Source organism: Bidens hawaiensis, unplaced genomic scaffold (genome assembly GCF_021521415.1).
Source record: "Bidens hawaiensis isolate Kalapana, Puna unplaced genomic scaffold, B.hawaiensis_p1.1 tig00000055_1, whole genome shotgun sequence".
In the NCBI taxonomy this organism is placed as follows: Eukaryota; Viridiplantae; Streptophyta; class Magnoliopsida; order Asterales; family Asteraceae; genus Bidens; species Bidens hawaiensis.
In genome coordinates this window covers 8793985-8866073 of record NW_027491016.1, presented here as the reverse complement: position 1 = coordinate 8866073, position 72089 = coordinate 8793985, and the positions used below count along the sequence as shown (strand labels likewise).

Sequence of the window (72089 nt, the reverse complement as noted above, 5' to 3'; positions counted from 1 at the left end):
TGAACTGTAAATGAACATATGTATAACTTAATAACTTGATTAATACATTGCAACCTGAGTTCTTAAAAAAGATAACCTCCTTCACCCATTACATGCCTCACCTATTTTTTCACATCTACAAACTTTACTTATTGAAAAATGAACAAGATAATTTGTCAAATGAAAGTACAAAACTACTTAGGCTGAGGGGTGTGGAGCGCGAGAGGGGGCGCGTGAGCCCATCCGCTCGCGCCCCGGGGCGCGAGCACCACACCACCGAGGCGCGAGAGGGGCGCGAAAGGGGCGCGAGCACGCAGACCAAGGCGGGCGCAAGGCCAGTCACGGCTGAAAATGGGCGTAAAGTTGGCTTGGGAATGCGTGCAAAGCCGTTGGGGCTTAGAAATAGAGCCGTTGGCTCTTTAAGTTTATTAAAAAAATAAAATTTTTCCGGCAAGTGTATCTATTTGTTTGAGATATATATATAGTTGTTTTGTTTTTGTTTAGAAAGAAGAAGTGTTGGGAAGAAAAATAAACCTAGGATTCATAAAGAGAGATATATAGGAAGATGGTGGTTATAGAGAGATAGATACATATATATATATATATATATATATATATATATATATATATATGTGTGTATCTATCTATGAAAGAAAGAAAGAAAGTGTAGAATAGATTGAGATAGAGTGGGGTTGAGTTATGGGTTATCAGCAGCTTCTCTTGATCACTAGATCTTGTCTAAAATTCTCTGCCAAATTATATATGCACCTACCTTCTCTCTATATATATATGTATGTATCATATCATATCATATCATACATGTGTGTGTGGTTTGGGTTAATGTGTTTTTTTAATTAATGTGTGTTTTTTTAAATAATTTATGAGTTTTTTTAATAATACGTTTTTTTAATACATTTATAAAAAAATAAAAAAAAAAACCGCTCGCGCCCCCTCTCGCGCCCCTCCACACTAGGGCCAGGGGCGCGAGCACCACAACCAACACCCATCTTATCAAGTTTCTCTCTCTGCCACACGTCACAATATTATTGGCTGGAGCCCCCACTCGCGCCCCCTCTCGCGCCCCCCACACCCCTCAGCCTTATAACTAATGGCATGTCATCCTCTAATCAAATCTATAACTTTTCACATACAATGACAATTTATAATTATACCAAGTGATGTGTTAAAAACACAAATGGATCATGAGACCATCAATATTTCTCAGATAGCAACTGTAGCCAACAAAGAGGATGCAGTATAATATCTTTTTTTTGCATGGTCATCATCAAACTTGAAGCAAGTTGCAACGACAATACCATTGATGGGGGCTATAAATATATATAAAGAATAAACTATTGGAATTGTGAACCGGTTCGGGTAAGTCAATACGACCAACCGGGTTATGACCCGTGAGAGTTACACAGTGAGGTAAAGAACCATAAACCCGCTTAAGTTAGTTAACTGGGTTAGACACTTTAACGAGATAAAAGTATATGGAACGGGCTTTGGAGCAAGACACGGACTTATTGGCCCATTAGGTTTATAACTAATTAGATTAGTTAAACCTAATTGAGGGGTTATAAATATATGATATTTTATAACCTGAACCTAATCCTAACAAGTTCATCTTTTCTCTTCCTCCATCCTAGTAGCCCGGCCACCTGCTTCACCGCCGCCATCACCGCCGGCGCTTGACCAGCCACCGCCGCCTGTCCGCCACCGCATGCTGGTGCCAACGCCTTTTGTCCGCCGCCTGTCTGTCGCCGGCGCCGTCGTCCACAGCCGCACACAGCTGCTGCTTGCGATCTGCTGTACGCACCACCGCTGCCGTTGCTGTCGTGCACCGCCGCCGTTGGTCGTTGATCTCGTTGCATCACCTAGCTCGGTTTGTTAGACTTCGGTGTCTCAACCGGTTATTTATTAACCGAGGTAAACTTAAATATATTATTAGTTTATAATTATATATTTAATGTTTTGACTCGAACTCATATTGTCTGTAATCGGATCCTGTCGTGTTTAGTTTTCGGTACTGATTAAGTATATATTCCGCTGCGTATAACTATAATTAATAAGATTAATTATTATTAACCACGTTTATTGAACCGGTTTTAACAAACAAAATTTTAACTGATCACCACTGAAACCCAACAGTGGTATCAGAACCTTGGTTACAACATACGAGTCGAATCTGGTATTCTCACTGGTTCTACATCATAAACTTCAAGGTAGTTGACGTTTTTTTTATCTAGATAAAATATTAGGGCAATTTTAGTTTGGTCAAAATTTTGTTTATTTTATTTGACCAAAAAATTGCCCGACATATTTTTCGTTGAATATGTAAATATGGCCCGACCTTGTTTGTGTGGTTGAATGATTTTTTATTTTGGCCATATGGATGGTTCAAAAGTTTTATTTAGTTTTCGGTTTTATTTTATGGTTTTTGGCCACCTTGATGGTTCAAAATCTTAATAGATAGGGTTTAGTTTTTCATTACTTGTATTAGTATAATTTTGTAATGAAGAAGACTCGAAGGAAAACCGAAGACAAGCTCGTGGAGTTCTTGAAGTCAGTGGGAGTTACCAAATATGACGGGATGCACCAAGAGTCCATCCTTGTGGTTGTTTTGTGTTGTGACCCCTTGACCCGATTGATCTTGCTAATAGGCTCTAGCAAGATCAATCACTAATCTTGGCCATTTAAGATTTACATATTTTGTTTGCTATTTTGGTTGCTTGCTTGATTATAATAGGTTATAATACCACCAACCTAATACCAAATATATTAAAATAAATTAACCAATTAAGTTTTACAAAATTAAACTAAATTTAATTTTACCTAACTAATAACTTGATAGGTAAAACTATTAACTTAAAATTGGTTGGTCTTATCGCGACAAACTTAGTTTTAATAGGTTATATAAAACTAAGTGTCCTGAGAGATGAAAGGGTTCATCAAGTTGTCTTGATCAATAAAGTAAAACTGGACTTTTACTCTATTTGGTAATATTTAAAATTAATCCCAATATAAATCAATAGTCTATGCTATCCTACTATAAGTCACACTTGAGGCATACTGCGAAACTTCGAGTGTTTGGAGCTACAGCACCACACTTGATTTCTAGCCTATCCCTTCAAGGTGAAAGGGTTTTGTTGACACATCCGACTCTTTCACAAGTGACTATACTAGGGCGACTATTACTTTACTCTCTTGTTACGTGCTACAGTTGTTTGGAGACTAAGGTGGGCATAGATGAGGCTAAACGTATCTACTTAGGCAAATGTTGTCTTAATAGGCCTCATAAATGAGAGTTGTACTCTATTCACAATTGGCAATCGTTGTCTGTCTGCCTAACCACTTACTAATGTTGTGTGCTACAGCTGCCATTAGTAACTGGAAGCCAGATTCTCAAGTTTCTGTTTACTAATGTTATTGGGTCATTAATAATACGATTAAAACATCAAAAATACTAATAAAATTTACTTTTGGTTATTTAAACAGATGTCTACTGATAATAACTCCTCATTCACCCTCAAGGCTATCCTTGAGAAAGAAAAGTTGCATGGCACCAACTTTCTTGAGTGGCACCATAACTTGGGACTTGTTCTCAAGATGGCAAAGAAGCACTATGTTCTCGATGGACCTATTCCAGCCTAGCCTGAAAACAATACTGCTGAAGCCAAGAGGGTTCTTGACAAGCATATGGATGACTCGGCTGAAGTCGCATGTATCATGCTAGCCACCATGTCTGTAACATCCTAAAATTTATAATGTTAAATAAAGAAAGTTACGTTTAGTGATTTCGCGTTATTTATTAATTAATGTCGAGTAAAGAACGGATCATGGACTTAGATTAATTAAGATGGGTTAAATGAGAATGGGCCTTAGGTCCATGGGCTTTAAGGGATATAAATATCCCCTAAACCAACCTAAAACCCTAAACCCTCATTTCATTTCCATCATAATCTCTACACACTCCAAACACACACACACACCATAAACGAGCAAGACCCGAGAGAGAGAGTAAACGTTAGTTGGTATTAGATCTTATTACACGAGATCTAGAGTGCATAAACAAGCTAATCAAGATCGAACGAGCGCTAAAGGTATGTTCTTGACCTTTAAAGTTTACGTAGTATTGAACGTTTTTACTTAAAGGTCCAAGCTTTATAGTATATACGGGATATGTATACGACCGAAAACGGTTAGGGAACGTAGTGGGTGATGTCGAACCATAACAAGGGTATTAAAATCGCCAAAATGCTTGATAAAAAAACTAAACCCGTAGCTGAACTGGGTAACTTCGCCTTCAAAGCATAACTTCGCTTTCAAAGCTTAACTTCGCCTACGGACAAGTTCGCCTAACTGGTAACTTCGCCTAAGGCCAAGTTCGCCTAATTGATAACTTCGCCTAAGGCCAAATTCGCCTAATTGATAACTTCGCCTAAGGCCAAGTTCGCCTAGCTGGTAACTTCGCCTAAAGCCAAGTTCGCCTAACTGATAACTTCGCCTAAAGCTAAGTTTGCTTAAGGTTTAACTTCGCCTAAAGTTAAGTTCGCTTAGAAAATAAATTAAAAACCTAATGGAAAATGTGTTAAGACAGTTAATGTAAATAAAATTTTTCCAAGCTGACCTGACAGCTCGACCCCAGCCAGGGGCTCTGCCCCTTGGACCCTGCTAGGGGCTGCCGCCCCTAGACCCCGCTACCAGGGGCGCTGCCTCCGGACCCCCGTTCGTTGTGGGTAGTAGTTAAGACTAGAAAGATGATATGAGTAGTGATAGTTAATTGATACGTGTAAATATTATACAGTTAGCCGTGCACAGCTCAAGATGGGAATAACTATTAACGGAGAACGTAACAGGATTCAGGTGAGTTTCTAGCCTCATTTATGTGTTATGTTTTCGGGGCTGTGTGCATACTCGATATGTTTGTTAATACGCTTATCCTAAGAGATAAGTGTATGCCTTATGTGAATGATGTGATATGTATGAATGATGGCTTGACGGTACGTGAACGATCTTCGGATATTGCACGTACTGTCAGGTTGTAACGCTAAGTATAAGGTAAGTAGGATATGTATGCTTATGTGTATGAATGTGATAAAGTTAATAAAAGAAGGAAAGGATAGTTGTATGGTTACGAAGAGGGTACCGGGCCCTAATAATACTCGAGGTATGATGTATGGTTGTATGGTAACGAAGAGGGAATCGAACCCTACTAATATTCGAGAACTAGGGAACCGAACCCTACTAATATTCGAGGAAAGAGGGTACCGAGCCCTAATAATACTCGAGGAAAGAGGGTACCGAGCCCTAATAATACTCGAGGAAGGAGGGTACCGAGCCCTAATAATACTCGAGGAAGGAGGGTACCGAGCCCTAATAATACACGAGGGATGTAGGGCGTAATGCTCTTTATAACGTAAGATATGAAAGTAAGTTAATACAAAAGAAAGTATGAAAGTATGAATGAAAGAATATAAGTTTATGTGTATTGTATAGTGTATGATTAACTAGAACTCACTCAGCGTAGCTGACTTTTAGTATGCACGCAGGTGAGTAGGATGAGGCAGCTCGCTTGAGGAGACACGTGGCACTGAATAAGAGGCTGGCATCGGAAGACTCAAGACGTTTAAGTTTAATGTTTCGTTTATTTTGAAAGACAAAATGATGTTTTAAGACAAGACGTGTTTTGTTATGAAATGTTTTATGAAAGCTTTTATATTCCGCGAATGTTTTAATTAACTCTGATATTTAGAACTGCGTTTATGAGTAAATCCAACACGAAAGTAGGGCTACCGGTAACGGGGCCTTACAATGTCTTACGAGCTTGCTAAAGGCTTGGAAGATTTTGGTGCCTATGAGATGCTTGAGCAACTCAAAGGCATGTTCCAGAAACAAGCCCGTCAAGAACGCTATGACACAATGAAGCAGCTTATCAGCTGCAGAATGGAACAGGGATCACCTGTTAGTGCGCATGTCGTCAAGATGAAAGAGTACATCGAACAACTAAGTAAACTTGATTATACCCTGTCAGATGAAATGGCAACGGATTTCATCCTGAACTCTCTTCCCGGCTCTTACGACCAGTTCGTAATGAATTTCAATATGAATGGCTGGGTGAAGACAGTGCCTGAGCTTCATGGAATGCTCAAGACGGCTGAGATGAATATTCCCGCTAAAAACAATCAAGTTCTTATGGTTCGATTTGCTGGTGTCGTCAAGCCTAAACCCAAGAACCGGGGTCATAACGGTAAAGGCAAGAAGAAGGTTACTGTTTCTGCCAGGTCTGCCACAAACACTAACAAGGGTGTTACATAAGTACCACCGCTGCCTCTTGAGGAGCGCCAGTGCTACAAGTGCAACAAAATGGGACACTGGAAACGTAACTGTCCTGACTACCTTGCCGAGCTGAAAAGGCAGAGGACCAATGGTGAAAGCTCCTCTAAAGGTATTTCTATTTACGTTATTGAACTTTTCACTGTCTCTAGCAACACATGGGTATTTGATACCGGATGTAGTTACCACATCGTTAATGTCTTGCAGGAGCCTGAAAACTGGAAGAAGTTGAAACAAGGCAGCATGGAACTTATCGTTGGTGATGGGAAGAGAGTCCCGGTTCTTGCAACTGGCACATATTATTTTGCTTGTCCGTCTGGCCTTGTAGTTACTTTGGATAACTGTTTTTTTGCACCTAGTTTAACCAGAAACATTATTTCAGTTTCTTTACTATTTGAACAAGGATTTAAGTACGTTTTTAATAGTATTGTTATTTCTGCCTACTTGAATGATATCTTTTATTTTGAGACTAAACCTCGAAATGGTATTAATGAGGTTGATGTTTAAATAAACAATAATGTATATAATCTTTCTAAACGTATCAGATCTGGCATCAATGATACATTTCTATGGCATTGTCGACTTGGCCACATAAGCAAGGCACGAGTCATGAGACTCCAATCCGAAGGGATTCTTGAATCCACTGGACCGGACTCTTTTGATGACTGCGAATCTTGTTTAGCTGGCAAACTCGACAAAGGCTCATTCACTCATAAAAATGAACGAGCAAAGGATCTGCTGGGAATCATACATACTGATGTATGCGGTCCTTTCAGAACCATGTCTAGGAATCATGAAAGATACTTCGCTTCTTTTATTGACGATTACAGTCGATATGCTTATGTGTATCTTATGAAACACAAACATGAAACTTTTGAAAAGTTCAAAGAGTTTCAAAACGAAGTGGAAAACCAACTCGGGAAAATTATTAAAATGCTTCGATCAGATCGAGGCGGAGAGTACCTCAGCTCAGAATTCATACATCATCTGAAAGAGCGTGGAATTGTTTCACAGCTCACTTCACCCGGCACACCCCAACACAATGGCGTGAGCGAGAGGAGAAATCGAACCTTGCTAAACATGGTCCGATCGATGATGTGTAGAACTAACTTGCCTCACTCCTTTTGGAGCTTTGCCCTTTTGACCACCGTCAGCATTGTCAATCTGGCTCCAACTAAAAAGGTAAGCAAAACCCCATATGTGTCACACCCTAATCTAGGGCCTAGGAGTGTGACCAACAGTTGGTACCTGTTTTGTAAATATATCAGAGTAGCGGGTTAATTTTAGCAGAAGTCTTTAAATATTAAAATATTAATTTACATTATCAAAATTACTCAGGAATTAAACACCCGAGTTCAGGTTTACAAAATCATGATATTAATAATACAAGGATTTGTAATATTCAAAAACGAGTCATCTCGAGCGATCTTCTATGACTCCAATCCTTGTATATCATCTATTATCATCTAGTTACCTGCAAGGGTGGAAAAATACGTCAGCTATATGCTGGTGAAACGTTGACTCGATAAAACATTTATAACAGTCGTTAAATACAAACATAGTTTTCTATTCACAATCTCAGCAGGAATGCCTGTCCATTCTCGGGATTTGTACCACTGCCCTACACACACAATTCAAAGGTTCCTCGAGTATATAGCCCCTGTTCGGAGACAACCTTCCCCTAGGCAATGTAACCCTGTTGGAGAACCAGTTGTGACTGACTTGGTTTTGTATGCCAATTATCAGTTATGTTTGGATCCAGACACATGTGTATTCGGTCTGAGTTGCTTTTTATTATTTATTTTGTATTATAACGATTTTAGAGATTATATCTCATGCAAACATTTATCAGACTCTTTGTAATAAATAACCTGTCTATTACAAGAGTAAAATCAGTTCAGACAGTAGAAGGTTAACGTGTTCACCTTGTATATCAGTGGATAATATCAAACTCCTCTTCTCAGTATGTTTAATGACCTATATTCATAATAGGCATGCATAAGCATCTAGTTGATACTATTCAACAGACTTTAAGTCTGTTTCAGTTCAGCAGACTCAAGGTCTGATCAGAAGACTTAATGTCTGATTCAGTTCAGCAGACTCGAGGTCTGACCTACCCTAGTATAGTTATAGTCGTTTTTATAAAAATACTTTGGATTTACATATGACGTTTGGAATAGCACGCTTTGGCATAATAAAGGATATCACGTTGGCAAACTTCTCCAGGTAAGCAAACGGGTCCCGTGGTTGATTGGGATTTGTACGAATTGCTTTCCTTAGGCAAGAAGAGTCTACTAATGATACCCCTTTCCAGTTACTGCATGCCCGTCAAAATAATAGTTTTGATAACATTACTTCACAAGGAAGCAACGTCTTTACTTTATAAAACATTACTTGGAAAATATTAACAGTTTAACGACTATACTCTTAACTAAGTTATAACTAGATATTTAAAGTAACTAGTAAAGTAACTTAACCTTAATCCTACCTTAATCGGATCGACGAAACTTAAGAACTTAACAAATCAGCAGCTCGTTAAACAGCGTAACGACACCTTATTTCTTCACGAAAACAGCCCTCGACACCCTAGAACACCCTTGGCATGATTACCTAGGTTAAGTGTGTGAATTGAAGGTGAAAATGAGATGCATTGGCTTGAACCCGTAGTTGTCCTTTATAGGTGAGTTTTGCAGACCATCGCATAGCTCGATGGCCTTTTCCCCAGGGTCGTCACGTATCGCGACACCGCAATTTATTAGAGGCTGCCACGTGTTGACACGTGGTTGGCCACGTGTCCCGGGTTACTTAACCTGGTCATCGCGTAGCACGATGAGACTAGTGAATTTCTTCGTCGCGTAGCGCGACGCCTACCTTTTTCTTGAATTGTATGATTCTCTGTCGCGTAGCGTGACGGAGTTCATCAGGAGACCATCGCGTAGCGCAATGGGTCTAAAAACCAAAAATTTTCTTTTTAAGTCTATAAACTTTCAAAATTGGCATTTTTAGCCCCTTAACTTCTAATCTTGACATTTTTTGCCCAAAACTAGATGGGGTATTTTCACGGTGTTACAATATGAGAGATATGGCATGGGCGAAAACCCAATTTTTCTTTTCATAGAGTATGGGGATGTGATGCTTATGTCACTAGTGATTCTGACGATAAGCTCGATCCTCGCGGCGTAAAAGTTGTTTTCGTCGGATACTATAACCAAAGCGGATATTATTTCTTCCATCCTGATACAAATGTGATTTCTATCAAAAGGAAGGGCTACTTTCTCGAGAAGGAAATTCTCAATCGAGGAACTGGAGATAATATTGTCGATCTTGAAGAAATTCAAGAACTACAAACTACCGCTGAGGAAGTTGGAACTTCTGATCAACAAGTTGTTGTTGCTGATACATCAGACATGAACACAAGTGTTCGTAGAAGTAATAGGACTCGCACACCAAACACTAAATACCTATGGCATCTAGATGGTCCCGAGGTCCTCTTAGTAGCCGAGTCAAGCGACGAACCTACTAAGTACAAATCTGCTATCTTAGATCCGGAAATGAGAAATGGCAAAATGCCATGAACGCAGATGCAATCTATGCGTGACAGTCAAGTCTGGAACCCCGAGTGTCGGGCAGTAGGGAGCAAGTGAATTTTCAAGAAGAAAACCGGCATGCATGGAAATGTGCAGACTTATAAACCACGGCTATTCGCGAAAGGTTTTACTCAAACTCAAGGTATTGACTATGATGAAACCTTCTCGCCCGTTGCTATGACTAAGTCAATAAGGATATTACTTGCCATAGCCGGGTACTATGACTACAAGATATGGCAAATGGATGTCAAAACTGCTTTTCTTAATGGACATCTGTCTGAAGATGTCTATATTGTTCAGCCTGAAGGTTTTGTCGATAAAAAATATCCTAACAGGGTGTGCAAACTAAATAAGTCCATTTATGGACTTAAACAGGCATCTCGCAGCTGGAATCTTCATTTTGATGAGAAAATCAAAGAGTTTGGTTTTATAAAAAATGAAGATGAGCCTTGTGTTTACAGAAAGGCTAATGGGAGCACTATATTATTCCTCATCCTGTATATGGATGATATACTGATCATTGGAAACAACATCCCTATGCTTAAGGAAGTTAAGAACTGGTTGGCTCTTGTTTCGCAATGAAAGATCTTGGTGAAGCTGCTTATATTCTAGGAATTAAGATATACCGAGATAGGTCTAAGCGACTTCTAGGGCTGAGTCTAAGTACATACATAGACACAGTAATGGCACGCTTCTCTATGGATAACTCCAAGAAAGGAGCTCTCCCCATGGCTAAAGGAACCGTGTTGAACAAATCGCAACCTCCGGGAAAGGACATTGAAACTAAGCACATGCAAGAAATTCCATATGCTTCAGCGATTGGTTCTATCATATATGTTATGTTATGTACTAGACCTGACGTCTCATATGGCTGAGCATGACTTGTCGTTTTCAGCAGAACCCTGGCATTGCCCACTGGACTACTGTAAAGAACATTCTAAGGTACCTGAAAAAGAAAAAGGACATGTTCTTAGTGTTTGAAGGAGGGGAAGAAGAACTCACTGTAAGGTGTTACACTGATGCTAGCTTCCAGAAAGACCGAGATGGTTCTCGCTCACAATCTGCTTGGATGAAGAAATTCATAGCCCACCTCGATCTTGTTCCAAGTTCTCTGAAACCGATCGACGTAATCTGTGATAACACAGGAGCCATTGCTCAAGCCAAAGAGCTTAGATCTCATCACAGGGCCAAGCACATTCTAAGTAAGTTCCACTATATACAGGATATACTGGAACGAGGAGACATCATAATAAGCAAAGTAGACACAGATCAAAACCTAGCTGACCCGTTGACTAAAACGATGACTCAGGACAAGCATGATCATCACATAGATGCTATCGGTCTAAGATTAGCTAGTAGTTTGTTTTGATTTAGTATTTGGATGTGTGAACATTTCAAACGGTTATACTTTAAGTTCTCTTTTGATTTAATGGTTAAATACAAATGTTGAACAATATAACTGTGTTCGGTTTTAATTATCCGTAGTCGGTCAGACTCATGGGAACGACTCTGAATTAAGACTATTCTGACTTTGGTCTCAAGGAGTTGACTTCCAAACTCACAAACCTCATTATGAATGGCGTTGGATGTAACTCGCATCAAATCATCTTCATGGATCTTAGTCATAAGATGTTTTTGATACTGGTATACTCATTTAGTATCCTTAGACCTGAGATACATATTAGAACTTTCGTTTACTAAAGGTTATTCTTTGATCAGTGTCAACCGCTGTCGCGTAACTGCCAGCTATAAAGGCATTGGTTGGGAATGATCTGAAGTTCAGTGGGAGTTGTATGTATTCAAGATGGGATTCAGTACTCTTACATGTATGTAACAGTTAGACATCTTGGCGCCCTCATTGATTCAAACTGGTAAAGTGTGATGCCTCACCCAAACTAACTGTGTGTTTGATTAGACCACTTTGATTCTAGATCGATAACTATAATGATTGAACGCCATATGAGATTGAACCTGATCCATGTCTCATTGTTCAGTTGATGTCTTATACAGAAAGCATAGATGACAACGATTACCATAAATTCTTTATCTTGCAATAGTGTATTCCAAGATTATTTTGGTTAATGAATTTAAAATGTTATAACCTGTTGGGGGCAGCTATGTGTAGCTAAAGCACCGCTGGCTGTCAGTATTGAGTAACTTAACCAGAACCGTCCAAGTGGGAGACTGTTGGAATTATGGACCGGTTCGGGTAAGTCAATACGGCCAACCGGGTTATGACCTGTGAGAGTTACACCGTGAGGTAACGAACCATAAACTCGCTTAAGTTAGTTAGCCGTGTTAGACACTTTAACGAGATAAAAATACATGGAACGGGCTTTGGAGCAAGACACGGACTTATTGGCCCATTAGGTTTATAACTAATTAGATTAGTTAAACCTAATTGAGGGATTATAAATATATGATATTTTATAACCTGAACCTAATCCTAACAAGTTCATCTTCTCTCTTCCTCCATCCTAGTAGACGGCCACCTGCTTCACCGCCGCCATCACCGCCGGTGCCTGACCAGCCACCGCCGCCTATCCGCCACCGCATGCTGGTGCCAACGCCTTCTGTCCGCCGCCAGTCTGTCGCCGGCGCCACTGTCCACAGCCGCAAACCGCTGCTGCTTGCGGTCTGCTGTACGCACCACCGTTGCCGTTTCCGTCGTGCACCGTCACTGTTGGTCGTTGATCTCGTTACGTCACCTAGTTCGGTTCGTTAGCCTTCGGTGTCTCAACCGGTTATTTATTAACCGAGGTAAACTTAAATATATTGTTAGTTCATAATTATATATTTAATGTTTTGACTCGTACTCGTATTGTCTGTAACCGGATCCTGTCGGGTTTTTTTCGGTGCTGATTAGTTCTATATTCCGCTGCGTATAACTATAATTAATAAGATTAATTATTATTAACCACGTTTATTGAACCGGTTTTAATAAACAAAATTTTAACTGATCACCACTGAAACCCAACATAAACAACAGTGTAATATATATAGAATTCACCAATGGTCTGACAGGGTCGGCTTGTCCTCCAAATAAAATAGCAGACGCAAGCCGAGAATTACATAGAAAAAAATATTGAATACAAAAGAAAAAAAAGGAGTGCTAAATTGCACTTGAGACGTTGTTTTGCAAAAGTTTCTCAATTCTAAAATAGATTGCATAACAGATGAAGTTGCTGGTGTTTGAATTCTTTCCTTTGCTTATGCCATTCTACATTACCAAAAAAACATAAATTATAGAAACACTTGTTATTCAATGTATATAAACAGATAAAAAAAGTTACCCTCTCAATTATAATATTAGCATTTTCTCCTACAAAGATGGAAATAAAAAAAGTACTATTAAGTTTTTTTGTGTCATATTTTAAAATGTAACTAGGATTTCTAACTACGCGGGTTTTTGTCTAGGTTTTATAACATGAACTTCTTTTCATTCTCATAATATAATTGTTATAGCAGAAGTTAACAAAAGTCACAAATTCATGTCATATGTTTTAAGCAAAAGGTTTTCATTGAAGGTTATGATATCAGTCGTAGACAAAATATTTCCCCTTGTAAAGGGGAATTAAGGTAGCTGCTGTATGAGTTAGCTTACATAACCACCTTATTTTCCAGTTTCTACCATATTTAAGGCCCTAACGCTTTACAAAAGTCGGTTTGGTCATTGCCTAATTAGAGGGTTGCGTTGTTTGCCATTACCAAAAAGAAATTTTTTGTTGCTTCAAGTGGTAGTTTTTTGGTGTTTCGGTTTCGGGTTGTCGCTACCTGCACCTGTGATAGTCATTTAATGTTGTAGTTAGTACATGTGATGTGTTTCATCTAAACATGAGGAGGTGTAAGAGGATTGTACCTGGAGTATCAGGTTGACTCCTTTTCAAGCTGACATTTTTGGGATCGGGTGCTATCGGTGTGATTGTGAGTGGTTTTTGAGTTGGCCCCTGTGTGTTGATAGGCTGTTTTTCTACTACGGTTGTAGCTTTGTTGACAGTGATACTCCTGTCTGCTTTCATTGTTAGGTCAAACAGCTTTAGTTGACAGATGTGCGTGGCGAGCGCTTGTGGTATGACACGTGCATCGTTGTTTGCACCTTCGACGACGATTTTCTTGCATGAGATATTGAGCATGTCCGTCATGGCTTCATTGAAGAAGACGACTTTTGTTGTTGCTGTATCGTCGATGATGGTGGCGTTCACACAATAGCTGCAAAAAATGTGGTTATGGAGATGTTAGTGAGATGGAGTAGACCAGGTGGTTGCATGTTTTGTGTTAATACCTGAACTTTGGATCGATGTCGTCATGGTCTTTGCAAGCGTAGTTGTCTTCTTCTTCATCTAGTTTTTTTCCGCATTTTGAGCACTTAACAGTATACCATGTTCGATGGGCTTCAATGTCCTTTATGCGAGCAATGCATTTGAAGTTTGAGTACTGTGTTAATTTTAGTGTTAGTGAATTGGTTGCTACATGCATCCTCTTCCATGGTATTACTTTTTCTCAGGTGAATAGCGTGAGCTTATTAGGTGATTCTTAAAACCAATGTTTTCAGATCCGACCCGAATGTCTTATCAAGTTAAAGGTCGGACCTACCTGGGAGGGCGGGCCGGTGTTTGACTCGGATGACGTCATAAATAATATAAATAGATATATACCCTATTTATATCTATATATACAATTTATATATATGTAAAAAGTAATAAAAACCAACATTCATGTCTCTTTGCAATGCTTTTTTTAAATATATAATATTCAGCAGTTCACCGGTTCCGGTTGAACTGCGAACCGGCAAATCCGGCTGGATTTTTAGAAAACAGGTTAAATGGTGTAAACCGGACCGGTCGGATAGGTTGGACCAACCGGTCCGGTCCTGGTTTCCAAATACTACTTATAATCATGAATTCAAATTCAGTTTCAAAAGCGGTGTGATTACCTTGTTTCCTGGATTGCAGGTGAGCATTTGGTGTATTGTTACATTGGTTTGAAGTGGTTGAAGTGGTTGAAGTGCTTTTAGTATTGCCACCTTTTCTTTTAATTCAGGGAATGTGGGGTTGACGTGCAGTGTCGTGGCTCTTGTAGTTTCCAGCAGTTCCACTGTGGATGGATGTTAGATTTGGACATGTATATGGTGTAGTATGTTGTTATAATCTATTACGGTTGACACTGTACCTCTGTATTTCGATGAAGTTGTTGATGTTATAACAATTATGTCACCTTCGCGTATGTCGTCACTTGCTAGGTGTTCCATGTCATGCCAGAAAGTTATCTCAACCTCGTTTTTCCTGTTGCGAATAGCTATTTCAATGTGCTTACATTGAGTTTGACTTGAGTTTGTGATTTAAATATGTTAATACTTACCATTCGTCTTGTATGAGGAATTTCCGAAGCCTTTCATTCTTGCTTGTGTTTTGGAAGAACTTTTTCTCGAGCCGTCCTATGTAATCTGCAGGTTGGTGTTAGAAGTATGTTAAAAAAAATTAGACAATGAAATAAGTACACCAACATTTAGTCAAAACAGATTGTTTGAAAAAAAAGGCTGGTTTGGTCAAAACAATATTTAGTTACGACCATAATACCCCTACAGATTGTCAGCTGAATAAATGAACTAAAATGAGCTTTCTTAAATCTAGTATGCAGCGTATACATAGGTATCTGTAAGCTAACATTCATTGTTCGTAGATGAACAGACATAATATAACAAAAAGTTTTATTATTAAGATAAAAGAATTCACAAAAATAGACTTGTCTTAAAAATGCCAGTTTTTAAGATAATAAAAGCTGTAAATTAGTTAAAAATATTCGAATGAATGCAATCTGCAATTGATTACAATTTAATATTGGTGATATTGCTTTAAATGCATAATTAGTGAACATGAGTGAATGAACTAACAAAAACAGACGTAGATGAACAGACATAAACGAACAAACATGAATAGACATAAATAAACAAACGGGGCATTTGTTCCTATTTGTGCGTTTGTTTAAAGGAACAAAATAGTGTTTATGTTCGTGCTGTTAGTTAAATGAAAAAAAAATTGTTTTCATGTTCACTTGTTTAAAAAAATGAACAAACTGTGGCATTCATGTTAATTCGTTTAATCAAAAAAGCTAAACGGCTAGAATATTTGATAACGGTTGAATAAATTTATTTACCTACTAACGGTCTTGGGTACTCTCGATGCGTCTCTAGCAAGTCATGAGTTGTGAGTTTGAGTAGTAGCACGGTATGTTGACATCACTGAGAGGTATGATGCTAGCTTTCAACCCAATTCGTAATGAAGCTTTGTGGTCCACTACCTTGTTTACTGCCCTTGCAAATATTGTTACATAATTCATGATTGTGTAGAAAGCTTGCACCCTAAGTATTTCATCAAAATGTTGTTGTTGATCCAAGCCTGATATGACCTCTATAGCATCACCCTGTGTAAAAGAAAATTTTTATTATATTTTGACATGTTGTCCAGCTTACTGCTTACTGACAATGAATGTAAAACTGATGGATAAAGTTAGTGATTGAGATTAAAGTTGACAACTTACATGACGGTCAACAAACAGATAGCAGAGGTCTTTTTGGTATTTTGGTGTCCATTTCCTTATAACTCGTATTTGTATCATCTGAGGTTTTGACCGAGGCTTGATGTCACGAATACGAATTAAGTTTAACGCCATTGTATTATCTGTCATGCTGTAATGAAAGTCGTTAGTGTATGCAGTAGATACAATGTGTATATACAATGGTAAGCATTTATGTATGAAGTGAACGTATATTTGTGTGTATGGTTAGTGTATGTTAACTATCATTGTTGTGTTATATGCTAGTCTAGTTTGTTGTACTGTCTATTTCCTTTAGAAAATCTGAGTATACTATATTTTTTGTTAAAGCTGCATCGTCGTCGCCATGTGGTACAATAACAATTTTTAGGGAGTGCGGTGTTGTTGCTCTTGATAACGCGACGTATAATTGGCCATGACTGAATACTGGTTGTGGGAGATAGATTCCTATTTTGTCTAGAGATTGACCCTGGCTTTTGTTTATCGTCATTGCGTAGCATAGTCGTAATGGGAATTGTTTCCTCTTGAGTTCAAATGGCAGTTCTTTGTCCTTATACGTTAACGATATTTTTGCAATATATACCTTACGACCTATAAACTTCCCTGTCATTATTTGTGCTTCGACAATTGCAGGTAACAGTTGAGTTACTATTAATCGTGTGCCGTTACAAAGGCCGTCCTTAGGGTTGAGGTTTCTTAGTAGTACAACTGGAGAATTGACTTTTAATTCAAGAACGTGTGTTGGCAGACCGGTAAAGTTTAGAAGGTTAAGGTACTCCACAGGATACAAAACTTCTATATCAGTGTTGTCACCCGGATGAGGAACAACGGAGTCTATGCTCGTATAGGTTCTGGTTGTCCCAGCAGCCATATCGATAACCATAGAGTTGATTTCGTGGACCATGTTGTTTGTGGGGCAGATGATAGCCTTCCTTGAAAGAGTTGTTGCATCGGGGTTTTGTAACGTATCGTTGTCGTATATGAAGTGTATGAGTTCTGTTAATGCATCGTCAGTATAGGGTATCAGATATTGATCAGGTATACGTATGATTTTAGCGTCTTGTGGTTCACTCATGTCTGGCGTACCGATGTCGCCATCGCCTATAGAAACCAACCAAGATGAAAATCCAGAGATTTGATTTTGTTTGGAAATAGTAATGTTTGGTCTCTGCAAGCGCATGTTTTCAGTCAATTTATACACTTTGAAATCGTTCCACAAATAAGATCTTGGTAACGACGAAGCGAGAATCGTTGACTTTGAAGCACCTTGTATTATCGGAAGTGTTTGTCTGAAGTCGCCAACAAGCAAGACTGACTTCCCGCCAAAAGGTTTAGTCTGACAATCGAATAAGTCTCTAAGAGATCTGTCTAGAGTTTCAAAGCATCTTCTATCGTTCATTGGTGCCTCATCCCAAATGATAAGAGACGTTTGTGTTAATAATTGGGCAAGTTGTGTGTTTTTCTTGATGTGACATAATGAGTTTTCAGTGACGTCTAATGAGATCTTGAATCTCGAGTACGCTGTACGTCCTGATGGAAGCAACAATGACGCTATGCCAGAGGCAACGACAGCTAACACTATACTACCATTAGATCGTAAAGCTGAAATTATTGTTGTCCATAAAAAGGTTTTATCTGTTCCACCATGCCCGTACACGAACACCAATACCTGAGTTGCTGAAGATATTCCAGACATGACATCTTCATATATTCTGTTTTGTTGAGGGTTGAGCTTTGAACGGGCCTCTTGGTGTTCAACTGATAGCATGTGTCGGTCGTAGTTTCTTTCTTCCATTAATATACTGTTTTCTAATTGTATCAGCTCTAGGCAAAGGTAGACCACACTCTGTTAACGACTTAGAAGGTGAACCCGATCGAAGTAGCAACTCTAGCTCGTACAGGACATACTGCTTTAGATCGTCGTCGTTCACAATGCCATAGTTTCGTTTTCCATCGTCTGCCATCCTATGCCATTGTTCATTCCACATCTTCAAAGGATCTGTTATATCACAAAAAAAAAAAGCATTTGGGTGAATAATGCGCGTAATTCTGCTGCTGTAGCCCAAGTTGAAGCCTCTTCGAATGCTGCCAACCATTCAACATCATCACCGAGCAACCCTAACTTCTCACATGCGGCACGGAATGTTGAGCATACCTCACCGTTGACTGTTCATATAGACACGAAGGATGTACAACCTCTTTGATAACCCAACAACATGCGCAAGAAGAAGGTCTCTCCACAGCTAGGATGTATGTAGATAAGCCTTCCTATTGCGGGTGGTTTGTCTGATGCCTGTCTTAGCCATACCTTAGATTATGTATCCCATTTATACTCTGACAAATAATCAATGTATCTAAGATGCCGACCACTGTTGTCTCTATCGTTGTTGGAGAGCCACTCTGTTAATGTTGTTTTTCTATAGAACGGGTTATCTACAACATTTTAAAGTTGGTCAGTGTCTCTAAAAGTAACATTCTGCATGTTTTCTAAGTGGACAGCCAACACCTGGACGGAAGGGTTTCTATCATGAATGTCAAAGTTAAACATTCTCCATGCTGCCTCGTGTGGACAAATGAATCTACCATCAACAAAATTTTGAATTTCATTGATGCTCGTAGATTGAGCTCGATATGCAACATTGACTAAAGTTGGTGACTTTGAGATACTGTAATGAATACGATCAACACCTTTTGATATATACTTGAAAAGGTATTTGATGAGCATACTCCAACCACAGTACTCAACATTTATATGAGCCATAAATGTAAAGACAAAGTACGGTTGTAAGGGACGACGTATCTGCTATCTATATTTACATTGCCCTTTCGCACAAAGAAACCATTTGATCTTCGTCTATAATGTACGCGCCCATTATCATCGAATAAGGTCTCTGGCTCATAGTGTTTGGGAAAGCTTTTGGAGCAAGATCCAGAGGCCATGCATGGTGAATTTGGATTTAGGAGTCCACATGGTCCATGAATCATAAGCTCAGTGACTATGCTGTATAGGTGGGGGTCAATTGAAGGATCTGGTATCTCAGCAGAGATGAAATTATCAATCTAAGACGCGTCTCTGATTATGCACGAAGGAGTCACCCACAAAAGTATGTGGCAATGCGGAAGGCCTCTCTTTTGAAATTCAACTGTATATACATCTGCATTAAAGTGACAATTATAGTGACATCAATGGAAGACATATTAGGGGCAAAAGGGTATTGGTAAACGCAAAGAGCATGCATCTGTAACGCACCTGCAGAAATATCACCAAACGGTTTTTGGTTCTTAATAAACTTAAGAAATAGCCTAAGTTTTATATGAAAGACTCGGGCGATGATATCTGGACGATCTTGCGACTTCAGCGAAGGAAATCGTGACATATATCTTTCAATCTCAGGCCACTTCACATTACATGTGAATGTAATGAAATACTGAGGTTTACCGTGTACTCTGCAAATAACAAGAGCATCCTGATAGTGTTTGTACATGTATCGTGGACCACCGACAAAAGATGATGGTAACACGGTACGTTTGCCAATCTCCTTGCCTTCAGTATCACCACGTTGAACAGCGTCACATACGCCTTGAAGAAAGTCATTACGAAAAACACTCTGGTTGAGTCTAATATAGTCAAGCCGGCTCTCCTCTATACACACATAGGCATCAACAATAAATTGTTGTAGCAACCGACCACCCCTTAGAAGTAGTGTATATAAGTTACGTCGGTCATGTAGTAAATAGCTATAGTACATATTCATGGTAAGCTTCCTGTCACGTGCCCCATTGTTTACCCGAAGAGAAAGCTCAGGCGACCATCCTTGTTCACCATAAAGGAAAAGAAGAGGTTACTGTAACGACATATACAGAGGATGAAGTTTGTTTATATGTTGTGGGCCGCCCTCTCTATGTCGAACTACAATGTCGAATCGCGTACATAAGGGATCAGCATCAGTAACAATGGCGCCGATACAGCCTGGAGACGGCATGTCATAAGAAACTTTCTCATGTGAACCGTAGAGACACACAGAAAATTCAGGCACCTCAGCCGATAAACAAAGATCCCTAGCCGTACGAAAAGGTTTAACCACCTCGTTTGTTGACTCTAAGATGTTAAGAAGGAGGGTAACTGTTTGAGGACAAAGAGAAGATTCATCACCCAAAGAAAAAGGATGAAGTCGGTTGGCAATTTCATTGTAAGTGTCATAGACATACATTTGTAAGAAACGCGGTCTCTGATTAGGAGGAGGACAAAGGGTACCTAACCAATGGTGAACCTGGCCACTTATCTTAAAGACGTACGGCCCAGATCCTTGGTTTACGGTGTCGTCAATCTTAGCACCAAAAGATGTCATAGAAAAGACAGAGTTATATGCACGAATTTTGGACATAAAGTCAGCTTGCTGAAACAAATGAATAACAGATGTATAAGGGCGCCTAGGATACGGGAGTGCGACACGACCTCCTTTACAACATTGTGTGTATTTCAGATTATGCCTCGTAGAAGTAGCAACAAAGCGTTCATCAAACCAAAAAAAAGCATCACAAAACTCACAGACATTGTCACAGTTACCAATATCAATATAGTGAGACGCATTCGTATTTGCATCACGCGTTAGTGCAGGGTGATAAGATGCCTGCCTAGAGGATTGACCCCGGTTAGCATTAGTAAATGACGATGACCCGGTTCTGGGTCGTTTTTCGCGTGACATGTCAAGTGTTGATCTTCAAACGAAATCTAAACAAAAAACTACCGCTACAACAAACGTAACCACAACAAAATCCCTAATGTTTAAAGAAAATCTAAAGCCTAAAGAAAATCAACCAGTAAAGCACACATAATAAATATACAATAGTTATAGACTTATATATAAGATGGAAGTTAAATATAAACAATGATAAGTGCGTACCTCCCACTGAAAAGAGAAAACAACCTGCTGTAACCTGAAACAACAATCCCCAAAACAAAAATGTAAAGGTAATTAAAAAAAAATACACACAAGACATTAAAAAAATGATTTTAAATTGCTGGGTTTAAAATGGTTTATTGACATAAAATAGTTTCATTAATAATGGTTGGATAGAAAATTGATTTACATTATGATGCTTAAAAACAGTAGCTTTATTTGTTATCATTCTAATCTGAATGGTAGCATGAAAAATTATCTCTTGAAATGCTATGCACTTTGTAGAAAAACAACAATAATAATAAAACTGGTTTAAGTTTGAACTAACAATAATAATAACTGGTTTCTACTTATTAATGCATTATTTCCCACATATTTACACTCGTTAAGCAAGATATCATAATACTTTTTAACGCCTGACAGTAAACTGCACATAAGCATACCCGTATTGATAATAATAATAATAGACTTAAAACTGCAACATTTATGTAAATGTATATGACAGTAACAATGTATAAATCAGTTTTAATTAATAAATAATTTAAATATCTATGCCAATTCCATTTCTTTGAAGCAACCCTCATCTCTTCCCGTTTTTCACATAGCACGCCCAAATTTTGTTAGCTACCTTAGAGAAAAATTAAAGTGCACATAAGCATACCTTTAAAGTCAAATGATCAAATTTTTAGTCTGCTGCGTTTTCACTTAATAGATGTTGAAACATAAAAATACAAAAATAGATTTCCGACATGCTACACAATAACACAAAAGACATAAAAATCCAATGTTCATATAACGTCCGGGTGTAAAAACATAGCCTAGTACACGAAACAACATTTCCAAACACAAAAACAAAGTAAAACACAAAAACAAAAACGAAGGACATTTCATCAAACACATGGCGTGCACCAACAAAACTGTTATTGACACCTTATTAACAGTGTAATTCTAGTCTGTTAGTCTTCAATTGTGTATAATACATCCATCAAAAGAAGAAATTAAAGTCAAAGATAAGTTAACACTAACCTGGAACATCTAATATCTTCTACCTGTTCGACCAAGAACGCATGCAAGCGACATACAACAAATTAGTATAATTTATACAAAGTAGATAGAAACATCACACGTGCATAGGACACGCGTCATATAAAAGACAACTCCACTCAGCAGACCCCACTAAACATACAAAGTTATAAAGAAAGAAATAGAACAAAAGGGCAGAGGATCGAACCCATGTAACATATACTGAGGTTTGGGAAGGTAGGTACAACATAAGAAGCAAAAGTTACAACACCCAATGCTTAAGAATGTTCTCTTTTAATATATATATATAATTTCAATTCATACCATTTTGAAGATTAGACACTTTGTATAACATGTGATTTCAGTTCATACCATTTTGAGATGTTTACTTACCACTTTTTGAAACTTTGTTAACTTTGGACCATTGAGAAAAGAGAAATATTAAAACACTTAACTGAAAAATGAATTCCATGGATACGGAGGTTGAGTTTCATCAGCACCATCCCAAAGACAGAAAGTCATCTTATTAAGAACAAATAATTTTCCAGCTAATTGAGAACTGAAATCTTTGTGATTCTAGCCTAGGTGATTTTCATCATCATCTGAATTAAATCAATAAAATTGTCGTGTTTTAATTAAAAATGCCCCCCCCCCCTAAATTAATAATTAATAATAATTAAATAGTCGTATCAGTTAGTAATTTAGCTAGTTTACGTAATTAAAAGAGACGTAGTTTTGATATCTCGATTTACTTAGTTTTACTAGAGTCGTTCGGTCCACTTGTCGGTTAGTAGTTTAGTCGAGTTTTAGAGAGTCTAGAGTATTACTTAGTGTCTAGATTAGGTTAATTTGGTTAATAATTATATAACTACTTTTAGCACATCAATTCGCTTTTTTGGAGTTCAAATTTACATTGACCACTTTGGGGATCAAAATTTGATAGATGTACTTAACGTTATTTATTGTCTTACCGCTCTTTCTTTAAATTATCTCCCCATAAGACTAGTTGTATTGGGAAGTACTGTGATCAGCAGTTGGCTTAAAATAATATGCCTTCATGTATAGATGGCAATTTTCATCTCATTAAAAGCAGTCTAACGATTAACTATAATTGCTTAATTGATAGCTAAAGCGTTTTGTGTTAGAGGATGAGTTGCGATGCTCAACAATTATCCCAATAGACCTATAATAGTAGTTAAAAACTTGGATATGAATTCTCATGTATTATTTATTCCCACAAATTCTCATATATGATGTGGGCTGGGACATAAGTTATATTCTAGGTAGACGAAAAACTCACTTGTGATGAGATAGAGGTGCATTACCCAAGACCATAAGATATTGAAAAAATATATTTTTTTTTCCTAAAATATATTTGAGTAGTTAGAATAAAAAGTAGTTGAAGAAACACTAAGTGACCCCGGGCAGATTATAGGTAATCTGGGGGCTAAGTAATGTTTCCCACGAAGGTTAGGTCCAGCAGAGTAAGTTGTACTTCAGGGAACCTGCAAAACAGACACCGTAAGCTCGTCACTGAGAAGGGGGGGGTTCCTCCTTGTGACCACCCTCCGGCGTGAGAATCAGTCTATATTGCTCTTTGAATATAAAAGTATATGAATACTATTAGAGCAGTTATCAAGTAAGTTATACGAGATAGTAGATGATGAAATGATAATACCATTTGCCGTCTTTTATAGCCGAAGGTGGGTTTCCAAGGGGTTTAGCCGGCCCAACACGCTACCAACTGTAACCTATGCACGTGCCCTACCTGTGAGTGGTGGATAGGTAGCGGCTGACACAGAGCAGGCGTGCCGTGCACTCTTCGTCTTCTACCAACTGCAGGCTAGGCACGTGGTCTGGCAGGAGTTGGTGGGCAGGCGGCGGCTATTGGTCACAGTGCTGTGGCGTGCTGTCTGCCACGCTGCTGTCAGTGAGCTGTCGCATTCTTGGTCAGATCTTTTGTCTTTACCTCGTCAGGTATCACGCAAAAGATCCTCCATCATACGGACTGGCCCATTTTGGCGGGAGTTTTCCCCCTCCCGCCTTTGCTCATTCTTTCAGGTGACACTGAATATTTGTAAGTGTTAAGCCTTATGCGTGTAGCTATGCTGTGCGGGTAGCCTTCCCTGATGGCTTGTATCCGCAACTGCGGGAACAGGCGGGTTACTTTACCATTGGGAGGCTTTTCCCTGCGTATGCAGCTTGCATACTGCGCGTAGGCTTCTCTGAGCATGGTGGGTCCTGCGGGAGTAGATGGTCTTTGCGCAGACATCCCTGTTCAAGGTGAGTCATGCGGGACCAACTGAGCCTTGCTGGGACCTACCTCTTCAAGTCCCCCCAGTCCAATGTTCTTCTCACGAATGTCTAATAAAGTGAGGTGAATTTTTGGACTTAAGCAAAGGGTTTTGAAAAGGGGTTTTTGTAAGGTTTTCCATGGGGGTTCTTCCCGCGGAAGTCCTTGTCACTTGGAGAAATTCCCGAGTTTCCTGCTTGGTCTTTGGGTATGATGCGGGTAGGTCTGTAACCTCCTCGCAAGTCAGGAGCATTGAGTCTTAGTTGTGCGGATTCTCCCTGTGGTTCTGGTAGTTTTTGAACATAGTGATCAATTATGTTTAAACCACCAATTCCATCTTGGAGCCTCAAACAACGTAGTACTCGATGTTCCCGCAATGCGGGGATATTATTTCCGTTTCACAAGCATTGCCCAAAAGATCCTTCCTGGTTTCAATTCTCAGCGGGTGCTAGGTATGTGAAGGGTTTTGCCTTTACACTGTACCTGCGTCCGTCTTACGGTTACTTTACTTCCAAGGTATTCCTGGCGTCCATTCCCTGCGGGTGCTAGGTATGTGAAGGGTTTTGCCTTTACACTGTACCCGCACCCGTCTTATGGTTACTTGGTTGCCAAATATTTTGGCTTCAATTCCCTGCGGGTGTTAGGTATGTGAAGGGTTTTGCCTTTACACTGTACCCACACCCGGCTTATGGTTACTTGTTTGCCAAGGTAAGGGGTATTTTCCCGCTTACTTTTTTGAACCTTAGTCTTCAAATTTTTAAATTTTGAAATTTGAAGAGTTGGATGGATAACAACCCAATACCTCAAACGTCGTGCGACGGTTTCTTCTGACTGTGTCAGGACGTGCCAGAAGTTATGGCGACATGACATTATGTGGTCATTCCAGTTGCTTTTTCAGGCGCGTGGGCACGGGATTTCGGGCGCGTAGCCGCGAAATCTCTGGCACACGTCCTTTTTGACAGCTGTTGCCAGTTTGCTTTTGCCACGCGTCATAGTTTAATTGCACCTTTGATTTCTCTCTCTTCCGTATTAAATTCATCGCATTAATTGCGATTGCTATATAAAGGGGGAGAAGGTTATTTGCAATTCACACTTTCCACTTTCATCTCTTCTTCTCCAGTAATTTCCGGCGAATTTCTCTTTTTCAGTAAAGTATTGCTCTGAAATCTCTTCTTTCTTCCACCATGTCTTCTCACGATGCTGATGATCAGAAGACTGCTGGCGAATGCCAGTGTTATCTTCCTGTCGAGCTGTACCAGTATATCGTCAGGAAGTTCATGCTCGAGTCTCTCGAGCCTGAGTTTCCTGAGCCCCACCATACTGTGTACGATGCCCCTAGTGGCAAGATCGGGGTTTATGCTGCATTCTTTGTCTACGGGAACCTTAGGTTTCCGTTGACAAAGTTTGTGTACCGTGTCCTAGAGAGGCACGGTGTGCACCTGACAGAGGTGCACCCCATGGCCATTGCCAAGGTCCGGCACTTTGAGTGGGTGTGCCGGATACTGGGCCTTGAGCCCCTTGTTGACCGCCTGATGACCTTCTATACTTGGAGGTGCATCCAAGGGTGGTACACTCTTACAACCCGTATCAAGGGTTTAAAGATTTGTACCACCGAGCGGAGTCTTCGCTCATGGAGAAGAGAGTTCTTCTTTATATCCGCTCGAGCCATCCCCATTGCCATGAAGTTCAAGAATGGCCAGCCGCTTCCGAACCTTCCCGCCATCAACTACGAGGAGGCGGAATGGCTCGCGAAAATATCCCGGGTCCAGTCCCCGGTTTTCCGTTTTCCGGAGTCGGCGATGGTGATGCTGGGGATGAGCCGGGTGTGGAAGGCGGCGAATGCGGATAAGGTTCCGATCGTCCTTGAATATGGTTCGAACTCTACCCCTTATGGTATGTCTTGTTTCTTTTTTGCTGACTACGATTTTTTCTAACTTTCTTGTTGATTTCAGAGGGTAACGATCTTCAGTCGCTCCTGAATCCGCGGGAGGAAGATGGTCCTGCGCGGATGGGTACTCGTGCTCTGGACGAGAACGAGTTGCCCATCTTAGAGCAGACTGCGGGTCGGTTCGTGGAGGTTTACCTGCCAGGCCAAGAGATCCTGAGCCACCGACGGCCAGGTAAGCCTATCTTCTACCCTGAACCTCTCAATGCTGTGCCTGCTGCTGGAGTTCATGACATTTCTTCTTCTGAGGAATCCGCAGAAGGTCCTCCACTGGTGCGGAAGAAAAAGGCTGCCGTCGGGAAAGGCAAGGAGAAGGTGGCCTCTACGGCCGACCCGGTAGTCCTATCTGACTCGGAGTCAGATAATGCAGAGGTGGCGGGGAAGCCCGGTGGTGAGGAGACCACCGCTCCGGAGGCTGCAGGTGTTACCTCCGGGGAGGCAGCGACGACGACGGTTACCGGTGTCAAGAGGCCGGCTCCATCGGGTTCGCCCCCGCTCGTCCGTGCGTTCAAGCTCAAGAAACCCCGTAAGTACCCCCATAATTCTTGTCTAGATTTGTTGTTTCAAATAAATTTTTCTAACACTTTTGCTTGTGCAGGTGTGGATGTTGACGCATTCCAGGGTGGAGTTGGAGTAAGTATTCCCCCGCCAATGACGGTAGGCTCGGTCAGCCTTCCCGAGGCGTCGACCCAGGCGTCTACGCTTGCTTCCGCTGGTTCTAGCCTTCCTGAGGCTGTTCCAGCTGAGAAGGTGTCTCCGCCGGCCGTGAGTGCAATTTTTACAGCATCTTTCACGGAGCCGGCGGTTACTGTTGCTGAGGAGACGGCGCCAACAATGGCTACCACGGCGGCTGCCACTATACCTGCGCCACCGGCACCGACGGCCGGACCATCAGGTACGCGCCGGGCTTCCCGCCGATCTACGCCACCTTCCCGTCTGCCTGACCTGTTGGATGGATTTCCTTTAGGTTCAGGTGATGGGTTTGGCGGCTATCGGCCTGTTATTGACCCTACAGGTACGTAGGGTTCTTTTTTCTTTGTATATTTTTGTCATCTTTTCCTAACTGCCTTTGTTTCTTTTGCAGTGTCGGATTCCAATGAAGTGTATGTTCCAAGATGGAACATACGCCGAGGAACAACCCTTCGCACCCCTGTGGAGTGCGTGGACTGGGCTCGCCACGCTGCTCCTCATGGTGCGTTGGGGGAAGCCATGGCTAGCTACCAAGAGGGTAGGCTAACCAATGAGCTTCGGGTTCTCCAGGCCCGAACGCAGCCCCGCGTCGAGCTGCTTTGTCGTGAAAACGACAAGTTAAAAGCAGCTCGCGCCAAAGATGTATCTGAAGCGCGGGCTCTTCGGGAGGAGAACCGGCAGTTGGCCGCTGCCGCAGCCGAGAAGGAGAAGGCATTCAAGGCCCTCGAGGTTGAAGTCCAGGCGCGACTCGAGGCCCGCTCCAAGGCTGCCCAAGCTGTGAATGAACAGCTTCGGCTGGCCAAGGAGACTGCGCGAAACTCAACTGAGAGGGCTGCCAAGGCTGAAGCTGTTGCTGAGCCACTTCGCGAAGAGAATGAGCAGCTTAAATGCAAATTAAAGGCTCTTCAGCATGCTCATGACGCCTTGGCAATGGAAGATGCCAAGAAGCTGCAGGAGATCCTTGACCAGAGGGGGATGCTTGACCGTACTGAAAGGAAACTCAAAAGCGTCGAAGAAGCTGCCGCCAAGGAAGTTCAACTTGCCAACCTTGATAAAAGCGGAGCCGAACGTGCTTACAAAGAAAGTCAAGCTACCCTCCAATGGCTGCTTCGAGAAGCGTTGCCTGAGGTATCTTTATCTTTTTCTTTACGCTTTCCGCTCGTAATTAGAAAATGTTCTAACTTGTAATTTTCTTTTGTAGGTTGTGCGTCGGGTCCTTTCAGAGACCTCTTACGACGATGCAATGAGCGCAGCCCTCAACGCTTCTCATGAGGATGGGCAGAAGACTGGCTTCCTGCTTGGTCTAGGGTTTGCTGAGAGAGGCTTTCCGCCCTCCAACTTCCCTTTATTCAATGTTAATACTGAAGCTGCTTATGACCAAGCTGTGAATCAGTACGCTGCCTTCCCGCATCCAGTGGTGGAGAAGGTGAATGAAGCTGCTGCTGCTGATGATGGGCTAAGCATCCTTAAGGCTTTCCTTGGGCAGCCGCGCTCTGACGGTGCTGGTCCAAGTGGAGGTGGCCCTGAAGCCTGATCCTGAAGATCCCTTCCCACTGCTAGGATAGACTTAGCCTTGTATAGATTTCTTTTAGGCGGGTAGTTACCCAGCCATTCTTGTAATTGATTGTGAAATATTAATCTCTTTGCGTATAAGATTGTTATTTCCTTCCTTGGGTTCTTTGCTTTATAAACTTATGACTTGCATACTTAGTTTAAATTAGCAATTTCCCAAGTGTTTAGAATAAGAACCTTTGAACGTGGTTGATGATGGGTTTAAGTTTCGCCTCCTCCTTCGTGATTGTGCGGGTAAAACCGTCACTTGCACTTGGTAGGATGGCTAATCTTTACCCTCTATCTGACCTGCGTGTAGGTTTTCCTTTTCGAAATTTCTAAGGCATTAAGTTAAACCTTTGAACGTGGTTGATAATGGACTAAAGTTTTCGCTTCCTCTTTCGTGATTGTGCGGGTGCAACCGTCACTTGCACTTAGTAGGATGGCTTTAACTTTAGACCTATATCTGACCTGCGTGTAGGTTTTTCTTATCCCTTTTTTTTTTTAAGTGTTCATAAGTTAACCTTTTAACGTGGTAGATGGTAAGTTAAGTTTGGCTTCCTTGTTTGTGATTGTGCGGATAAGACCGTCACTTGCACTTACAAGGATGGCTAAACTTTACCTACATCTGACCTGCGTGTAGGTTTTCCTTAGAACTTTTTAACATTTTGGCGTTGTGTTTATGCGGGTATTGCCGCCTTCCACACGCAACTACTTCTTCCCGTAAGGGAAGTTCATAGGTTACAAGCTATTAATACATCATGAAAGGAGAATCATTTCCATTAGAAGTGGCTCTAGGCCTTTTCTTTACAAGTTGGAATTGATCTACATATAACATTTGCGTAATTGAGCTCCATTCCATGTTCTAGGGATGGGAGTGCCATCGAGCCTTTCGAGCCGGTACGCGCCCTTTCCCAGAACTTCTTTGATAATGTATGGCCCTTCCCAAATCGGGGCCAACTTTCCTGGGCGTTGTTGGTTCGAAGCCTCGTTGTTACGCAGTATGTAGTCTCCTTCCTTGAAGTTGCAGAGTTTTACCCGCGTGTTGTAGTATTTTTGCATTTGTCGTTTGTAGTTTTCTTCACGCACGGCGGCTAAGTCTCTGCGCTCTTCGGTTAGCATAAGGTCTAACCGTCTTTCCGCATCATTGTCTTCTGGTTGGATTAAGACCCTTGGTGAGGGTAAACCGATTTCGACTGGGATCATGGCTTCAGTGCCATAAGTGAGACTGAACGGGGTTTCTCCCGTACTGGTCTTCTTCAGCGTTCTGTTTGCCCAAAGGACGTGTGGAAGCTCGTCCACCCAACCGGATCTATGTTCCAAGAGTCTTCTCTTTATGCCTTCGACGATGCTCTTATTTGCTCTTTCCACCTCACCGTTACCTTGCGGGTGTGCCACTGAGGTAAAGGTGTGGGTGATTTGAAGTTCTTTCAGCCACTGCTGTAGCTTCTTGTCAGCAAAGTTGGTGCCATTGTCGCTTACCAAATTCTGTGGAAGTCCAAAACGACAAATAATAAATTCCCAAATAAATTTTTTGATATGCTTTGCGGTTGTTTGGGCTAAAGGTTTCGCTTCTATCCATTTGGTGAAGTAGTCAATGGCTACCACTAGGAACTGAACATTCCCAGCTGCTGTTGGAAATGGGCCTGTCACGTCAATGGCCCACTTCTGAAATGGCCACGAGGAGGTGACAGGAACAAGTTCATTTTTCGGGCGATGCGTGTTGGGTGCGTAAAGCTGGCAAGATCTGCATTTTCTGATGTATGCCAACGCGTCCATATGCATCCCCGGCCAGAAGTATCCCGCGTTGTTTAGCTTGGCTACCACAGCGCGGGGGCCTGCGTGTACTCCACAGATGCCTTCGTGAACCTCCCTTAGGAGGTAGTCAGCATCTTGGTTGTCCACGCATCTTAACAATGGGCCAAGAAAGTTACGTCTGTAAAGGGTGTCATTGACCAGCTGATAATTCAGTGCTTTACAGCGTAGTTTTCTTGCCTGTGACTTCGACTCTGGTAACGTTCCTGCTTCAAGGTATTTTATTATTGGGGTCATCCATGTTTCTGTACCGGTTTGGATGACACAAATTTCCTTGTGCGGGACTGATGGTGTTTCGAGGAGTTCCACGCGGATGTCCTTTCCCAAGTGGGTGAAGGCCAGTGATGCAAGCTTGCTTAACGCATCCGCAGATTTGTTTTCGCTGCGCTTGACGTGTATCACTTTACAATCATTAAAATCGCGCATGATGGCTTTTGCTTGGGCAAGGTACAGGGCCATTGTGTCGTTCACAGCCGTGTACGTCCCGTTTATTTGGTTTGCCACTAGCATGGAATCTACGTGGGCTTCCAAATTTTTTACACCCATCTTTCGCGCAATCCTCAATCCGGCCAGGAATGCTTCATATTCAGCTTCGTTATTCGTACTTGGAAAATCCAGCCGAATAGCATAAGTATATTCCTGGCCTGCTGGATTTGTTAATTTTAACCCTGCGTCTGAACCCTCGTTACTAGCTGCTCCATCAGTGTAGAGTCGCCAGACTTCATCGATTTCGTGTGCTGGGGAGGGTTGAACCTCCTCCTGGCACTCTTTCTCCCGTGAAGCGGGGACTTCTGCAATAAAATCAGCCAGGACCTGACCTTTAATGGCTGGTCTCGGCTTGTATTGAATCGCATATTCTCCCAATTCAATTGCCCATTTGGCTAGACGTCCCGATAACTCGGGTTTGCCTAGAACATTTGAGAGTTTGAAGTTGGTGAGAATAGTGATTGGGTGACCCTGGAAATATCGTCTCAACCTGCGTGAAGCGTGTATAAGTGCCAAGACCAGTTTTTCCAGGGTAGAGTACCGGGTTTCCGCGTCTGCCAGCACGCGGCTAACATAATAGATTGGCATCTGGATGCCTCTTCGTTCTACAAGCAGGACTGCCCCGGTTGCTCTATCTGTTGCGGAGAGGTATAGGATTAACTCCTCCCCCGCTTGTGGTGCTGTGAGTGTTGGGAGTTCGATCAGGCGTGATCGAATCTCCTGAAAAGCTGCTTCCGCTTCTGGTGTCCAGCGGAAGTGCGTTTTCTTTAAACAATTTCTTAGCGTTGACACAAAAGGGAACGACCTATCCGCATGGTTTGCCAAAAAGCGGTTAAGCGCGACTAGTCGTCCATTAAGTGTTTGAGCCTGTTTTATGGTGGTAGGTGATTCCATTTTGACAATGGCTTCGACCTTTTCAGGGTTCGCTCTGAAGCCATCTTTAGTAATAATGACTCCTAAGAACTTCCCTTCTTCCACCCCAAATGAACACTTGCTCGGGTTGAGCTTCATGTTTATCTTTCTGAGCGTGTTGAAAGTTTCCTCAATGTCTTTCAACATCGCCTCTGGCTCGGGGCTTTTGATGACCAAATCATCCATATAGACTTCCAAGTTTCTCCCAATTTGGGCGTGAAACTCTTTGTCCATTAGTCGTTGGTACGTGGACCCTGCGTTCTTAAGTCCGAACGGCATCATTTTATAACAAAATGTGCCATCGGGCGTCCGAAAGGCGGTTTTGTCCTGGTCATCTACAGCCATGTGGATTTGATGGTACCCCTTATACGCATCCAAGAAGCATTTAAGGCGAAATGGTGCCACCGAATCCACCTTGAGATCAATTTCTGGCAACGGATAACAATCTTTGGGGCATGCTTTATTCAAATCTTTGAAATCTATGCACATGCGCCATTGTTTGTTATTCTTCGGTACCATTACGGGATTTGCAACCCATGTTTGATATTTGCTGACGCGCACGATGCCCGCATCAAGGAGTTCCTTGACTTGGGTTCTGCACGCGTTGGTTTGCTCGGGCCCCATTACTCTGCGCTTTTGTACGATCGGCGTAACGGCCGGATCGCATTTGAGCTTATGCTCTGCCTTTCCCCGGGGTACACCAGTCATGTCGGCTGGTGTCCACGCGAAGATGTCTGCGTTTCGCTGCAGTAAGCGCTTGAGTAAGGTGCGTGTTGGATCAACAATTGTCGGGCCAATGGTAACGGCCTGATCGGGATATTTCCCATTGAATGCCCACTGTTCAGGTTCAGTGATGGTTTGTTTGGCCATCTTCGGTTTGGGTTTAGAGGAGACAGATGCGATGCATACCTGGGGAATGCCCGTGATCATCGCTACGCCTCCAGTTGTTGGCCATCCCATCATGCCGTGGACTGAGGACACCACGGCGTTGAATCTTGCCATCCCGTCTCTCCCGAATAGGATGTCATACGTATGATGTGGTTTTTTCATCACAACAAAATCCACATCCTCCGTGCGTGAATAATTCCCATCGGTGAGAGTGACGGGGAAAGATAGGATGCCCAAGGGAGTGTTCATGCTGCCGTCAAACCCTTCCATTGAAGCGTAGACCGTCTCCAGGCGTTCCTTGTCTTCATCATCGAGCTTGTCGAAGAACTGCCTGTACATTACTGTCGACGATGCGCCATTGTCAACGAGGGTGCGGGAGGTGATGTAGTGCCCCAGCTGGCTTTTAATGATAATGGGGCCTTCTTTGTTTGGGCCTCCCGGCACTCGCGGGAAGCGCACTTCTGCTTCCTTCCATGCGCATGGTTCGGTCATCGGTCTCTTTCTTCCTCTGACCTTACCATGGACCATGTTGATGCTGATGTCGACGGGCTTTCGTCCGTTACCCCTGTACCTGTTGTCGTTCCTTCCTCCCTTCTTGATAGATGCCACGAGGTGTGCGAGCCTCCCATCCTTGACGAATGTCTCGACGATGTCCCTCAAGGATGTGCACTCCTCAGTGCTATGGCCCTTTGTCCCATGGAAGTCACAAGACTTGCTCTGATCCGCATTGGGTTTCTGTCGGATCGCTGGGGCTTTTGGCCATGGCAGTTTTTCCGTGGCAAATATCTCCGTGACGCTCTTGGTGAGTGGCGTCCAACGGTTTTTCCGGTTCGAAGGGTGCGTGTTGTCCCTTCCGCCAACCAGAGGGCGAGAGCTTGAGGGGGTGTCAAAGTTTATCCTTGACTGCCAAATACCTTGCCGCCTCTTTTTGTTTAGCCGGGCGGTTCTCACATTGTTCTCCCTTGTCCTCTGTGTGTAGAGGTTTGTATTCTGGGGGAGATCTCTTCCCAGCTGTTTCTCCGTTTCGGCGAAGCGCTTGGCTGCCGTCATTATGGCATCCCATGTGGATGGCATGCCGTCTTTACCCGTCAGAGTGCGGATAAGTTCTGGGTACTCAGCGCCCTGAATGAAAGCGGCGCGAACGAGGTCTTCGCTGATGTTGCCCAGACTCAGCTTCTTGGAGTTGAAGCGGGTGATGAAGTCCAGTAAGGATTCATCCTCTTCTCTCACACAGTTGAGGATCGTCCACTGCTCCTCAGTGTGCTTCCTCTGTTGACTAAACTGTTGACTGAACTTGTTCTGGAAGTCTGCCCAGTCATAAATGTGGTGGACCGGTAAACGGTCGAACCATGCTCTGGCTGCTCCTACCAGAGTCATCTGGAACATGTAGCACCACGTGGGTTCCGTCCAGTTACTGACGGTTGCCCCCGCAATGAACCTGTTCAGATGGTCATCTGGGTCGGATAGACCATCGTATGTGCCAATGTTGGACATTTGTTTGGCACTCCTCGGGGCGATTGCTTCTGCAATGTCCCTTGCAAATTTTGACCTTCCTGCGTTTGTGGCAGTAGGTCTAAAGGCCTTGGAGAAGTCACGCGAGCTTTTTTCCGTGACTGGTTGAAATGCTTCCCCAAAATTCCTTTTTGGCTGGGGATCCGTTTCCTTACGCTTCCCTTTCGCCCTATGGCGAGGGTTCGCGTCGGTGTCGGAGTCTTCCCTCTCGTCGTCCGAGTGCTCGTACTCACTACTCATGTTGAGGTGCTGGCGAGTACTACCGAATTCCTCAGCTTGTTGGACTGAACGCAAGCGTTCGTCCAACTCAGCCTGAAATTCTCGTTGACGTGCCTCGGCCCATGCCTTCACTTGATCAAGTGTTTGGCGAGGGGCTCGAGTTCGTTTTTCCAGCTGGGTATCAGTGAATCCCAGTGGAATATTTACTCCACTTGCCCCTACATGAGTGACTGGGGTAGTGTTCGTAAAATGTACTTCACTTGCCCCAGCTTGGGTGGCTGGGGTAGTGTTTGTAAACATTGTGTTGCCGGTGTTTACCCCAGTGGCTGGGGTTGTGGTTACCGGAATTTCTCTAGTCATCTTGGAAGTTTTGAAAAACTGGAGAAAGATGTAGTTCTAGCTTTATGCACGGATGGCGCCAATGAAGAAACACTAAGTGACCCCGGGCAGATTATAGGTAATCTGGGGGCTAAGTAATGTTTCCCACGAAGGTTAGGTCCAGCAGAGTAAGTTGTACTTCAGGGAACCTGCAAAACAGACACCGTAAGCTCGTCACTGAGAAGGGGGGGGTTCCTCCTTGTGACCACCCTCCGGCGTGAGAATCAGTCTATATTGCTCTTTGAATATAAAAGTATATGAATACTATTAGAGCAGTTATCAAGTAAGTTATACGAGATAGTAGATGATGAAATGATAATACCATTTGCCGTCTTTTATAGCCGAAGGTGGGTTTCCAAGGGGTTTAGCCGGCCCAACACGCTACCAACTGTAACCTATGCACGTGCCCTACCTGTGAGTGGTGGATAGGTAGCGGCTGACACAGAGCAGGCGTGCCGTGCACTCTTCGTCTTCTACCAACTGCAGGCTAGGCACGTGGTCTGGCAGGAGTTGGTGGGCAGGCGGCGGCTATTGGTCACAGTGCTGTGGCGTGCTGTCTGCCACGCTGCTGTCAGTGAGCTGTCGCATTCTTGGTCAGATCTTTTGTCTTTACCTCGTCAGGTATCACGCAAAAGATCCTCCATCATACGGACTGGCCCATTTTGGCGGGAGTTTTCCCCCTCCCGCCTTTGCTCATTCTTTCAGGTGACACTGAATATTTGTAAGTGTTAAGCCTTATGCGTGTAGCTATGCTGTGCGGGTAGCCTTCCCTGATGGCTTGTATCCGCAACTGCGGGAACAGGCGGGTTACTTTACCATTGGGAGGCTTTTCCCTGCGTATGCAGCTTGCATACTGCGCGTAGGCTTCTCTGAGCATGGTGGGTCCTGCGGGAGTAGATGGTCTTTGCGCAGACATCCCTGTTCAAGGTGAGTCATGCGGGACCAACTGAGCCCTGCTGGGACCTACCTCTTCAGTAGTTTTTTCCTAAAAAGTGTAAGAAGTAACGTGAACCATTAGATTCAATATAAGACATAAGGGCGAGATGGTAAACTAGAATTTCTTTTTAATTATGGAATTGAATTATGAAATTAATTATCCTCCATATTTAAATACAAAAATAACAATTTCCACCAACAATTTCCATATTTTCAAAAATTATACCATCTAACCATTCCCCGTAAATACACATCAATTAGATGTTGGGATGTGGCTGGAAATTCAATCATGAATTTGAAGAAAAATAATATATAAGTGAGACTTGATTATAGGAACAAGGGGAAATCTATATCATTCTTTCACACTCATGATTTGATAAAATGATTGATTAAGATTAAATCTTTTTCGAATCTATAAACCCACTTCAATGATGAATCCTATGAAGAATTCAAAATTTTGAAAATGTTTTTTTTTTCTTAATTAGAAATAGAGGAATTGAAGATAGGGATGGCTTGCTTATTGAAAATGGAAATCGCACGCCTAATTCACTTATTCGTTTACCTTTTGGTTTCTCTCGATAAGAACTTGCAGAAAATTGAGGGAGAATGAGAGAGGTGTTTGGCGATAATTTTAGTGTTTCAAAGATATAGAGAGATAACTCTGGATCTGAAGCAATATATCATGTTTATCTTCATATACAGTGTGTTATTGTTCATCTTCCAACTGAGTGTGCTTTTGTTCTTGGTGTTGTGTTTTAAATTTGGCTTAAAATTTGGTGTTGTTTTTAATTTTTATTATTATTTGATTTAAAACACTCTGTAGTATATCTTATGATATTCTTGCCGGTGTGTTTTAAGTTTGGATTAAAAAATGATAATTATAGATTGATAATGTTTTCATATATAATATAACATAGTGGACGATTATGCCCCTGTAGTGTTATAAAACAAGGATTAAAATAAAACACACAGCCTACAAAACACACTTTCCATCTAGATCATCAGATCACCAAATATAACGCACCAGATTACTTCTTACACTTTTTAGACGCATTCCACTTCTTATTATAACTCCACCCTATATATATAAGCAAGCCCATATGTGAGAATTTATTTGTGGAAGTCTCACTTTGGGACAATAAATGTTTATTTGTCTAGAGCACTTACTAAGTTACTACACATATAATAAGTGTTTCATGAGCGAGGCTTTTAGATCACTTAGGTGATGTTAATTTGCACTTTCAGTTATTCAACACATCATGATGCTACCTGATGACCTATTTGGTCATTTCATATGGAGAAAGTATATTTGGCTAATTTGCACTCTCAGTTATTCATTAATTTTGTGAAAAGAAATTTCAAGGGAGGCTATCTTAACAGTGTGAATTATTGTGGCATGAATTGGATGAACAGAAATTATAGAACAAGGCATTTGATCCACAATAAATTGAAAACATAATGTTGTAGATTATCTCTTTATTTGAATTATTTTAATATCTTTTATTGTTTTTATGTTTATCTAGTTTCCATGTTTATCTTTTCATGTATTAGTATAAATAGGGTTGAAGGTTGTTAAGTTTTCTTGAGTTTTTGATTGAATTTTAATTGAAGAGAACTTTGTTCTTAGAACCTTTGGTTCGGTTTTATCGTCTTTGATAATCATGAGTCTCTCGAGCCATTGATTGCTTCCAAAACTGCATCACTTGGTATCAGAGCTTTTGGTTCTCAAATGGCTCGACGTGAATGTGAATACTTATTTGCTTGTAGATTCGCCACCAGAGGCAACGATAGAAGTGTTTTCTATTCACGTGCTCGTGGAGAAGATCGACATCCTATTCGCAGATTCGCCGCCCAAGGCAACAATGGAGTCCATCCCAACCCACGGGATCTTGAGGAGATCAAACGACTCCGACAACGAGTCCGCGATCTTGAAGAGATCAAACAACTTCGACAACGAGTTTGGAATCTTGAAGAGATCCAACGGCTCCGAAAATGAGTCCGCGATCTCGAGTTACAACGGGAGATGTGTAAGGCGGAAACCGAGTCGAGCACCGTCGTCTGGGACGAAGGTGGCGACGAAGAGCAGCAGCCGTTTAGCTATCAACCACACTGGTTCGATGAGCCGATCTATCAAGAAGAGTGTTTATTGGAAGACAAACCTAGATTCGATGAAGACGGGATTGATTTCGATGAAGAAGAATGTTTGTTTATGCAAAATATTCTTAGGGGAGTAACTTGTGATGAATCAGTTTCCAAGATCAGTAATGTTGCAGGAGTTGAAGACTGGTCATAAAGGAATGAAGATTGGAATCCCAAGGTCTGTTTGGAAGCTCCGTTATTCAAGGCTTCTAATCTAGACTTGATTATGGAGCCAAGAAATCAGGTAATTAAAATTCAAATGGATGCTGATATCTCATCAAAAATAATGAATATAATTTCTTCAAATAATGTTAACTTTCCCAATATACAAAATGGAAGGGATATTCATGGTGGAAATTACATGTGCATAACTTCCATGCAGGACCCATGTTATCATCATGACGCACATGAGGATAAAGATTGTTTATATTAGTCTAGCATTAAATAGTCCCGGTCCAAATGAATTAATAAGCAACATTCATGGGCTGTTTAGTAAGCCAGATCGAAACATCACAAGAGAAAATAAGGAGTTCAAAAATGGTTATGGGCCAAGTCATGAGTCACATTCTAGCTCCTCAGCTCATAAGGCTAATAAAGATGGCAATCATGTTCCTTTTGATCCAGGTGGTACAAGTTTAGAGCCAAGAGAGATGCTGAGTGAGACGACCCAAGAAGTTAGATTGTTTATTCGGGTTGTGATAATAATAAACCATAATCAGGTTGATCTTCCGTTTGATCCGGGTGGCTTTTGTTCGAAGGCAAAACTTGAGGACGAGGATCCGGGTGGCTTTTATTCGAAAGCAAAACTTGAGGACAAGTTTTTTTCAAAGATGAGGAGTATGATGCAGATTATCTCCTTATTTGAATTATTTTAATATCTTTTATTATTTTTATGCTTTTCTAGTTTCCATGTTTATCTTTTCATGTATTAGTATAAATAGGGTTGAAGGTTGTTAAGTTTTCTTGAGTTTTTGATTTTAATATAAAAGAGCATTGTTCTTGGAATCTTTGGTTCGATTTTATCGTCTTTATTAATCATGAGTCTCTCAAGCCATTGATCGTTTCCAAAACTGCATCACATAATATTCATCACTAAGTAATTATATAACTGCCACAATTTATGCATCTATAGTATGTACCACCTTTATTAATTATCACAAGTTACGTGACTAATTATTCTTTCTGGACATACTTCTTTGTGTTTGTGGTTGTGTGAGAAACTATAGTGTCTATTTAAGTAAACTATAGTGGTTGTTCTTAGCACCAAAAAAAAGGTTGCTGGCTGGTGTTTAATACCTTTACCGGATTCGTAGGTAAAAAACTATTAATTCAATAAGTATCATCGCAAATAAAGAGTATTTAAATGTTTACCAAACCCTAACAACGTTTCCTTTTTTTCTGTAAAATCACCAACTTTTATTAATAAAATCAAAATTCCAAGTCGCCAAGGAATATAGAGCCAACTATTCATGATAAACGAAAACTGTGCAAAATACTTTCTACAAAAGGACATTTGATTTATGATTTAGTTCCATCAAATTTGATAAAGCCTTATGTTCACTAAATAAAGTATGTTAACGCAATATGTTTAAATTTATAGAAATTGTAATGTTAAAATGTGTAGTGCATTCTTTCAATTTGTATCCAAAAATATATGTGTGTTGTGTTTTGCGTATGGGCTTGTGCTGATTAATGGGCCTGATGGAACTATGAGAGAAATGGACTTGTGGCAGCCCGTGGGCTTAAGTTTGTGGTTTACATCTGAAGAATATCAGATCGTCAATTCCATTATTCAACAAAGAAGGGTTCTATCGCTCAATATCAAGGGGTCTATCTACATGATCTAATTATATTCTCTCTCACCCTCTTGCTCATATCGGGTTTGTTCTCTCCTGTTCAGTCTTGGATTTGAGTGTTTAGGGTTCATCACATTGATGTTCCGATTGTTTGTATGAGTGTATTCGAGATATTTTCTTTCATCAATTCGTTATTGTTTCCTCTGTTGAGATTCGGATCATACGCTAGGGTTTGAGTTTGTATTTTGTGTTCTTGAGAGTTTTGTTACTAGATCGTTGAGATGATGATCTAGATTATTAGTTTGTATTTGGTTCGGATTGTATATGTTTTTGGCTTCATATCAAGAATATTCGATTAAAGTAGTTTTCTGGCATGTAAAAACAATATTTTGTTAAAATTAAGTTCAAATAGTTTGATGGACTAACAAATATGGGTCGGGATCAAGTAAAAAAATAGATTGAAATAACAAGCAAACAAAGAATTTGATTGTTAACCCAAGATCGGTATAAAGATGTGATGGTAGTTTTCTTAACATTTGGTAAACCTAGATTGCATAAACCCTATTTCCAGAAAGAAAAAAAAAAGTTTGGACATTCAAATTAGATAATTTAGGGGTGAGAGATACCTTTTGTGACGATAACTAAGAGAATAGAGAAAACAATACTCATGGCTTTAAAAGCATATGTGGTGGTAGCTGTTGCTGTAGCAACGATGATAGTTCACAAGTGCAGCCAATCGTGTAGTGTTGGGCGAACTTGTGTGTCAGTGAGTGAGAAAATAGAGATAAGAGGGAAGTTTAAGTAGCGAATGCTACTGGTAGAGCAAACGCGTTGATAACGTGTTGTAAACTAGAGAGAATAGCATAGAGAAACGCTGATTCATTGATATGTATCAACTATTATAAGGGCATATATATATACTAGACTAGTCAAAAGGAAATGGTAATAACATAATGGTGAATAATGAGAGGGAGTAATGACGTAATAATTGCCTGTCATAAGTACTCATTCATAGCAAGAGTTATGTTATTTATTATTTATTATTCTTTATTTTAATCCTTGTGGTTGTGAAACTTGAACCCAAAACATTTCCTCCCATATCCATTTGTTTTTAACTTTTGGAGAAATGATGCGTTATTTATGCTTTAGAAATGAAACTTTAGACATATTTTGAAATGAAACTTATGCTTTTGAAATGAAACTTTAGACATATTTTTGATACTTATGGAAAGGTAATGATATAAGTATCTCCAAAATTTATTTATTTTTGTTAAATAATTGATAAATAAATAACGCATCATTTTGGAGATACTTATGGGTTTTGAAATGAAACTTTAGACATATTTTTTATGCTTTTGAAATGAAACTTTAGACATATTTTTTATGGAAAGTATATTAAAAACAAATTTTGGAGAACAACCCACCCCAAAGTATGTTAAAAATTTCACAATCTGCAAAGTGGTTTAACCAATGATAAAATATTATTTAAGATCGGTTTTATATAATCACCTTTATTATGCTATATCAAGATTAAAGCACAAGTATTAATAAGTTTCGAAATGTGGAGGACGGGTTGACATGCCATCACTTTTTTCTAGTTATTTTATTTATAAATAAATAACGCATCATTTTGATTTTTGTTACAAATAAAATTCAACTTATTTGATATTTTGACCCATTTGAGATAAAAGTAGTGTTTTAGAAATTGGACCATATTGGTCATCCAACAGGAAAATAAATAAAAAAACAAATAAACTGACACGTTCGCAAACCGGCTTTGAAACGGCAAAAAGAACCAGAAAAAGCCAGTCATAATAACATTAAATATTTTTAAAACTAAGTAGCAATGAACAATAGTTCATGCACCACCTAATAATAAGTTTAATTCGCTATCTTGTCTTTTATAAATGTTGGCTTCTTTCTTGATTTCTTATTTGAGCAATGTGGGATGAGCTATATAGTTTTGTTTTGAACCTGGAAGTGCCAAGTGACACGAAGATGGTCCAATTAGGTGTCAAGTGTACATCAACCATGTTTTTATTTATTATATTAAGGATGTTAAGAATGTAGTGTAAAAGTAAACAAATTTTAGGGGTCCAGTGTGTCAATCCTTAAAAGGAATTAGTCAGTGGCAATAAACACAATATGGTCTTTCAGCAGCGGGTTTGTTAATGAGATAGTTAAATCTAACAATTTGGGAGATAATTTATAAATGATAATCGTTCTATTACTTAATAAACGGCCATTTACATGCCGGTGAAAAGTTTGGGATGGCAACGGTGGTTGAACATTACATGGAGTCACACTTTAACACAGACAAAAAGCCATTTTTGAGTGTCTACAAGCACCACATGCTCAAGATTTTCTTCTTGCTATCCCTATAGATGGGTTAGGCCAGCATATGTCTCCAGTGGAGTATCGTAGTATCCTTAAGTATCGCCTTATGATTCCTCTATTTCCGGTTGATAAGATATGTCCTGTTTGTCGTAAAGCGTGTTTAGACTCATATGGGGAGCACGCGGTGCACTGTAAAGAGCTCCCGGGGTTCAAGTACCGACACAATCTGGTTAGGGATGTGCTCTTTGATATATTCAGGCGAGCTGGAATTTCTGTTAAGAAATAAGCACCTGTGAATTTCCAGACTGACCCGTCGGAGAGAAGATCATCTCTTCGACCGGCTGACATTTTGGTGTTTGAATGGATAGGAGGGAAACACGTGTGTGTGGATTTAACAGGGGTTTCTCCTTTGGTGGGCTTAGGGAGTAGTGGTTTCGCGGTCGGTCAAGCCGCATTAAAAGCTGCTTCAGGTAAGGTGGCAAAACATGAAAAGGCGTGTCTTGACAACCAATATGTATTTATTCCTTTTGCTTTTGACACTTTTGGTTTCCTCGCGCCTGAAGCTGTGGAGCTACTTACCCGTGTTCAGCGGGTCATGCATGGTAATGTTATGACTCCAAGATCAGCAAATGTAGTTTTTAAAATATTGGGTTTTGCGATTCAAAAAGGGGTAGCGGCACAGCTTGTTGCCTGCTTGCCTTCTGTTTCGATGTAATCCAATAAACAATTAATACGGCAATTATTGTTTTTAGATCTTTATTTATTCTTGGAACAATTACTTCTGATTTGGAATGTGGGGTTATTTTTGTTTGAACCCTAAGAGCTTCCATTGAATCTTTGTAATGTTTTAGTTGCTATCATGTTGGAATTTTGTGTATTTAACCGAACTTGATGATTGGAGTTATATAATGGCTATGATGATTGGTTTAATATAAGGAGTGGAGTCTTATTGTGGCGAGGCAAGATCCGGATGCCATGGTCATGGACTATGCAACTGTGATTTTGCAGCCATTGCGATTCCCCAGTTGCAGATCTGAGACTCTACGAATCGCATTCGGTTATACTTTCTGCATGCACATGTGTTGCTGCTTATGGTAGGTACAACAGGTTATGAATTGATGCGTAGTTCCCTAATTGGGTTCCGGTTTAATGGTTTGTTGGCTTAAAATTGGTTGACAACTGTTGGTGGCGGTGGAGATGGTGGCACTTGTCTGTTGTGGTGGGCAATTGTTACCGTTGTCCGGTTCCTATTCGGAACTGTAGGCGGCCATGAAGTGGTGTTGGGTGATTGTGTGTGCTCTATATTTATGATGGTGAACATATGGTTATCTGAGAGGTGTTCTGATCTAGATTCGATAGTTTTCGTTACTAACGAATATAAGCTCTATCCTTTTTAGGGTCTTAAGGCTAAAATGATGGGCCTTGGCTCATCCGAGCCATGATTTTATTTGCGATGTTTTGTCTTTTTCGCTATGTTTTAGTTTTTTCCCGATGATAGTGAATGTAGGGTCATTTGTGAGGTGTTTGGATATTCACTCGATGTTTTTTGTGTTTCTAATGGATGCAAATCCTATCTATTTTGGGTGAAAGGCTAAGATAACGGACACCGGTTTATCTGAGCCACAATTTTATTCGCATTGATCATTTTTTAGCAGTTTTATTTGCTATGTTAATTAATCAACGCTGATTTCATGGTACGTACACATGGTGCTGAAACGTGCAAGGCACATACTGATTGTATTGTTACAAAAGCGTCAAGTTGACATGTTCAATTTAAGTGCTGTTGTGTTTTTATTATTTTGTTGGGAAATTTAATATTTATGTTTTTATTGGTTGTTTTCATTTTAAGAGTTGCGTGTGAATTAATTATAATTTTGTCATTAGCTAATTGTACATGGTAATTGACTAATTGTTGCGTCACAAAACAGATTGGTATAACCACCAGTTAAACGGGAGTAAATGTTAAAGTTGTGATAGTTTCCTAAGCTTTATAGGCGATCATGTTGGTTAAGCCTCTCTCGGTTCGTATTTTTGATCTCTTTAATGTGTAATTGGGTTATATATGTGAACCAATTGGCTTGAACGTGTTAATCTGTTGGGTTCGGTTTCTATAGACGATGAAACATGGAAAGAAAGCATGAATCAGGAAGTACATAATGGCAAGTGATAGGGCAAATTACAAAGATCAATAAGAAGATAATGTTGTATGTATCTGACTATGTATGTTATAACAAAATTTCTTATGAGATTAATTCCTGGTCTTCATTAATTAAAAAATAATTGTTTTGGATTAGCGAATTTAGATTGACCACTTCTTATGATCAGAGCATAGATTATAATTAGAACAATTAGAACAATTGGTTGTGTATGACTTTTCAATAAATATAGTAGTTTATTAATTATATTTATTGGCAGAATATTTGGCAAGGTAAGCCTACTACTTTTGCTTATCAATGAATTAGTTGATGTTTTATTGGTGATTTTGTAGTTTGTTTACTGAGGAAAGACACTCCTCTTTGGTAGAATATAGGCATTGCTTTGTTTATGTGATGGTTAACAGTGTATCAACTATATTGGATTGTCTAGGCGTTTAAGTATGCTTTTAAGTATACTTTTAAGACATTTTTTGTTCGGGGTAATAGAATAGATGAGGCAATGGAATACATGTGGTAATAAAATGGACAAATGAATGAAATGGATCATTACCATATTGCCATGTTTGGTTACCATGTAAGAATGGAGTGATTAATCACTTTATTATTATTAATATTTTTATTAGTAATAATAATAAAAAATAAATATAAATAATATTAATAATAAATGAATATTCATAATAACTATTTTTAGGACCCTCGCGCTGCAGCGAGATCGTTAAACCGTATACGTGTTGTGATATGTTAACTCATCAAATTTAAAAAAAAATTATATTGATAATATAGTAATAGTTCTAATAAAATAATAGTTATATTATAATATACAAAACAATAATGACAATTATATAATAATAATAATAATATAATAACTATAACTGGAAAATAATAATTATATAATTATAATTTTATAATAGTAATAATGATGGTTGACTTTTTGACTTTTTCATTCTTGAATGAATGAAAAAAAAACACTATGGTAGCGTTTGGTATAAGGGAATGAGAGGCGGAATGGAATGTATCATTCCAAAAGAATGAAAAAAACCATGTTTGGTTGTCATGTGGTAATGGAATGAACAATTCCATAGTGAATGAAATTCCTTTTAAATATAGGATTTTCATTCCTTAAGGAGTATGTGTTTTTTTTTCTCCTTCAAGGAATGGAATAAACAGCAACAACAACAACAATAATAATAATATTATGATTATTATTATATTATAATTATTATTACATTATCGGATTATTATGTTATTGCTATTAATTTTATTATATTATCATTATTTTTTATATTATAATATAACAAATATTAGAGTTATTATCACATTATCAATATTATTAAAATTATTTGACAAGTCAACGATTCATAACACGCATACGTGATTCAACATTTTTATGATTATTTTTATTCGTTTTTGTGGTCTCGTTGAAACGCGCGGGTCTTAAAAATGAGTTAATACGAATATTCATATTATTAATATTATTTATTACTATTACTACCAGAATAATAATAATAATAAAGGAATGATCATTCCATTCCTATATAGTAATCAAACATGACAATGAAATGGTAATGGTTCATTTCATTCCTTGGTCCATTCCATTCCCACATCCATTCCATTCTCTCATGCATTCCATTACGTCATACCAAACATACCCTATGAAAATCCTAAAAATTGAAGGAGTTTCATTCCATGTGGAATGATCCATTACATTCATACATGGTAACCAAACATGTATTTTTTCATTTCTTTGGAATGACCTATTACATTTCACCTTCCATTCCTCCATAACAAACACTACCTTAAGTTTTAATGGTTGAGGGTTGAATTTATTAATGTCATTGGAGATGTGTGCTCAAAGCAAATAAGTGATAAGTTTGTGTTTTCGGTTTCACAACCCCGTCGACGGGTCTAAATACTAGTTCTTCATAATCGCATTTCATTTTGGAATCATTTTTGAGTTTCATGGTTGAATAAAAATTGAATCATTCACGGAAAATTGCAAATCAATGCATAATTTTTTTTCTTCTCAGTTTTATCTATTCAGATACCCTAAGCAAATATTAGAACACCCATGAATTTTTCTTTTAGATCCACCACTGTTTATACCAGTAGACTTGTGGAAATCGTTTTACATGCATGTTTTCGCTAACAAAACTTTAAACTTTATTCCTTAATAGTGTTAAACCACTTTACAGTAATATGATTCAACGTTTCTTGTTTAAGGTTTTCAAACATAATATTAAGATAACAACCATAAATTATAGATAAAAGATAAAGAGTAATAAGTGAATCAAGTTCAAAAGTTTGATTCAGGATGTCCGGTGACCACCTCTACCAAAGTCTTGAAATTTTTATCAGAACTCCCGTTTGATGCAACAGCCTTGTGAGCAAGATCTTTCAATGTTTCAATTCTCTCATACCGACTTTTCGACAACAAGGAAACTTGTTCCAAAGCATCACGAGTCGCGTCTTTTGTGAATTTCCCATCCTGGATTCTCAAACCGATTTCCCAAACTCTCTCAACCATCCAAGAATTTATTTGCTGGTCCCCCAAAAACGGCCTACATGTCATTGGGACACCAGCTCCGACACTCTCCAACACCGAGTTCCATCCACCGTGTGTTACAAACACTCCTATTGCATCATGATTCAACACTTGATCTTGTGGAACCCAAGGTACAACTTTCCCAGTCCCATTAGCGGTTATTCTCTCCAAGAAACCATTAGGGAAATGCTTATTGGAATCTTTGTTGATTGACCAAAGGAACGGGGTTTTGGTCTCTTCCAGTGCTTCTGCCAACTCGACTATTTCGTGAGGCGGGGGCCTAAAAATGGTCCCAAAGCAAACATACGCAACTGATCTCGTCTTTTGATTATCTAACCATGAAATAGAAGAAAACTCATCACTTTTTGTTAGTGTTTTTTCTTTGGATATGAGATTGAAGGGACCAATGTTGAGGAAGTTGTTCAACTTTGAAGAGAGGTCTTTAGTTAGATCAGGGTTTAGTTCTTCGAAAGAATTCAAGGCAACCGCGGTTGCTCGGGCTACGGCTCGTCCCATTTTATGTAGCATGGTTGAAAACGGTGATTCGAGGTTTCCTAAGACGACTCCACCTGGTAAATCACCTAGTCGAACCGTTTTGAATCCAGGGATTAAGTAAGCAATTTCTTCATCAGGTCGAGCTGAACCTGTGAACATAAAATGTCGATACAACAAAATATGTGATGTTGTTTGATATGTTTTCCCCATTTCAATTGTATATATATTTTATAAATTTAAACAATTTTTTTAATCTTGTATTGATTATATATGTTGTTTCCATCAAGTACCAAAGATGCATGGTGTTTGTTATAGGTAAGAGTAGTTTTTTTTCCTTGTATTTGCTTCTAGTTTATGAAAATCATAAGGGGTTGCTAAAAGATTTTTGACAACGCTCTTGAAAGTGTTTTGGTTTTTAGAAGCATTATTTTCCCTATGACTTGTTTAAAATATAATTTGATTTTTATCTAATGTATTGTAATAGTTAACCTTGTTTAGATAGCAGTAGTGAATAAGCGATTCATCATTTTGGGGAAAGAAAAGGATTGTCTTTGAAAAAAAGAAAAAAGGAACTCGCTAGGTCTTCATAACAAAGACAATGTTCATGCTTCAAACGATTTGACTACTTATATGTATATAGACTTCTATACTTATACTAATTTTGTTAGACTTCTATTATAAATTGAAAGGCGAACCTATAGGCTCCTTTTCCAAAGTCAATCTAAAAAAAACCTTTGCTTTCGGAGGTAAGGATACAGATTTGTTATATAAACAATAATTTAACTGAAAGAACTCGGTTTTTAATTAGAAAAAAAAAACAATGTTAAGCAAAACTATGAATTTAGATTTAAGAAACCCTTATAATTCTCCTAAACCACCCCCAAATAAATTAAAATAATTCAACATACCTATGAGTTGAGCAGTTTTCTGCCTAATATGATCAGTATAAAAATGTGCAGACAAAGAACAAGCTCCAGCAGTCCAAAAGGCCACCCAAGGAATACTCATCTCCTCCGCCATATCACCGGAAAACCAAAAGAATGCATCCACCACCAGACAACTAACCTTCAGCCCAGTATCTGCCTCCGCAGCCCGAACACCCTTCCTAAACTCTTCCTCAGCCACCGCCAGAAACAAGTTAATATCCTCCTGAGGCTTTCCCACAAAAACATAGCCCTCGGGTACGCCATCAGACACGTCGTACCGCAATATGTTGTTGCAACTGAGCTCAGAGAACAAAACTTTGTTAGACTTTTGGGTGTTGAAGAAGGAGAAGACCACCGTAGGGGCCGCGGCAGCTAGTCGGCGGGTGAGGGTTAGTAAGAGAGCAGGGTGTGAAGCGAAAGGGAATGTGAACACCCCGACGTGTTTATTCGGGGTGTTGCGGTTGCCGGTGGTCTCCATTAATTTGGTTGTGGCTGATGATATGGCTGATGATATTCAGGGTATGACGACTATTTAAAAGGGCGCCTAAGAATGGGGGTTGGTTAGCGTTAGATCATCTCATGGGGGTTGGATCATGTGTGAATTAAACTTGGTTGGTCATGTGGGGCCGACCCCAACAACTTCTTTTGCGGAAATAGCTCACATTTTTCTATATATAACAAAACAAAAGGCCGTGAACGGTTTAAAATCTTAAATTCAATATCGGCGGTCCAGGGCGGTGATGGCAGGTGGCATAAGATGATCGGAATTTCTTTCTATTTGTTTTAGGTACGAATGCTAGCTTAATGTGGAGATGCCTTTCAACATGATAAGTTTAATCACATAAATGATAAATATTAATGGAAGGCATATGAGACGAAATAATAACAAGAACAAATATTACAAAAAATTATACTATAATTAGGTTAATTTAAAGTTTTAATAGTCAAGTTTACAAGTTTACTTTATTAGAAAAGATGTTCAATTATATTTTAACTATATATGATATATATAACTAAACATATCTAACTATATATATATATATTAAATAGAGGATTTTTCTTCCCTCACAAAATTACTATTCCTTTTACTATTCACTATTTTAATACTTTATTAACTATAACCTCTAAATCATTATCCATAATTTCATAATTAAAATAATGGATTTTATTTTCTTTATTTTATTTTTTGTTTAAACTAAATAAAATCCTTAACATACTGTATTTTTAAACACTAAACTTGAGCGAGTGTTGGCTTTACATGCTTTGTTTGTCGGTTAAATGGTTTTCTTAAACTTTGTTTTCATATTTTTTATAGTCTGTCTTTACAATGACCGAAAACTTTTCATGATTTAAAAATATCCCATCGTCGCATGGTTTTATATCCGCGTTTCAACATTTGACACCTCGCCTTTAAAATACTTTTTTTTGGCTTACTAATTTATGTTTACAAATTTGTGTTGGTACTGATGGTAACCGAATTTGTGTTGTTTTTGGTTTTACATATGATATAATTTGTTGTATTTTGGGCTTTGTTTCTTTTCTTTTGTTTCGATGTCGTAACTTGATACAGGATGACTTTGTGTGACATCTGCCCCGATCCGATCCGACCCGACCCAGGTACCCGTTTCTCTGATCCAATCTCTTTCTTTTATGATTTAATATTTATTTATACTTATATTTTACTTTTAATAATAATAATATATTTTCCTTCCCGCCTCTTTCTCTCTCTTTCTTTCCGCCGTCCCGTCCTTCTTCTCTCTTTCCGCCTTCTTTTCCCTCTTGTCGCCGTCCCGCCCTTAAGCCTTGTTTCCCTCTTTTTCTTCTAACTCTTTGCTTGTCCTTTGTTCCTTCCCGCCTAAGGTTGTCTGCGCAGCTCCACGCGCCAGACTCCTTACAAGGAAGCCTGCGTGAAGACCATCTGTTCCAGCGATACGCGAGACGAACTCTTCTCGCAGCGCGCTAAAAATTGTAATTCTTCTCGCAGCGCGCGAAGAACGGTAGTTCTTCCCGCGACGCGCTAAGGATTTGTAGTTCTTCTCGCAGCGCGCTAAGAATCGTAGTTCATCCCTCGACGCGCGAAGAATTATAGTTCTTCCCGCGGCGCGCTAGGAATTTTAGTTCCTCCCGCGGCGCGCTAAGAAATGTGATTCTTCCCGCGGCGCGCCTTAGCTTTCTCGCGCTAACCCTTTGAGTTTTCTTCTGTTTAATCTAGCCGTTTGCTTTTGTGATGTCTTATCTTTTGTGCTGTTGACCTAATCTGCTTTATGTCTGAAAAGCCACTTTTGGCGCAGCATGCGCACCAACCCCATTGGTTGACAGAAAAAGTGACTGACAGTATCTTTGGAAATCTGCTTTTTCCATGCTTGACCAGTACCTTTATCTGACCCGCCCATGCCTGTTTACTGTTAACCTGTCAGCTTTTTTCTCTTTTTCCCTGCTACCATATCTTTTGATATCTTTTGCTTTTGGAATCTTTTGCTTTTTGAGATCTCTTCCCCTTTTCTAGGGATTGTGTTCCCTAGGGTTTCTCTATAAATAATAATGTTATTTTTCCTAACACATCACACACAAACACTTAAACTCTCCTGTTCTCTCTTGCTCCTTGCTGTTGTTCTTCCTCTCTGCCTCCGTCTTCCTCCCTGTTCTGCCCTGCTTTTCCGGTAATATATATATTATATATAATAACTTACTTATTAATTATGCTAACTTATAATCAGGACTTAAAACAAATCATTAAAACAATAATCTTATTTTTAGGTTAACTTGTGCTTGTTTAAAGTTGGTTCTTGCATTATCTTTCACCGCATCTTTATCAAGTGAGTAATCTCGTACCTAATCCCTTTTTATTTTTAATGTTTTGGGATGTTCATGTGTTCGTACAAACTTGAGTCTTAAACTTGTTTATAAACTTTAGTCGCGCAGTATCCCATGTGTTGAGGACGTTTACTTGGCTGTTTATTTGTATGTGTGTATCATTAACCGCTTTGTTCGGCCTATTCCGAAGTTTTCATGGATCCATTAGATGAACACGGGAGACCTATCGTTTACGGTTTTCTTTGTTTACACTTGCACAGATGTTTTCTCGTTTTTGTGCTCAATTGGGAGCACGGATTGAACTATGAACTATGAGCTATGATCTATTTAGGCTTGATCACAATCTGATTGCACCCTTGTTAAACACCAGACATACACGTGTTGCGCGCAGATTTATTGTTATCTATGTATTGTATTAAACTTGATTTCTCACCAACACGCAAGTGTTTGACGTTTATTTTAACACATGTTCAGGTTTGCAGTAGCTGTTTTGGAGCTTGTGGACACGTAGGAAGTTCTTTATTTTGGACCTAGATTAAAATGTATCAAGACAAGTTTTTTTTGCTGTTCGAATATTATGATTTATAATATATTGATTTATGATGATTTATGTTATCTTATGTTTACTTTGCGCGTGCGCGAATGAATGTATTTATTAAATATTGACACCCAATAGTGTCACGAGTAATGAAACAATATGTGGCGCCCCGATGTATAATCCGCCTTTGGTCGGGGTGTTACAGATTGGTATCAGAGCTCGTTGACTTTAGGATAGGTGGTTAGACGTAACGGCCTAGAATACCTAAGAGTCCCTTCTCGCGCATGAGAGAAATCTCATGTTTGCACGCTTATTGTTAATTACTCGTTATTTATGAATATGCTCGCGCTTGCGCAGTATATGATTTTATGTTTTATTCCGCGATATTTCGATTTTTGTTGAATTTCGATTTTTATTGATTTTACTTACATATTCGTTTGTTGGATTTGAAAATCCGAAAAGTCATGGTGATACATGAATAGTTGATTTTCAACTTCCATTTACGATTATGTTCTGAGGTTGGAGACTTGAAAAGTCATGGTGATACATGAATTGTCAACCTCCAATACTCATTTTCTTGTATATTTTATATTGAAGATTGAAAAGTCATGGTGATACATGAATCGTCAATCTCCAATACTCGTTTGCTCGTATATTTTAAATTGGGAATTCGGAAAGTCATGGTGATACATGAATTGTCGATTCTTGATTCGAATTTGTTACCTTTATTAAGTCTGCATTTAGGGTCATTTATTTTACTTTAACTTTTGACAGTAACTGACTCCGCGAAACCAAGCTTTATAAGGTTATACTTTGCGATAAAACCATGATATTAACTAAAATTAAAACTTTTATAGAATGCCTCCGCTATCAGCTCGCCATATCAAGAAGAAAGAAGCCGCGCGCAGACGTTCGCTGCAACGTTCCCAGGAAATGGCCGCCGCAATAGCCCAAGCTTTGAGCCAAAACAATACCAACACCTCTGGTTACAACATTAAATCCTTTAACGCGGGTAACCCTCCAAAGTTCACAGGTCTTGAAGGAGCCACCGTGATGCTCCAGTGGCTGGAGAAAATAGAAAACACTTTCCTCCACACCCAATGCCCCTCAGACAGACGAACCCTGTATGCTTCCAGTGTCCTGGAATCCAGAGCGCTTACATGGTGGAATGGAGTAGCTCATGCGCGTGGCGCAGAAACTGCTTCTAACATGCCCTGGGAGGAATTCAAAGAAATTCTGACGCGAGAATTCTGCCCTCCCAACGAAGTTAAGCGCCTGGAGGAAGAATTTTGGAATCTTAAGCAATACAGCGGTGAAGCGCGCGAGTACGCGACGCGTTTCCACGAGCTAAGCTTACTGGTCCCTCACCTTGTTACCCCTTCCCGCCGAGCCATAGAGAAATTCCTTGGGGGTCTCCCCATGGAAATTCAAGATTCTGTATGGGCCAGAAACCCAGTTACCCTCTCTGACGCCATTGAATTGGCCGCTGTGCTCAGCGACAACCATGTCAGAGCAGGAACCCTGTTCCTGCGGGGAACTGAGAAGACCAAACCCACCAAGACTGCCCCTGAACCAACAGAAACCAAACCAGAACCCTCAAACCGTAACAACCTCAAGCGCAGGCGCAAAGCCTATGCGCTTACCCCGCCCATTGTCCAGCAACCCATCTACCAACCTCCAGTTTACGCGCCTAACCCACTGTCAGCCTACCCAACACCTCCTGTAGTCCATAACTATGCCTTAACCAATCCCGCACTCCCTGCCCCGCCACCTAAGAAACCTTATACAGGAAATCAACCCTTTTGCCCAACCTGTAGACTTCACCACCCAACCCAAACCCCGTGTCAACAATGTAACCGATGTGGCCGCATTGGTCACTCTGCCGAGTTCTGTAGAGTCCCTCCCGCCAACCCAATTGCGCAAACACCACCAGTCTACCCGCAGAACCCACAATCAACCTACCAAAACCCACGACCCAGATCGTGCTTCAACTGCGGTGATCCCAGTCATTTCCGGAACGCGTGCCCTAGACTACAAGTTCAGATTACGCAAGCGAATCCGGTGAACCAGATTTCGAACCAAGTGGCACGCGGACGAGCTTTTAACATAACCGCGCACCAAGCGCAAGCGAATAATGACGTAGTTAATGGTACATTTTTGCTTAACGGATTTTATGCTTCTGTACTTTTTGATACTGGCGCCGATCGAAGTTTTATTTCTCGCGCGTTTGAGCAGAAGCTTGCGCGACCGCGCAACGATTTAAAAGAAAATTTTTCAGTTGAATTGGCTAATGGCGAAACTGTTTTAATTAACTCTGTGATTAAAGATTGCACGCTTAACCTTAACGAAAACTATTTTCTGATCGACCTCATCCCCATGCCTCTTGGAAGTTTTGATGTTATCATTGGTATGGACTGGCTTTCGCATAATCGCGCCGAAGTTATTTGCGCCAAGAAGATGATTCGCATACCTCGAGAAAATGGTGATCTTCACATCTACGGCGAAAAACCCTCCAGTGGTCTTAAACTTATGTCTTGCGCCGAAGCCCAAAGACTCATGCGGAAGAAGTGTATTGCATTTCTAACCCATGTGGTCAAACCTGCTGAAGAAAAGAAGCTTCGCGATATCCCTGTTGTGCGTGATTTCCCTGAAGTTTTTCCTGATGATCTTCCTGGTATCCCTCCCGCTCGTGAAGTCGAGTTTCGTATTGATCTTGTCCCTGGTGCTTCCCCCGTAGCTAAATCTCCTTACCGTCTTGCGCCCGCTGAGATGCAAGAATTGGCAAGCCAACTTCAAGAGTTGACTGCTAAAGGATTCATTCGCCCTAGCTCTTCGCCCTGGGGTGCTCCGGTGTTGTTCGTTAAAAAGAAAGATGGATCGTTTCGCATGTGTATTGATTACCGCGAGTTGAACAAACTCACCATTAAAAACCGGTATCCCTTACCGCGTATTGACGACCTCTTTGATCAACTCCAAGGTGCCTCTTGTTTTTCCAAGATTGATCTCCGCTCTGGCTATCACCAGTTGCGCATCCGCGATGAAGATGTTCCGAAGACTGCTTTTCGAACTCGTTATGGCCATTTTGAATTCTTGGTCATGTCCTTCGGTTTAACCAACGCACCCGCCGTTTTCATGGATCTAATGAATCGGGTGTGTAGGCCTTTCTTGGATAAATTCGTGATTGTGTTTATCGATGATGTTATGGTGTATTCTAAGACCAAGGCCGAGCACGAGCAACATCTTCGGTTGGTGTTGCAAAAGCTTAGAACCGAGCAGCTCTTTGCCAAGCTCTCCAAGTGTGAATTCTGGTCTGATGAAGTACAGTTTCTTGGTCATGTTGTAAACAAGATGGGTATTCATGTTGACCCATCCAAAATTGAAGCAATCAAGAACTGGATTACGCCGACCACTCCTTCTGAGATCCGTTCCTTTCTGGGCTTAGCTGGTTATTACCGACGCTTCATTTCGAACTTCTCGAAGATCGCTTTGCCTTTAACAGCTTTAACGCACAAAGGTAAACCGTATATTTGGGGCTCGAAGCAAGAAGAAGCCTTTCTAACGCTCAAGCGTTTGTTGTGTGAAGCTCCTGTCCTTGCGCTACCTGAGGGTAATGATGATTTTGTCGTATACTGCGATGCCTCCAACCAAGGTCTCGGTTGTGTTCTTATGCAACGAGGCAAGGTTATCGCTTACGCATCAAGGCAACTCAAGGTTCATGAAAAGAATTATACAACTCACGATCTCGAACTTGGTGCAGTTGTTTTTGCCTTGAAGATCTGGAGACACTACCTTTATGGTACTAAGTGTATCCTTTACACTGACCATAAAAGCCTTCAGCATATCTTTGATCAAAAGGAACTCAACATGAGACAACGCCGATGGAACGAACTCATCAGCGATTACGATTGTGAGATCCGGTATCATCCTGGTAAGGCTAATGTGGTAGCCGATGCGCTCAGCCGAAAACCCTGCCAGCTTAACTGTATCTTGCCGCGCACGCAGCTTCACTTCGCGCCGATCCAAAGCAACCTTGAATCGCGCATTCGTGACGCGCAGCGCGCATCCATCAGTAATGGTAACCTTCGCGCCGAGTTAGCGTGTGGCGCGGAAGTGCACTTTGTCCCTAATCTGAGTGGAATTCTCTGCTATCTTAATCGCATCTGGATTCCCTTTGAAGAGAATCTTCGCGCTGATATCCTGAGTGAGGCGCATAAATCTCGGTATTCTATTCATCCTTGCGCTGATAAGATGTACAAGGATTTGCGCATTACTTATTGGTGGCCCGGTATGAAGAAGGATATTGCTGTGTTCGTAGCTAAATGCCTGACCTGTTCTAAGGTAAAAGCTGAACATCAACGCCCATCTGGTTTGCTCGAACAACCAGAAATTCCTACATGGAAATGGGAATGTGTAGCGATGGACTTCATTACCAAGTTACCTTTGACAGCAAGCAAACATGATAGCATTTGGGTAATAGTGGATCGTTTGACTAAGTCTGCTCACTTTCTGCCCATTCGTGAAAACTACCGTGTTGAGCATCTCGCGCAACTTTATGTCAAGGAAATCGTCTGCCGCCATGGTACTCCTTTGAGCATCATATCCGATCGCGATGGCCGTTTTATATCTCGCTTTTGGAAATCTCTCCAATCTGCGCTAGGAACTCGCTTGGACATGAGTACGGCATATCATCCTCAGACTGACGGTCAGTCTGAGCGAACTATTCAAACTCTTGAGGATATGCTCCGATCTTGTGTTCTTGATTTTGGAGGTAATTGGGATTCACACCTGCCTTTGATTGAGTTCTCTTATAATAACAGCTATCATTCCAGTATCGGTATGGCCCCATTTGAAGCACTTTACGGTCGTAAGTGCCGCTCCCCGATTTGTTGGAGCGAAGTGGGTGAAACTCAAATCACAGGACCCGAACTTGTTCAAGAGACAACCGATAAAATCGCCAAGATCCGTGATCATCTGCTGACTGCCAGAAGCCGACAGAAGAGTTACGCAGATCGTAGGCGAAAGCCTCTCGAATTTCAAGTTGGTGATCTTGTTCTCCTCAAAGTGTCGCCCTGGAAAGGTGTTGTCCGCTTTGGGAAGAAAGGTAAGCTTGCTCCTCGATATGTTGGACCATTTAAGATTCTCGCGCGTGTAGGAAAAGTTGCCTACAGACTTGACCTGCCGCCCGCGCTCAGTAATGTGCATCCAACGTTCCATGTATCCAATCTCAAGAAGTGTTTAGCTGACGAGAACCTTCACATTCCACTTGATGAAGTTCAAGTTGATGAATCTATGCATTTCGTTGAGAAGCCTGTTGAGATTATGGATCGTGAGGTTAAGCAAACCAAGCGCAGTCGCATCCCTATCGTGAAAGTTCGCTGGGAGTCCAAGCGCGGAGCCGAGTTTACATGGGAAAGGGAAGATCAGATGAAGATCAAGTACCCGCACCTGTTCTCTGCGCAACCTACTTCGAGATAAATTTCGGGACGAAATTTCTTAAAGTAGGGGAGACTGTGACATCTGCCCCGATCCGACCCGACCCAGGTACCCGTTTCTCTGATCCGATCTCTTTCTTTTATGATTTAATATTTATTTATACTTATATTTTACTTTTAATAATAATAATATATTTTCCTTCCCGCCTCTTTCTCTCTCTTTCTTTCCGCCGTCCCGTCCTTCTTCTCTCTTTCCGCCTTCTTTTCCCTCTTGTCGCCGTCCCGCCCTTAAGCCTTGTTTCCCTCTTTTTCTTCTAACTCTTTGCTTGTCCTTTGTTCCTTCCCGCCTAAGGTTGTCTGCGCAGCTCCACGCGCCAGACTCCTTACAAGGAAGCCTGCGTGAAGACCATCTGTTCCAGCGATACGCGAGACGAACTCTTCTCGCAACGCGCTAAGAATTGTAATTCTTCTCGCAGCGATTTGTAGTTCTTCTCGCAGCGCGCTAAGAATCGTAGTTCATCCCTCGACGCGCGAAGAATTATAGTTCTTCCCGCGGCGCGCTAGGAATTTTAGTTCCTCCCGCGGCGCGCTAAGAAATGTGATTCTTCCCGCGGCGCGCCTTAGCTTTCTCGCGCTAACCCTTTGAGTTTTCTTCTGTTTAATCTAGCCGTTTGCTTTTGTGATGTCTTATCTTTTGTGCTGTTGACCTAATCTGCTTTATGTCTGAAAAGCCACTTTTGGCGCAGCATGGCACCAACCCCATTGGTTGACAGAAAAAGTGACTGACAGTATCTTTGGAAATCTGCTTTTTTCATGCTTGACCAGTACCTTTATCTGACCCGCCCATGCCTGTTTACTGTTAACCTGTCAGCTTTTTTCTCTTTTTCCCTGCTACCATATCTTTTGATATCTTTTGCTTTTGGAATCTTTTGCTTTTTGAGATCTCTTCCCCTTTTCTAGGGATTGTGTTCCCTAGGGTTTCTCTATAAATAATAATGTTATTTTTCCTAACACATCACACACAAACACTTAAACTCTCCTGTTCTCTCTTGCTCCTTGCTGTTGTTCTTCCTCTCTGTCTCCGTCTTCCTCCCTGTTCTGCCCTGCTTTTCCGGTAATATATATATTATATATAATAACTTACTTATTAATTATGCTAACTTATAATCAGGACTTAAAACAAATCATTAAAACAATAATCTTATTTTTAGGTTAACTTGTGCTTGTTTAAAGTTGGTTCTTGCATTATCTTTCACCGCATCTTTATCAAGTGAGTAATCTCGTACCTAATCCCTTTTTATTTTTAATGTTTTGGGATGTTCATGTGTTCGTACAAACTTGAGTCTTAAACTTGTTTATAAACTTTAGTCGCGCAGTATCCCATGTGTTGAGGACGTTTACTTGGCTGTTTATTTGTATGTGTGTATCATTAACCGCTTTGTTCGGCCTATTCCGAAGTTTTCATGGATCCATTAGATGAACACGGGAGACCTATCGTTTACGGTTTTCTTTGTTTACACTTGCACAGATGTTTTCTCGTTTTTGTGCTCAATTGGGAGCACGGATTGAACTATGAACTATGAGCTATGATCTATTTAGGCTTGATCACAATCTGATTGCACCCTTGTTAAACACCAGACATACACGTGTTGCGCGCAGATTTATTGTTATCTATGTATTGTATTAAACTTGATTTCTCACCAACACGCAAGTGTTTGACGTTTATTTTAACACATGTTCAGGTTTGCAGTAGCTGTTTTGGAGCTTGTGGACACGTAGGAAGTTCTTTATTTTGGACCTAGATTAAAATGTATCAAGACAAGTTTTTTTTGCTGTTCGAATATTATGATTTATAATATATTGATTTATGATGATTTATGTTATCTTATGTTTACTTTGCGCGTGCGCGAATGAATGTATTTATTAAATATTGACACCCAATAGTGTCACGAGTAATGAAACAATATGTGGCGCCCCGATGTATAATCCGCCTTTGGTCGGGGTGTTACACTTTGCACCGGCAACGAGTTTATTGTTTAACTTTTTCACGTATGTGTTTTTGTTCGATTTAACAGTCTTGTCGTGAAGCGCGGGTCTAAATCCTAGTTCTAAATAATAAAAAGGATAAAAGCGCACTCAACATTTACAGTTTGATATGGTTTCATATGGCCGGTTTCTGATATAAATCGCGAACCAAACAGTTCGCTATGGTTTGAAAATTTTGAAACCGATCAGCGGACCGAAAGTTAAAAACCCGGCCGTGAAACCAAACCGATGACTGGTTTCATGGTTTTAAACCGGACCATAAACACTCATAAATATTGCACGATTATGTGGGTTTGCGTTCAAACACCCGCAGCATCGCACGGGCATCTGTCTAGTATAACAAAAGCTTGTGAACGATTTATATTGGTGGTCTTGGGCGGTGATGGCACGTGGCATAAGATGATTGAAATTTCTTTTTGTGTTTTTTAGGTACGAATGCTACCTTAAAGTGGAGATGCCTTTCTATAGTAATGGCTAGCTAAACCGTCGCATCACTAATTTTAACTAGCGTGACCATTTAACAGGTGTGTTATAATTTAACTAGATATTAAATAACAAAAATAAATAAATAAAACAAATTAAAATAAAGGTGATTGATGGAAAGGGGGTGGATCCTAGTTCAAAACTTACTCTTAGGCTGAGGGGTGTGGGGGGCTTTAATGGGGGTTTTAATGGGGGCTCCAACCAATAATATTATGACGTGTGGCAGAGAGAGAAACTGGATAAGGGGGTGTTGGAGCCCCCGTTGGAGCCCCTGGCCTTGGTGTGGAGGGGCTCCAGCAGGGGCTCCAGCGAATTTTTTTTTTATTTTTTTATAAATATATTCAAACAACGTATTATTAAAAAAACTCATAAATTATTAAAAAAAACACACATTAATAAAAAAACACATTAATATCTAAAAATAAAATAAAAATTAAAGTACTAAAAAAAACATTCTTCTTATTCTTCGGCTTGGTCTTCTTCGATCAACCTCTTTCGGATACGTTCCTTTTGCTTTTCCATTAGCATTTGATCGACCGGATTTAGGTTACTGAAGTCTCTAGTAAGAAAGTCCAAATCTCTCATTCGACTTTTTTCCTTTTTGTCATTAGAGACCACCTCCATGGTTTTGTTGAATTTATTGAGGGATTCAACAAGATTGGCGATGTTTACAGCTTCCCCCTCAGCCGGTTTTTTCCCCTTGGCGTCCCTTCCCAATGGCCGCCTCCTCGGCGATGAAGACGTTTCCTCCTCCGCAATGTTTAGGTCGAATCCAACGCGGCAATCCGACCCGGTTGAAGTGCTATACGCTCCAGACGAACTAGTTTTAGTCCGTTTCGGCCGTACTTCCGTATCAACGTCCGGCGCCACCAGCTCAACCCACTTGGAACACCTTTTCAACCTCTCCCACAACTTTAAATCGTCCCACGTCTTCACCATCCCATACCTCCGCAAACACCCCTGCTTCCACTCTTCGACCGTGAAATTGTAAACCGCCAAATCATCACTGCCACTTGGTCTCATACGACCGCTGTTCCTGTTGAAAAGATTAGTAAACAAGCTGACAAATTTTCTGATTTCGGACCACCGACCCGAAATCATATCGGCGTTCCGCTCTGTACTCCCAACGAGCATGTAGAACGTCTCCCTAACCTTTGTCCAAAAAATCTTGCTCTTTTGGTAGTCGGCTGCAAAATGAATAAATAAATTAGATTTCCATTTAACTTTTTTATTTAACCTTTTTATTAAAAATCATTTTTAAAAACGTTAAAACAATTAGCGCAACGCCGATCCTTAGAAATGACTATCCAAGCCCGACACAAGGCTTCCTTCTCATCCGATGACCACGGAGTGGCTTTCCGTTTCGTCCTCGGAGTCGAAGCCGGTCCCGACCCGTCCGTTGCAAGTTGTTTTTTCCGGTGGACGCGTCTTTTTGGTCCCGTAGCTTCACCGTGTGATTCTTGTGTCTCCGGAACAACAAAGTTAGGAGACGGTTGTGTGTTGGATGGTTGAAAGCCGGATGATTCTTGCGGCTCCGAATAAAACATCGGTTGGTGCGATGACGACCATAAATCGTCGTCAATATAATCTGAATCAAGGTTTGGGTACCAATTTCCAGCCATTTTTTTTAATAAAAGTTGAGAAGATGAATTGATTTTGGGTGAAGGTTTGAAGTTGTGGTATAAAAATGGGATGAAATGGGGTATTATATAGGAATTTTTTTTTTTTTTTAATTTAATAAGAGCCCAACGGCTCTTTTTCTAAAATTCAACAAGCTCCTCTCTCTCTTCTCCCGCTAACATGCTCACGCCTGCATGTTTTTTCGCGCTAGCGCCCCGTTAGCGCCCCGGTGGTGTGGTGTTAGCGCCTGGGGGCGCGAGCTGAGGGGCTCTAGCGCCCCCGTTGAAGCCCCACACCCCTCAGCCTTAGAAGTTAAGGGGTACCCAATATAATCCAAGAAAATAATATTCTTTTTGTTTATGATACACTTTAGTCGTACATATGATGCACAAGGTGGCATCTTCATTAATACGAAAATAGCATACAACCACTAAGACAATGTGTCGGTTTTTTATCCACATCTATAATAATATCACAACGCAAAACATTAATTACTTTAGTCGTACATATGATGCACAAGGTGGCATCTTCATTAATACGAAAATAGCATACAACCACTAAGACAATGTGTCAGTTTTTTATCCACATCTATAATAATATCACAACGCAAAACATTAATTACGAGTTTATTGGTTTTTCTTTATATGGAAGCATGAAATAATCAGCGCAAAACATTAATTACGAATTTATTGGTTTTTCTTTATCTTATGGAAGGGAGTGTTCATCAGTTCGGATATCAGTTATTTGGTTAGTTTGGATCGATTAATTCGGATTTCAAATTTTTTTCCCCTATCCGTTATCCGAACCGAATCCGAATTCGCATTTGTCTAACCGGAACAAAACTTGGTCCGGTTCCAGTTAAAAACCGAAAAAACCGCATTCATCCGGATTCAACCGAATCCACTACTTTTTTTGATTTTCGGTTTTCTTGCACACCCATAGAAGCATGAAATATTTGGCTAAAAAAACCTAGCCATGTACTTCCTGAAAAAAAACAAGCATTATTTTGTATGGTTTATATATACCTAGTGTATTCACTTTTATCTATGTTTTGAAATAAATCGTATGTAATTAGTTCTTAACATTTTATGAATCATGCAATTAAGTGTATGCACTATCGAGCATCTATAACAACTTTCGAATCTTAGCAAAAATAATAAAAATTAAAGAGGAAGAATAAGGGCAAAGATTACCCAAACGAGTTAAACTGTTTCCAAAAGACTTGGATGCTCTAAATATAGTTGAATAGACAATGGGTCAGCATTTATGGACTTGATTGGTGTTATCAAAGGTAGTTGTTGCCACTTCAACGCTTGTGTCGGAATCCACCCCTCTCCATTTTTGTTTGGTAAGGAGCAAAAGTAAGCTGTGATTTCCCACCTCGAATCTGCAATATATACAAATATACACATCATGATCAATCTTGTGTATGTATGTGCATTTAGATTTAGGGGTGTTAAGCGGGCCGTGTTCGCCGATTGGCAGATTGAACCCGACAAAAACCTAAAAACTAGGGCTGGCAATTTCTAACCAATTTAATGAACGGATCGTGATTGGGTTGGCCAGATTGAATAAACAGGTCAGCCCATTTACAACCTGCTTAAGCCATTTATAAAAGCGCACCAACCCGATTAACTGTTTACAACTTGATTGCTACTCGTCAACCACTTGGACACATTTATACAAATGGGCTAGCAGGTCGTGTATTGGATATACAATTTTAAATGGGCTAGCGTTGATGTTTTATTACTCGAATAAATATATAGGTCGTCTTTGGGTTTAACAATTCAGCTCCACAAGGACCATAACCGAACACAATTGATACCCCTACCAAAAATCATATCAAACGCATGAACCCGATGTCACCAATTTTCGCAGGTTGACACAAACACAACCTGTTTAACCAAAAATTTATTTTATTTTATTTTATTTTACTTATTTTCTTTTTGCATACTATTACTCTAAAAAATACAAATTTCTAACCAAATATACAAATGTATATAAAATGAGTGCCTAATCAACTCGAACCCTGCCTATTTAGCTAAATGTGTTTGTAGTTAGATCAAAACTTACCCGAGCCTGTTTATACTAATCCCATATTAAGAAATATCATATTAGGTCACCTTGAGATGAAGTCTTGGAAAGAGATTCCGATTGCGAAAGCTTGATCAAGAATGATCTCAGAGAGGATTCCAGATCCGCATCTTCTTCCATCATCGCCCCGTGAGACTGGTTCACGTTGACCTTGAACACGAACTTCTCGATTGGAACTTTATCATTGTTGAAAAAGATAACCGCAACTCTCTCAATCATCCCCTGATAAGCACCACCACAATAATATTGAAACATATAATATTTAGAATTTATTTGTACTGAGCCCACAGGCCTAGGCTTGTAAACGAACCAAACGCTCAATGAACTGTCCAGTGGGAAATTCGTTTATTTAGTATACTAAAAAACATGAACAATTTTGTTTTTGAATACACTAACTGCATATCTTAGTTAAATGAACAAACATGAATACATGTCTCGTTCGTTCATTTATGTTCGTGAGTGTTGGTTCGTTTATGTTTGTTACTTTACGTTTATTTAAGTTCGTTCACTTACATTCGCTAATATATCCATTTAAATATTTAGACCCATTACAGTTTAGCCTAGTTCTAATAACTTTCCACGCCCCACACGTTTTTGTTCGCATTTGAACTGACTTCAGCTTGGTTATGTTTCGTGAATAGTTCGTTTATAGTGTTAATGAGCAAACATAAACAAACAAACACCAACACGTTACTCGTCCATTTTCTTAATGAAGAGAAACGAACAATAAACCTGGTTGTTTAGCTAATTGTTTGTACGGTGAAAGTTGCTTGAATCCCTAAATACTATCTATATATTTCATTCAATAAACGACTGCTTCAAGATGAAAGCGGAAACACAAGCAAGCAGCACCTGTTGGATGTAAGGAAGCAGTGCATTGAGGGAATCGTGAATGTAGCGATGAAGCTGCGGGTGTCGAGCGGAATGAACCACCAAATTCATATATCGTCGTCTTTCAAAAGCACCTGTTGTAGTCAATAATTAGTATGGGTTGTAAATTAATTAAAATCAACAAGGTAGTGATTACATCGAAACAGAAGGTAAGGTAGTCAATAATGGATATTAAGTGAAACCCTAAGTGCTAACCGGTTGGGTAGATTCCTTTGAGGAAGACGATTGATGTTATGGCGACTTGGAGGAATTCGACCAGTAACAGTGATGATTCACCTTCAATCAATGATAAAGATGAAATTGAGTATCAAATTGAAAAGATATACATACACCGCGGGCTTACTTTGAGGAGGAGATTGATTTTGCTTCAGACCCATAACAACGGCACAACTTTTCAATCCGTCAAAGGAACCGCATCAAGTTTTAAGTTTTTAATTAGGGTGTGTGTCTTGTAGGACATGTTCGGCCTAGTTGTCATTAATCTAAGAGTTGTGGATTAAGAAGGTTTAAATGGATTTTTCTAAGGCGCTTTCGTTTTACAGAATTCTTGGGATTTTAAAAGAACTGGAATTAATACCCTATGACATGATGTGTTCGTTTTGTTATAATTGGAATCTTAATTCCATTTTGGTGTGTTCGGTTGTCAAGGAATTATATTATTATTTTTGAATATTTTTTTGAGAGGTTTTTTATATTAATAGAAAACCCCTAAAAAATAATAAAAAAAATCATAACGCAAAATATAAATAAAAAACTAAAAACTAAAACAAACTAAAATGCTTCCGCCGTTATCCTCGTAAAAAAAATTCATTTGTCAAACGAACAAGTCAAGAATGGAAGTGGATTTCAATTCCTTCAAATTTCAATTCCTATTAGAATGTTCATATTCCAAATCCAATTCCTTACAATTCCAATTTCATTTCATTCTGTGAAACGAACGTGCCCTTAGAAAATTAAAAAAGGTAGCGTCAGAACTCAAAGGCGGAGTTCGAGCATAGCGCCGAAGGATGTTGTGGTTTGGCGGCGTGAGGCGGCCAATGGTATCTCCCTATCCACCACAACAGGCAGGCTTAGGGTAAATAGTATGTCACTGTGTTTTACTCTTTTAAGACCATGTGCTATGGAAGGACTTTTACTACTGCCGTCACATCATTATTATGTATGCGGATGTGCATTCATTAATTAAACTAGCTTTTGAACCCGTGAATTACACGGGATTTGTCAAATAATAAAAAAATAAGTTTTGTTATTTGAAATAAATGAACAAAATTAAAGGTAAAAAAGAAATGAAATGTATTAAACAAACAATTAGAAGTCTGTAATCTCAAATTTATAAATTTGTGAAAAATCTCTTTATATACAACATTTGTTGTTTTATCACAAGTATTCAAATCGTCATTCAATATAAACAAATTTTAACCATGTCTACCAGTTACTTTGAATAATGCAGCATATAATGTTCGAAGGAACAAAACAACCTTAAAAAGATTGCTCTTTACTATTTTCTACTTCTTTTTCATATTTTTACTTGTTTGATCTTCAATTAATATTTTCCTTTTAATTTCGTGACTATTTTATAACCCAATTGCCAAAATGATTTTGGCCCATAATCCATTGATAGCTAGTATGAATGAGATGAAATATTAGAAGATTAGAATGGAAAATTGACTATTTTATAACCTAATTATCAAAATGATTTTAACCCATGACCCATGAATATCTTGGATTAAGGAGAATAGAGATTAGAAATTAGGATTTAACGTGATTATGACACATCATCATTTTTTTTTCCGTTTATTAGTAGGATCATCAAATGTGCGCAATGGTTTAATTAGTAACAAGATAATTATTTAACGTATTTTTGATGTAAAAAATATATTAGTGAATGTCATTGGTGGAAAACATGTGGCGCCGCCTCTATTTGCCCCACCAAGGGGGCTAATGAGCCTTTGGCGTATTCCTAAGGCTGGCATATCGTGTATACCCGTACACGATAAGACACGAACACGAAATGTGTATACCTGTACACGATACGAAAACTTATCGTCTACCTGTATCCAAAACACAAAGACGAACCTGTTAATACCTAGTATACACGATAAGACACGATAATGCACGATAAGAGCTGAATCGATCCTACGACAGTCAAATTATTTGTATTAACCTAATAATTGGGAATGTCGTGAGAATGTGATAGCTGAGAGAAAGTGAGAACGTTTTAGGAATTTAGGGTTTAGGATAACTTATAATTATATATATGTAATTATAAAAATCTAATCATGTACTTAACAGGTAAACAGGTATTTTACTTGTTTAGACATGAAAATTAACAGGTTGATTCGTGTCTACATGTTTAGTACACGAAACCGGCTAAGGCCTTACCTGGTACATGTTAAAGTCGTGTAGGTATGTGTCGTGTATTCGTGTATCGGGTATAAATTGCCAGCCATACTGTGACAACTGCCCAAATCCGACCCGACCCAGGTACCCGTTTTCGGATCCGATTTTAAGATTTAAAATTTGATTATAATCTTTATAAATTTATCATATATATATATATATATATATATATATATATATATATATATATATATATATATATATATTACTAATAATAATAATGATAATAATAATAATTCCTTTCCGCCGTCCCGCCCCTTTTTCTCTCTTGTCGCCGTCCCGCCCCTCTGCTTAACCCTTAAGCCTTGAACCCCTTTTTCTCTTAACTCTTTGCTTGTCATTTGGTTCTTCCCGCCTAAGGATGTCTGCGCAGCTCCACGCGCCAGACTCCTTACAAGGAAGCCTGCGTGAAGACCAGCTGTTCCTGCGATACGCGAGGCGAACTGTTCCCGCGGCGCGCAAAGGATTGTAGTTCTTCCCGCGGCGCGCAAAGGATTGTAGTTCTTCCCGCGGCGCGCTAAGGATTGAAGTTCTTCCCGCGGCGCGCTAAGGATTGTTCTGTCTGCCTTCGCCCTCGCGCACTCAAGCCTTCTCGCGCTAGACACTTAAGTCTTTTCTCCAGTTTACGCCAGCCTGTATGCTTTTGAAATATCTTATCTTCTGTGCTATACCTGCCAAGGTATGGGCACAGTAGGCCAGATCTGACATCTGTCCGAAATGTCACTTTCGGCGCAGCTTGCTTACCAACCCTCTTGGTTGTCAGAAAATGTAACTGGCATAATCTTTTAAAATCTTCTTTTCCATGTCTTGAACAGTACTTTGACTGACCCCTCCCATGCAATGAACAGTAACCTGTCAGCCTTCCCCATCCCCTGCAGCTGCCACCATATCTTTTGCTTTTGATATCTTTTGCTTTTAATATCTTTTGCTTTTGATATCTTTTGCTTTTAATATCTTTTGCTTTGATTTGATAAGATCTTTTTCCCCAATTCAAGGGATGTGTTCCCTAGGGTTTTCCTATAAATAAAACTAATTTCTTGGATAATTAAACACTACACTCAAACACTTAAACACTCCCCAAAATCTTTCTCCCTTACTCTCTGCCGAAGATCCTCAGTGACGCCTCCACTCCCCTCTTTGCAATCCGTCTTCTCTTCTTTTCTGCCCAGAAATCTCGGTAAATATATATTTTGTTTAAGTGACTTGCATATATATTCAAGACATAAAAACCAATCGTTAAACCAATAACCTCTTATTTATAGGTTAACTTTCGCTTGTTTAAAAGTTGGTTCTTACGTTATCTTTCAACGCACCTTTTACAAGGGAGTAATCTCGTACCTAATCCCCTTTTATTTTTAACGTTTTGGGATGTTCATGTGTTCGTACAACTTGAGTCTTAAACTTGCTTATGAAATTACGTGCGCAAAACCCATGTGTTATGGACGTTTACTAGTGTTGTATATTTGTATGTGTTGATCATTAACCGCTTTGATCGGCCTATTCCGAAGTTTTCATGGATCCATTAGATAAACACGGGAGACCTATCGTTACGATTTTCTTGGTTTGTTTGCACATACACGAATGATTATTTGTTTTTGCTCGATTTGGAGCACGTTATGAACTATGAGCTATGATCTATTTAGGCTTGATCACAATCTGTTTACACACTATGTTGAACACCAGTTATACACATGTTGCGCGCAGTGCTTTGTTATTATCTATTTATATCTATTAAACTTGATTTCTCACCGACACGCAAGTGTTGACGTTTTATTTTAACACATGTTCAGGTTTGCTGTAGCTGCTTTTGGAAACTCGAGGACACGTAGGATGTTTTTTTTTACTTTGGACCTAGTTTAAAATATAACAAGACAAATTTATGTATTTGAATATTATGAGTTATGATATGTGATTTATGTTACTTTATGGTGTGTTATGCGCATGCGCAATGAAATGTATTTATTAAATATTGACACCCAAATAGTGTCACGAGTAATGAAACAATTAGTAGCGCCCCGATGTATAATCCGCCATCGGTCGGGGTGTTACAGATTGGTATCAGAGCTCCGTGACTTTAGGATTAGGTGGTTAGACGTAACGACCTAGAATACCTAAGAGTCCCTTCTCGCGCATGAGAAAAATCTCATGATTGCGCGCTAATTGTTAATTACTCGATATTTATAAAATATGCTTGCGCATACGCAGCACATGATTTCATGTTTTATCCGCGATCTTTCGATTTTTATTGTTAAATTTCAATTCGTTTCTTTACTTACATATTCGTTTGTTGTTGGGACTTAACATTGAAAATCCGAAAAGTCATGGTGATACATGAATAGTTGATTTTCAATCCCCATTAACTTTATGTTCTAAAATTGAAGATTTGAAAAGTCATGGTGATACATGAATTGTCAACCTCCAATACTCATTTACTCGTATATTTTAAATTGAAGATTTGAAAAGTCATGGTGATACATGAATTGTCAACCTCCAATACTCATTTACTCGTATATTTTAAATTGAAGATTTGAAAAGTCATGGTGATGCATGAATTGTCGATTTTCAATTCGAATTCATTACCTGTATTAAGTTTGCATTTAAATTCATATTTTACTTCAAAATTTGATAGCATTTAACTCCGCGAAACAAGCTTTACAATGATATACTTTGCGCTGAAACGATTTCCCATACCAAGATATTAACAAAAACTAAAACTTTTATAGAATGCCTCCGATATCAGCTCGCCGTCATCAGAGGAGAGAAGCCTCGCGCAGACGTATGCAGCGTCGTTCCCAGGAAATGGCCGCCGCAATAGCCCAAGCCTTAAATCAAAATAATACCAACCCCTCCGGATACAATATTAAGTCCTTTAATGCGGGTAACCCTCCGAAATTCACAGGGCTCGAAGGAGCCACCGTAATGCTCCAATGGCTCGAGAAAATTGAGAACACCTTCCTCCATACCCATTGCCCTCCAGACCGACGAACCTTATACGCCTCAAGTGTCCTGGAATCAAGGGCGCTTACATGGTGGAACGGAGTAGCTCACGCGCGTGGCGCAGAGACTGCTTCTAGCATGCTCTGGGAGGAATTCAAGGATCTTTTGACTCGAGAATTCTGCCCTCCCAACGAAGTAAAGCGCCTTGAGGAGGAATTTTGGAACTTGAAACAGTACAGTGGCGCACGCGCTTTCACGAACTAAGTTTGCTTGTCCCGCACCTAGTTACCCCTTCCCGTCGCGCCATCGAAAAGTTTCTTGGGGGTCTCCCCATGGAAATTCAAGATTCTGTATGGGCCAGGAACCCAGTAACCCTCTCTGACGCCATCGAGTTGGCCGCTGTGCTCAGCGACAACCATGTCAGGGCAGGAACCCTGTTCCTGCGGGGAGCCGAGAAGACCAAACTCACCAAGACTGTCCCAGAACCAACAGAAACCAAGCCAGAACCCTCAAACCGTAACAACCTCAAGCGCAGGCACAAACCCAATCATCAAGCCTACGCGCTTACCAACCCGCTCATTGTCCAGCAACCCGCCTACCAACCTCCAGTACACGCTCCTAACCCACTGTCAACCTACCCAACACCCCCTGTAGTCCATAACTATGCCTTAACCAATTCCGCGCTCCCTGCCCCGTCAACTAAGAAACCTTACACAGGAAACCAACCCTTTTGCCCAACCTGTAAACTTCATCACCCAACTCAAGCCCCGTGTCGACAATGCAACCGATGTGGCCGTATTGGTCACACTGCTGAGTACTGTAGAGTCCTTCCCGCCAACCCAATCGCGCAAACACCACCAACCTACCCGCAAAACCCACAATCAACATACCATAATCCACGACCCAGGTCGTGCTATAACTGCGGTGACCCCAGTCATTTCCGGAACGCGTGCCCAAGACTGCAAGTACAAATTACGCAAGCTAATCCGGTTAACCAAATTTCAAACCAAGTGGCGCGCGGACGAGCTTTTAATATAACCGCGCACCAAGCGCAAGCGAATAATGACGTGGTTAATGGTACATTTTTACTTAACGGACAATATGCATCTATACTTTTTGATACTGGCGCCGATAGGAGTTTTATTTCTCGCGCTTTTGAACAAAAACTTGCGCGACCGCGAATAAACTTAAACGAAAACTTTACAGTTGAAATGGCTAACGGTGAAACAATTATAATAAACTCCGTGATCAAAGATTGCACGCTTAACCTTAATGAACACGATTTTCTAATCAACCTCATTCCCATGCCTCTTGGAAGTTTTGATGTTATTATTGGTATGGACTGGCTCTCGCAAAATCGCGCCGAAGTAATCTGCGCCAAGAAATTGATTCGCATTCCTCGGGAAAATGGTCAAGATCTTCATATCTACGGCGAGAAACCATCTAACGGTCTTAAACTTATGTCATGCACTGAAGCCCGAAGACTTTTACGAAAGAAATGTGTCGCGTTCTTAGCTCATGTGGTCAAACCCGATGAAGGAAAGAAGAAACTTCATGAAATCCCCATCGTGCGTGACTTTCCTGAAGTCTTTCCCGAAGATCTTTCTGGTTTACCTCCCGCTCGGGAAGTCGAGTTTCGTGTTGATCTTGTTCCTGGTGCATCCCCCGTAGCCAAATCTCCTTATCGACTTGCACCCACTGAAATGCAAGAATTAGCAAGTCAACTTCAAGAGTTGACCGATAAAGGATTCATTCGCCCTAGCTCTTCGCCGTGGGGTGCTCCGGTTTTGTTCGTTAAAAAGAAAGACGGTTCGTTTCGCATGTGTATCGATTACCGCGAGCTGAACAAGCTCACCATTAAGAACCGGTACCCCTTACCGCGTATTGACGACCTCTTTGACCAACTCCAAGGTGCCTCTTGTTTCTCCAAAATCGATCTCCGTTCTGGCTATCACCAGTTGCGTATCCGCGAAGAAGATATTCCCAAAACTGCCTTTCGAACCCGCTACGGTCATTTTGAATTCTTGGTCATGCCCTTCGGTTTAACCAACGCACCCGCTGTCTTCATGGATCTAATGAACCGGGTGTGTAGGCCTTTCTTGGACCAATTCGTGATCGTGTTTATCGATGACGTTCTGGTATATTCCAAAACCAAGGCCGAGCATGAACAACATCTTCTGTTGGTGTTGCAAAAGCTTCGAACCGAACAACTCTATGCCAAACTCTCCAAGTGTGAGTTTTGGTCTGACGAAGTACAGTTTCTTGGTCATGTTGTAAACAAGATGGGTATTCATGTCGACCCATCCAAAATTGAAGCAATCAAGCACTGGATTACACCGACCACTCCTACCGAAATCCGTTCCTTTTTGGGCTTAGCTAGTTACTACCGGCGATTCATTTCGAACTTCTCAAAAATCGCCTTGCCTTTAACAGCATTAAC

The 72089-nt window shown here is 40.3% G+C and overlaps 3 protein-coding genes across 3 annotated transcripts; all 3 read right to left on the bottom strand.

Moving 5' to 3' along the window:
* Nucleotides 1-16722: 16722 nt before the first annotated feature.
* LOC143546210 (uncharacterized) lies at nucleotides 16723-18150 on the bottom strand. The gene has a single exon (XM_077037950.1). The coding sequence runs from the start codon at nucleotides 18148-18150 to the stop codon at nucleotides 16723-16725; it is 1428 nt and encodes a 475-aa protein (XP_076894065.1).
* Nucleotides 18151-46691: 28541 nt separating this feature from the next.
* LOC143555940 (kaempferol 3-O-beta-D-galactosyltransferase-like) lies at nucleotides 46692-48872 on the bottom strand. Its single transcript, XM_077045422.1, has 2 exons — nucleotides 48377-48872; nucleotides 46692-47617 (listed from the first exon to the last, which is right to left on the bottom strand). The coding sequence occupies exons 1-2, from the start codon at nucleotides 48870-48872 to the stop codon at nucleotides 46725-46727; spliced, it is 1389 nt and encodes a 462-aa protein (XP_076901537.1). The 3' UTR covers nucleotides 46692-46724.
* Nucleotides 48873-62487: 13615 nt separating this feature from the next.
* On the bottom strand, nucleotides 62488-64592 carry LOC143556135 (DNA polymerase zeta processivity subunit-like). The gene is made up of 4 exons (XM_077045573.1): nucleotides 64508-64592; nucleotides 64274-64386; nucleotides 63451-63643; nucleotides 62488-62714 (listed from the first exon to the last, which is right to left on the bottom strand). The coding sequence occupies exons 2-4, from the start codon at nucleotides 64361-64363 to the stop codon at nucleotides 62530-62532; spliced, it is 468 nt and encodes a 155-aa protein (XP_076901688.1). The 5' UTR covers nucleotides 64364-64386; nucleotides 64508-64592; the 3' UTR covers nucleotides 62488-62529.
* Nucleotides 64593-72089: the final 7497 nt, after the last annotated feature.

Coding starts and splice junctions, on each gene's coding strand:
- LOC143546210 (XM_077037950.1), bottom strand. CDS start 18,150: ATGTCTGGAATATCTTCAGCAACTCAGGTATTGGTGTTCGTGTACGGG.
- LOC143555940 (XM_077045422.1), bottom strand. CDS start 48,872: ATGGAGACCACCGGCAACCGCAACACCCCGAATAAACACGTCGGGGTG. Junction 47,618..48,376: donor GAAAACTGCTCAACTCATAG/GTATGTTGAATT, acceptor TTATGTTCACAG/GTTCAGCTCGACCTGATGAA.
- LOC143556135 (XM_077045573.1), bottom strand. CDS start 64,363: ATGAATTTGGTGGTTCATTCCGCTCGACACCCGCAGCTTCATCGCTAC. Junction 63,644..64,273: donor TGCTTCCTTACATCCAACAG/GTGCTGCTTGCT, acceptor GGTGCTTATCAG/GGGATGATTGAGAGAGTTGC. Junction 62,715..63,450: donor TTCCAAGACTTCATCTCAAG/GTGACCTAATAT, acceptor TATATATTGCAG/ATTCGAGGTGGGAAATCACA.